Below are 72,089 nucleotides of genomic sequence, written 5' to 3' on the forward strand. Positions count from 1 at the left end.
CTAGGAATTTCCTTGTTTCAGGTCCTACATTTAAGCCTAATCCATTTCAAGTTAATTTTTGCAAGTGGTGTAAGACATGAGCTCAGTTCCATTCTTTTAAATGTGAATATGCAATCATCCCAGCACCATTGATTGAGGAGACTGTCTTTTCACCATGGAGCATTCTCAACTCCCTTGTCAGATATTAGTTGACCACACAAGCTTGGGTGTATTCTGGGCTCTCAAAGCTCTTCTACTCATCTGTTTTTATGCCAGTATTGTAATATTTTGGTGACGATAGCTTTATACTATATCTTGAAATCTGGAACTGAGATTCTTCCAGCTTTGTTCTTCTTTCTCAGAATTTCTTTGGCTATTTGGGGTCTTTGGTCATTCCATGTAAACTTTAGGAGTATTATTTCTATTTCTGTAAAAATCGCCATTAGAAACTTGATAGTGATTCCACTGAATCTATAGATAGCTTTTGATAATGTTGACATTTTAACAATATTAATTCTTCAGATTCATGAACACAGAATACTTTTCCACTTGCATTCTTTGATTTCCTTCATCAATGTTTTGTAGTTTTCAGCAGAGATCTTTCACCTCCTTAGTTAAATTTGTTCTTGAGTATTTTATTGTTTTTGATGCTATTGTGAATTGGATCAATGTCTTTGTTTCTTTTTCAGAAATTTTACTGTTTGTGTAAGAAATGCTACTGATTTTTGTATATTAACTTTGTATCCTATAACTTTACTCAATGTATTGATTAGATTTAACAGATTTTTGGTTGGATCTTTAAAATATTCTCCATATAAAATCATGTCATCTGCTACTAGGAACAATTTTATTTCATTCTTTCCAATTCTGATAATTTTTGTGTCTTCTTCTTGCCTGATTGCTCTAGCTAGGATTTCCAGTACTCTGTTGAATAGGAGTGGTGAGAGTGAGCACTCTGGTCCTGTTTCTAATCTTAGAGAAAAATCTTTCACCCTTTTGCTATTGAGTATGATGTTAGCTGTGGACTTGTCATATATGGCCTTTAATATGTTGAGATATGTTCCATGTTTAAATTGTTGAGTTTTTATTATGAATGGATGCTAAATTTTGTCAAATGCTTTTTCTGTGTCTATTGAGATGATTACAGGATTCTTTTCTTTCATTCTATTAATGTGATGCACCACATTGATTGATTTGCATATGTTGAAACGCTCTTGCATCCCAGGGGTAAACCCAACTTTAACATGGTGAATGATCTTTTTAATGCGCTGCTGGATTCAGTTTACTAGTATTGTATTGATAATTCGTGCATCGATATTCATCAAGGATATTGGCTTGTAATTTTCTTTTCTAGTAATATCTATTTCTGGTTTTGGTATCAGGTTAATGTTGACCTTGTAAAATGAGTTTGAGAGTGTTTACTTCTCTTCAGTTTTGGGGAAGAATTTGAAAAGGACTTTTTTAAAGTTTGGTACCATTCACCAGTGAAACTATCTGATCCTGGGCTTTTCTTTGCTGGGAGATTTTTGATTACTGGTTCAATGTCCTCACTAGTAATTGGTTTATTCATATTTTTTAATTCTTCCTGATTTGTTCTTGGTAAGTTGTATGTTTCTAAGAATTTTTTTTTATTTCTTCTAGGTTGTCCAGTTTGTTGACATATAGATATTCATAGTAGCCTGTTTTGATCCTTTGAATGTCTGTGGTATCAGTTGTAATGTCTTCTCTTTTAATTCTGATTTTCATTATCTGAGTCTTTTTTTTTCTTGGTGAATCTAGGCTAACTCCTTTCTAATGTATAATTTTCTTGATTTGGGTTCTTTCTCTTTTCTCCTTGGTTAATCTAGCTAAGAGCTTGTTTATCTTTTTAAAGAATCAACTCAGTTTGGTTAATCTTTTCTATTGTTTTTCTGTCCTCTTTAATTTATTTCTGCTCTAATCTTTATGATTTTCTTTTTTTCTGCTAACTTTGGGCTCAATTTGTTCTTTTTCTTGTTCCTAAAGATGTAGAATTAGGTCATTTATTTGGGATCTTTCTTGCTTCTTAATGTAGGGGCTCATTGCTTTGAAGTTCCCTCTTATAACTCTTTTTGCTGCTTCCCATAAATTCTGGTATGTTGTGTTTCCATTTTCATTTGTCTCAAGAAACTTTTCTTATTTCCTCTTTGATTTCTTTTTTGATCCATTGGTTCTTCAGGATAATGTTATCTAACTTCCATGGGATTTTGGATTTTCCAGTTTTCCTCTTGTTTTGATTGCTGGTTTCTTGCCATTGTGGTCAGAGAAGATAGTTGGATGATTGCAATCTTCCTAAATTTACTATGACTTATTTTGTGGCCTAACATATGATATGTTGAAAAATATTTCACGTGAGCTTGAGAAAATTTGTATTCTGCTGTTGCTGGACAGAATGTTCATTATATGTTTGTTAGGTCCATTTGATCTATACTGTTGCTCAAATTTACTGTTTTCTTATTGATTCTGTCTGAATGATCCATCTGCTGTTGAGAATGTGGTATTAGAGTCCCCAATAGTTATTGTATTGCTGTTTCTTTCTCTTTTTAGGTCTGTTAGTTTTTGTTTTATATATTTAGCTACTCAGATCTTGGGTGCATAAATATTTACAATTGTTCTATCTTCTTGATGTGTTGATCCCTTTATCATTATGTAATAATCTTATCTCTTTTGATCATGTTTAGTTTAAAGTCTATTTTGTCTGTGATAAGTATAGCTACCACTTCTTTTTTTGTTTAACTTTTGCTGAAATGTCTTTTCTCATCCCTTCACTCTCAGCCTATGTGTGTCCTTAAAATTATGATGAGTGTTTTGTAGGCAGCATATCACTGGGTCTTGTTTTTATCCATTCACCCTTTCTTTATCTTTTGATTGAAGAGTTTAATTTGATTAAATTTTAAGTAATTATATATAGGTAGGACTTACTATTGCTATTTTATTAATTGTTCTCTGGCTGTTTTATATATCCATTGTTCCTTGTTTCTCTTCCTTTTCCTGCTGTCCTTTTTTTGTGTTTTCAGGTTTTTGGTAACTGTATGCTTTGACTTTTTATCATGTTCTTTTGAAGAATTACTATGAGATTTTTCTTTGTGATTACCATGAGGCTTACATAAAATACCTTAAACTTATAACATCCTGTTTTGAACTGTTAACAATTTAACATCAATATATTTTACATTCTTTATATTTTGGTTTCTTCTCCTCCTCAAATTTTAGATTTTTGCTGCTACAATTGAAATTTTTTTAGTATTGTGTAACTAATGACAGATTATTGAATTTTTGGTTATTTTTGCCATGTTGACTTTTTTACCTTGTAAACTAGAGTTGTGAGTTATACACCACCATTACCATATTGCAGATTTAACTATGGCTATACATTTACCATTACCAGGGAGATTTGTGCTACTTTTTTGAGTTTTAATGATTTTTTTCTTTTGAGGAAGATTACCCCTGAGCTAACTACTGCCAATCTTCCTCTTTTTGCTGAGGAAGACTGGCCCTGAGCTAACATCCATACCCATCTTCCTCTACTTTATATGTGGGACGCCTGCCACAGCACGGCTTGACAAGCAATGTATAGGTCCGCAACTGGGATCCTATCTGGCAAACCGCAAGCCGCTGAAGCAGAACATGTGAACTTAACTGCAGCACCACTGGGCTGGCCCCTAGTAGTTGCATTTTTAATTTTTTAAGGAAACTTCATAGTGTTTCCCATAACGGCTGATCAATTACATCCCCAGCAACAGTGTTCAAGTGGTCACCTTTCTCTAGATCTTCACCCATATGATGTATTTGGACTTTTTGATAGTAGCCATCTTAGCAGATTTGAGGTGATGTCTAATTGTGGTTTGGACTTTCATTTTCCCTATGATTGGTGAAATTGAGCATCTTTTCACATGTCTGTTCGCCTTTTGTGTATCTTCCTTGGAAAAATGTCTATTTATGTCTTTTGAGTGTTTTTTAATCAGGTTATTTATTTATTTACTTAACTTTTGAGTTGTATGAGCTTCTTATATATTTTGGATAGTAATCTCTTATGGTATATATGGTTCACAAATATTTTCTCTCATTCAATAGATTACCTTTTTATTTGTTGATTGTTTCTTTTGCCATGCAGAAACTTTTCACTTTGATGTAGTTCCATTTGTTTATATTTTTCTGTTTTTGCTTATACTTTTGTGTCGAAACCACAAGGTCATGGCCAAGAACAATGTCAAGGAGTTTTTCTCTGTTTTCATCTAAGAGTTGTTAGCTTCAAGTCTTACTTGTAAGTCTTTAATCCATTTTGAGTTGATTTTTGTACATGGTATAATATGGAGTCTAATTTCATTCTTTTACATGCAGATATTGTGTTTTCTCAACATCATTTATTGTAGTGACAATCCCTTCCCCACTGTGTATTCTTAGTGCCTTTTTCTTTTTAAAGATTGGCACCTGAGCTGACATCTGTGGCCAATCTTCTTTTTCTTCTCCCCAAAGCCCCCAGTACATAGTTGTGTACTCTAGTTGTAGGTCCCCTGGTTGTGCTATGTGGGCCGCCACCTCAGCATGGCCTGAGGAGTGGTGCTAGGTCTGCAACCAGGATCCGAACTGGCAGAACTCTGAGCTGGCAAAGCTTAATGACTCGGCCATGGAGCCAGCCCCTTCTTAGTGCCTTTGTAAAAATGTTAGTCAGGTTTATTTCTGTTCTCTTTTTTTCTTTTTTTAGTGTCCTACGTCTTTTTTATGCCATTACCATATGGTTTTGATTACTATATCTTTGTAACCCAGCTTGGAATCGGCTTTGTTCTTCTTGATCAAGATTGCTGTAGCTATTTGGAGTCTTATGGGTTCCATGCAAATTTTAAGATTTTTTTTCTATTTTCTTGGAAAAATGCCATCGGATGTTGATAAGCATTGCTTTGAATCTGTAGACCATTTAGGGTATAATGGACATTATAACAGCATCGATTTTTTCCATGCTTGAGCACAAGATATCTTTCAGCTTATTTGAGTCTTCTTCAGTTTCTTTTATCAATATTTCATAGTTTTCAGTGTACAGATTTTCACCTCCTTTAGTAAATTTATTCCTAAATATTTTATTCTTTTTGATGCTATTGTAAATGAGATCTTAATTTCTTTTTCAGGTAGTATATTGTTAGTGTATAGAAATGTAACTTATTTTTGCATATTAATTTTATATCCTGCAAGTTTATTGAATTCATTTATTGGTTTTAACAGTTTTTTGTGGAGTCTTTAGGGTTTACTATATGTAAGATCATGTCAACTACAAACAGAAAAAATTTTACTTCATCCTTTCTTATTCAGATGCCTCTTATTTATTTTTCTTTCCTAATTGTTTGGCTAGGATTTTAGTCCTATGTTAAGTAGAAGTGGCAAGAGTGGTGCCCTTGTCTTGTTCTTAATCTCAGAGAGAAAGTGTTCAGCTTTTTCTGTTGAGTATGATGTTAGCTGTGGGTTTGTCATGCATAGTCTCTATTATGTTGAATTGCATTCTTTCTATATCTAGTTTGAGAGGTCTTTTTTCAGTTTTATTGAGATATAACTAACATACATCACTGTATGAGTTTAAGGTGTACAGCATAAATGTTTGACTCACATATATTGAGAAGTGATTACCACAATAAATTTAGCTAGCATTCATTATCTCACACAGATACAATAAAAATACATGGAAATAAAATAATATTTTTTTCTCGTAGTGATAACTCAGAATTTACTCTCTTAACAACATTCGTATATATCACACAGCAGTGGGAACTATAGTTATCATGTTTGATCCTGAAATGATGGTAAGTGTTTTTCACATACTTTCTCTGTATCTATGGGAATGATTGTATGATTTTTATTCTTCATTTTGTTAATGTCACATTTATTGATTTCCACATATTGAAACATCCTTTCATCGCAGGGATATGTCCTACTCGATTATGGTATATGATCCTTTTAATATGCTGTTGAATTCAGTTTGCTAATTTTTGTTTGAGACTTTTTGCATGTATGTTTATCAGCAATATTAGCCTGTAATTTTCTTTTCTTCTAGCGTGCTAATCTGGCTTGGTAACAGGATAATTCTGGTCTTATAAAATGAGTTCGGAAGTGCTCCTTTCTCTTCCGTTTTTTGAAACAGTTTGAGAGGGATTGGTGTTAATTCTTCTTTAATCGTTTAGTCAGATTCACAAGTGAAGCCATCTGATCCTGGACTTTCATTTGTTGGAGGATTTTTGATTACTAATTCAATCTTATTCCTTGATATTAGTCTGTTTGGATTTTCTACTTCTTTTTATTTCTACTTTTTTGTTCAATTCATTTAAACGAGACAAAAACAAACAGCAATTTAACTATTTCTCCCATCTCCTTCCTCCCACCCCTGGCAACCACCAGTCTGGTCTCTGTATCCATGAGCTTATATCTATCTATTTATCTATCTATCTATAGTATATAGCATACATATCTAGCAGACATATTATAGAGTATATACATGGTGTATAGTACATAGTGTGTATAAATAGTGTGTGTTTGTATAGATATATTCCACATATAAGAGAGATCCTACAGTATTTGTCTTTCTCTGTCTGACTTATTGTATTTAGCATAATGTTCTCAGGGTCCAACAACATGGTCACAAATGGCAAGATTTCACTCTTTTTTATGGCTGAATAATATTACATTGTATATGTAGATATCATTTCTGTTTCCTCATGACAGTCTTGGTAGATTTTACATTTCTGGAAATTCATCCATTTCTTCCAGATCATCTAAATTGTTAGCATATAGTTGTTCATAATAATATGTAATGGGCCTTTTTATTTCTGTGGTATCATTTGTAATGTGTAATCTTTCATTTTTGATTGTATTTTTGACCCCTCTTTCTTTTTTTTCTTGATTACTCCAGCCAAATTTTCGCCAATTTTGTTTCCCTTAAAAAAAAGAAGCATTTCTCAGTTTAATTGATCTCTTTTATTGTTTTTAGTCTCAGTTTTATTTCTACAACAAACTTAGGACTTAATTTATTCTTTTACTAGTTCTTTGGAAACTTCAAGGTTAGGTTGTTTATTTAAGGTTTTTTTTTTTTTAATGCAGACATTAGCTCCTATAAAATTTCTCCTTTTAACTATTTTCATTCCATCTCAAAAGTTTAGTATGTTGAAGTGTAGTTTGAGATTTTAAAATTTATTATATAAATTTATTATACTAAACAGAATAATTTCAACTAAAGCTTGCATGGTAATAACTTTATATTAGTCAACTTTCTCTTTCACCAGTCCCCTCTTTTCTAGTGTTAAAAAATATACAAGATGTTTCCATTTCCAACATAAAAACAAATTAATCAAAAATGGTCTAAGTTTTGGGAATTGTTACATTCAATGACTTGAATGAATCTCCAGACAATTATGCTCAGTGAAAAAAAGCCAATCCTGAAAAATTATATAGTGTATAAAACTCCTCTCATATAATATTTATGTAATATACATAAATTCATGTAATTCATGATGGAATTATAGAGTTGAGAATAAATTAATGATTTCCACGAATTAGGGGAGGGTGTGTTGGTATGGCAGTAAATGGCAAACTGATGGACTCTCATGGTAATGAACCTGATCTGTATCTTGACCACAGTGGAGGACACTCTAACCTACATTCATAATAAACTTACATAGAACTAAACGCACACACCCACACACATACTTTCGAGAAAAGTAAAACTAGGAAAATCTGAGAAATATTGAGAAATTTTATCAATGTCTCTGTGCTGGTTATAATTATTGTACTTTAGTTTTATAAGATGTCATCCTTGAGGAAAGATGGGTAAAAGTTACTTAGTATCTCTCTGCATTATATCTTACAATAGCATATGAATCTAAAATTAATTCTCAAAAGAAAAGAGTTTAAATTAAACAACAACAACAAATCAAGTATTTATACAAACAACATGGGTGAATCTCAAAAACATGTAGAATGACAGAATTCTTACTCAAAACTGGATGCCATAGAACTCCACTAGTATAAACTTCCAGAAAACAAACTAATCCAAGATGGTAAAAAGTCAGAACAATGTGGAAGCTTCTGGGGTTTGGGGCAAGGATTAACGGGAATGGGTGTAGGAGGAAGAAATTTTCTGCAGGATAAATTCAACACACTACGTGGGTGTATGCATTTGCCAGAATTCATTGAGTGGTACATTTAAATTTGTGTATCTGACTGTATTTAAGTAAAAATATAGCATATGTAGTTTTACATACCAATTTTTTAAATTGAAAATATAGAAATAAAATTTAAAAATAAGCAAACAACTCTAGTTAGTTAATATTATATATCTATCCTCAGATGTTCAGGGGCTAAAGTGTACCAGTGTCTGAAATTCACTTTGAAACAAATAAAATAAATAAAATGGACTAAATGGAGAAAGGCATTCATAAATATATAGATATGTGATAAATAAAAAACAGTTAAATGAAGATAGAAATATGAGCATTGACGGTATATAAGTCTTTCAACTTATTCATTTATAAAGTAATTTTCATACTCCAATGTTGGGAGAAAAACAAAAATATCAAAGAATATATAAAAACAAAAGATGTAGCAGCGTGGGCGGGTCGCGCGGGCTGCGGAGAGGCGGGCCGGGCGCGGAGCAGGGGAGAGGCCCGTGGCGGCGGCGGCGGCGGCGGCGGTGGAGACTGGCCCTGGCGGCTCGGGCCTCGCATCGGAGCAGGCCTCGCGGCGCTCCCCCAGCCGGCGAGCTGGTCAGCGAGGCCCAGGCCGCCCGCGTGGCGCGGGGAGCGATTGTTACTTTAGCTGATGGGTGCTTATCGGACGGCCCACATGGAGAAGAGCTTCATCGCTGCAGAAAGTGCTGTTGGACAGCGCTGATCTGGACTCCTGTCTTAGCCTTGGTTGTGGATGTCATGTTCTTGAAATCATGAATCCTGTTTATAGCCCTGGTTCTTCTGGGATTCCCTATGCAAACGCCAAAGGAATTGGTTATCCAGCTGGTTTCCCCATGGGCTACACAGCAGCGGCTCCCGCCTACTCCCCCAACATGTACCCTGGAGCGAACCCCACCTTCCAAACAGGTTACACTCCTGGCACACCTTACAAAGTGTCCTGTTCCCCCACCAGTGAGGCAGTGCCACCATACTCCTCCCCGAGCCCCTACCAGACCGCCGTGTACCCCGTGCGAAGTGCCTACCCCCAGCAGAGCCCATACGCACAGCAAGGCACATACTGCACACAACCCCTGTACGCAGCACCTCCTCACGTCGTCCACCACACCACGGTGGTGCAGCCCAATGGCATGCCGGCGACGGTGTACCCTGCACCTATCCCTCCACCTACAGGCAACGGGGTCACCATGGGCATGGTGGCTGGGACCACTATGGCGATGTCAGCAGGTACCCTGCTGACTGCCCACTCCCCAACTCCTGTCACCCCTCACCCAGTCACGGTGCCCACATATCAGGCCCCCGGAACACCCACCTACAGCTACGTGCCCCCTCAGTGGTGATCACCCTGCAAATGTTTGAGGATGGAGCTGTGCGGTCACATAATGGAGGTTCCACAGCTGGTGCTGCAGGCCTGGCGCCTCCAGCCCGGACTTTCTTCCTAATGCTCTGACACTTAGCTAGCACTCCTGCGGCCCGCCCGGCAGGTCCCAGCGCCATGAGTCTCCAGCTGACTCTGGGTTGTTCTTACAGCAAATCCTGTTTTGTGGGCTGCCTGGCAATTTTTTAGCTAACTATAGTGATAAAAAGGGAGTATTAATCTATTCAGAATCATATCTAGTTGAATGCATGTTTAAAAAAACAAACACAAAAACAAAGCTTGCTCAATCTACCTGCAGTGACTGATGCAAACCCATCATATGCAAAATCCAAAGGAATGGAAAGTGTTTTACAGCTTGTATCCCTAATGCACTGTTGTAACGTATGCAAAGTCTTAAAGTTGTGCGTGTTAAAGTGAATTTCTTCATAGAGCAAAAAAAAAACAACAACAACAACAAAAGATGTAAAGATTTTGAATAACTCAGTTACACAAATACACAATTTATTAAATGACTATTGATTACAACCCATAAATAAGTTAAAATAAATTGAATATTTATAAGGAAAAAATAAGAAAGAATTATGCATTTAGAAATTGAGAACAAGTCTTCTAAGTTGCTATAGGTTTAGGAAAACGTAAAAAGAAATATATCAAGAGTTACGAAAAAGAAGGAGATGCTTTTCAAACTTGTAGGATACGACTGAAGACATATCATAGAAGGGACATAAATTGTGGCCTGGATTTAATATTTAGTCACAGAAATACATTTACAGGAATATTAGGCAATATATCTGGGGAAATAGGAGATATCTGAGAAAAACAAACTAAAAATAAAGTAAAACAAAACAAAAGTCTTGTGCCATATAAAAAATGATTAATTTACCATAAAGTAAAATTTAAAACAAATAGTAAACAGGTTCTGGAAGTTAAGGATAAAGATTTTATAAGAAACACAAAGGGAAAAAAAGTATAAGGAAAACTGGATGAAAATGCCAGATACAAAAATTAATTGTTAAAGAATATATAACTAAAACAAAGTGCTAATTAACAGAACAGACATAACCAGTTACTGATTATTCTGCTGAATTGTCACATAGTGTAACCCTCTCAGACAACATCCAGGTAAACAAATTGCTTTAACATAATAAGCATCACCAAAATAAAGTAAATACACAGGAAGAAATATTTGAAGAAATAATGAAATTTTTTTCCCAGTTGAAGCAAGATTATATTTCCCCCTCAAAATTGATATGCAATGCCAAACATAATATAGTAAAAAAAATCTACACATGGGCATATTTGTAAAGTTTAAGACCATAAAAGGTAAAGAGAAAATTCTAAACTTTCTCAAAAGAATGCCTTAGAAAACAAAATAATTATGGTCTCATCTGACTTTTCCGTGGCAACACTGATACAATTTTAGCCTCATTTTTGCAATAAGGAAACTAAAAGCTTCAGTTATTTTCCCAAAAATACAGCAAATGGGAGAGCCTGTCAATGTTGTCCGAATTTATTCCTAAGTAGTTGGATCCCGAGTTTCCTATACTCATCACCATATACACTTGTGTGCGCTGCTCTATATGCGTGACTTTTATTTGTCCTTCAACTAGTATCTACCCAGTTGAATGCAAGTACAATATGGCAAGCAATGTCCTCAGCACTTTGGATGCATCAGTGAAGAACAAAGACAAAAATGCTTATGGGTGCATTAGATACTAAACGTAAACATAATAAATAGGTAAATTCTATTGTATGCTAGAAGATCATCAATGCTACAGTGAAAGGAAAAGTGGGACAAAAGTGAGGCCAATCAAGAGTGACAGGGGTGATAGTGGGGAGCTCATGCTAGGCCCCACTGAGTAGCTACCTTTGGAGCACAGACTGGAAAGAAATGAGGGAATTCACCCCATAGATTTTTGGAGAAAGAGCAGTCTAGTAAGAGGAACCTCCAAGTGCACCAGCCCTCAGGCATGACTGTGGACAGTGTGTTCTAGAATCACATGGATGCCTGTTTGGTTGGAAGGAAGAGGAGAAGGTGAGAGCAGTGAGAGATGAGGTCAGAGGGTAAGTAGGACCTACACTGGTAGGGTCCTGGAGGCCTTCATGGGGACCATGGCTTTGGCTCCAAGGTTGCTGGGAAGCTGTTGCAGGGCTTTGAGCTGGGGAGTGCCATGATCTGACTCTCACATAGGACTCGGGCTACTCTGTTGAGGGTAGGTTGCTGAGGGACATGGACTGAAGAAGGGAGATTAGGCAAACATTTCAGAAATTCGAGTGAAAGTTATGAGCAGCTCAGAGCAGAGTGGTAGCTGTGGAGGTGCTGAGACGTCACCAGATTCTGGGTGTGTTTGGAGGTAGAACCAACAGAAAAGCTGGTGGACGGGACACAGAGTGTGTGCAGTGAGAACCCTCATGGGTGACCTCAAAGCTTTGGGCTTGAGGCGCTGAAAAAAGTCACTGCCATTCAAAGTACTGAGGAAGGAGGTGCTGGGGCAGTATGGGATGGGGGATCAGGATACAGGTTTGGACTTATGATGTCGGAGATGTTTAAGAGCCATTCAAAGGGAAAGGTCACCTAGACAGGTGGATGAGTGACTGAATCAGCAAGCAAATATATATGAAATCTTTAGGAACCATCAAAACAAAGGCAAACAACCCACTAGAAAAAAAGTGTGCAAAAGGAATGAACAATAGTGTAACAGAAATTGTGGATGACCAATAAACATATCAAATACCACTGAGTATAATTAATAATTATGGAAATGAAAATGAAAGCATTAGGTAGTATTCCACACCTGCTATTTTTTTGTCAAATACTCAAGTGAGCGAACGGACCAGGTTTGGATGCTGATGTGACACACAGTGAACTCGGATGCATTAGGGGGAGAAGCATAAATCTGTGCAATCACTGAAGAATAATCAGGAATTACCTGGTAAAAGTTCTACAATCATTTATTTTTGTCTTAAGTGTTCACTGTAAAACAATTTCTACTTTCATAAGGAGACTTGTCTAGATACACTCATTGAACTCTTATTTGTAATTGCAGCAAATTAGAGGAAAACACCTGAGTAGATTGTGTTTAAACAACGTAAAACTATACAGAAGTTATCATTTTAAGTGATTTATAAACATCAGCACATCAGCGTATCCCAGGACAAAAGGCAGGAAAAGAAAAGACGAACACTTTCAGTGTGATTCTTTGAATATAAAGCTCAAAAGAGGCACACACGTATTTGAGGATACAAACACTTATGATAAGGTTATAAAGAAACCAAAGGATTGACTGAAACAAATTTAAAAATGTAGCTCTCTGGGAAATGTAGGAAGAGGCCACCAGGGGTTTGAATGGATTGCTGATGTATATTTCCTATATATGTGATGATCACAGGTTATTACATTTTATTTTAAATGTGTAAATATTAATAAGATGTATTCTCTGTGTGTACAATATATTTTATAATAAGAATTAAAATAATTTTAATTTTAAAAGTTTCAAAAATCAGCACAAAACCACTAAGGAGACTTCACCTTGTGGTTCTACTTCACCATATTAACGAGTACACTATTGTCATCCCACTCTCGATATACTTGCAAACACAGACCTGCTTCTGTTAAGCAAATGATCCACTCACTGCGTTCCAGAAATAACCTAAATATGGCAAGCACTCAATAACATTTGCACCAAAGTAGACCGGAAATCAGCAGTTGATTTGAACATTCACAGCAATGGGAAGTCCAATGGCTAACAAATACGGGAGGAGATGATCACTTCCATACCTAATCCATAGACAGCAATAAAATATTACTTTATTCTCACCAGAATGATGATCAACGGTTGTGGGATCCCAAACAAGCAAAAAGATGATGGAGGACGTATTACTGTAGATGCGACAAAAAAAGTGCATAAATTTGGACCAACTTGTGGAAGAATCTTAAACAATTTCTGCTCCAGACACACCCCAAAGACTAATAGTATGCATATCAAATACATGTGTATTTACACGTTTGGAGAAAAGTTTTCTGTGACGAGAAACTCTAGTTAAATATATCTGCAGATCTGAAACAGGTGAAATGTTGCAGAATGGGTGGATCTGAACTACAGGCTCTGTCACTGGGGCAGAGGGCAGCAGCTTCCCAGAGATAGAGATGAACTGGAGCAAGACCCTTTATGTGATGTCGGAGGACGTGGTGGGCTTTTGCCTTTTGCAAAGGGCTAATACATATTAATCAAACTGATATCTGTGGTTAAGCTTTTAATGGGAAGTTTTGAGGTCAGGAATTTGAGGAGAAAGGCTCAGTATTACTGCAAAGGAAATAAGACAAACTGTCTTCTGGCTGTGGACCTGCTATGTCCACAATATCTGAATGGGGAACACAACTCAAGTCATGAATCATGGGAACCAGGTTTGAGTTTGAACCCCAGACGTCTGCTGAGAGGAAGTTATAAGCTGCTAGACAGAAAGGGTAAGCACAGATGGTGGGAGACAGAATATAATGTGTAAATGAGTTTGTCTGTGTATTTGTGTGACACAGAGAGAGAGATCCAAATAGTTGAGTCTAATGTTAAAAAAAAAATAACCCCAAACTACCATAGAAATAGGAACTTGTTACAGGTTGAATTTATATTGTGGATAAGAAAAGTCTTGCAACATACACATGCACACTTGAAATTTAATGAAATAGAAGTATAACTTCTATTTTAAAAGAACAGGAAATTTTGAAACAAATCAGGAAGGATGAAAGGAGAAAAATGAATGCAAAATAAACAAAACCAGAATCTTGGAAACGTAAAATATATGCACTGAAATAAAAAATAAAATAAATGGAATGCATTCTAGAATCAACATAGCCCAATAAAAATTTAGTTTACTAGAAGACAATAATGAGATATCTGCCCAGTATGTGACAAAGAAAAGAAGGTAAGAAATATAAAAAGCTGTTATAATATGGAGAAAATGAAGAGCGCATGGAGGTAAGGGGTAATAAAAATTAGCTATGAATTTTGCACCCTTTAATAAGATACACAAAGACTAAGCGCCATACAGTATGTTAGAAAATTGTATGACTTTCCAAATCATAATTAATTATCTGAAGTATTATTAACATCTGTTATATAATGTTATAATAATGATAATTATGTTATTATTATCTTAAACATTTATTGGATCCAAATACTTTCTTTCAAATTAGCACAAGAAAAAATGGGGGTGCAGAGATTGTGGGAGGCCTCAAACATGTTTCAATCCAAACGCTGTCTTTAAGTAGCTGGGAAGGTAGAAGCCCCCGTAGAAGACGAGGAATTTAATCTTGCGCTGGTGCATTACCAGAGCAGTAGGAAGGAGAGACAGCTAACAGCACTTTTCTTATCCTAGAAGTTCTCCAAGATAATCAATAATTTTCCTTCCATGAGTGCTGAAATTGAAGTACTGACTGAAATAAGTCAATTCATCCTATCCTATGATTTTTGTATTTTTTACTGACTTGACTGAATGTTTTACCAAATTGATACCATTTGTTGGGTTTTGTTTTTGAATAGTCTAGCCTCCATTCTTGGGCTTTATGAATAAGTGAAATGTGTGTAAACTTTAAACAATCAAATACCTTCTTATGAAGTAAAAGAGTTGAATAATATGTATTTCTACATCCAATAATATACCCAAGTATATTTTTATTTCAGTGATAGTTTTGGCATAAATGCTGACATGGTCAAAATATTGAAATAAAGCTATTATGAATCTGGAGTGATGACTTCAAGATACTGAAATAAGTGGTAATGTTGGAGAAAACAGTGCATCCTTGGAATGATGAACTTATTCCAACCGCCAATCATCAAGTACGGAAGAGCCTCAAGAAACATGAGCATAGTTGTTAAACGAGCCCACAACCACCCAGTGAGCTCATTTTGATGTTCTACTACTTTAAATTGAGCACACTGTTGTCCTTCCACTCCCAATATGCTTGTCAACACAGAAACACACCGAGTTTAATCAGACGCGAAAGGTCCATCCATTGTGTATGAGAATTGCATGAGGCAAACCTAAAACTTGTTCTCAAAGTTTCTTTTTTATCTCATGTTGCCAAATTCTCCTTATGTCCATGTGGGACCTCATTACTTTCCAAAATGCCTGGGAGAGCTGAGTTGGAAACCCTAGGGATGTTTTAACAAGCTTTTGTTTTTGGATCCAAACTACAGGTGCAAGTGCTTGTCATTTCTTCTACTTTGTTATACATTGTTATTTTTATAGTGCAGACTCTAACAAGTGCCCTGGCCTGTCCAGAAAGGAGTTGAACTGGCAGGGCTCCCAGCTCTCGGAAGTTGGTTAGCAAAGGAAACAAAGCTGCTTTCAAGCCTTTTTTTCATGTTATGTGACAGACAATGTATATCTTTACTCAGTCCCTGAGCCTTTAACCTGCCCTGTTTTTCGTAAATAGTCTCTGTGGGAGGCCAGGTGATGTTCAAGTTGGAGAAAACAAACCTCCAACTGGAAACTCCCTGTGAACAGTGTCCTGAGAACAAAGCAATCACACTGTGAATTCCAATTACTGGGTAATCCTGATGCCTTTTCTTTGCTCCCAAATGAAAGTTTTTTGGTTTTATTGTCGTTGTTCCATAAACCCCCTAACTCACCTTTGAAAAGCAGACAGAATATATTATTGAGTCCTCCGTTAACGCACAAGCCTCAGGAGAAACGACACTAACATTTATCAGCCCAATCATCATTGGAAAATCAATTTTGATTTTATAATCTACTTATACCCCACTCCTCTTCCATATTTTCTTACCGCCAACTCCCTTTAAACAAAGACTGGTCGCAGCACACAGACTAAATTACTTAGATAACTGATTACTGGTCAGACCACACACACAACTGTGGTTTAGCAACCGGCCAACCAGTGCCCCTGAGTTATCGATGTTACTTTGTAACATTCACAGAACAGAGGGTTCCTTGTGGATATTGAAAGCCTCGTCTAAGGGTTTCCTAGTTTCCACTCTTTTTGAATAGCCACCACTTTCATTTTGTCCTTACATATTTGTTTTGACAGGCATCTATAACAATCTTCTTTTTCCAAGATATATGTAATAGTATACAGATAATATAGATAACATACACATTACATATAAATATATGTAAAATATTTTATATATAAAATAAATGTATATAAGAAGTGAAACTATTAAATATTTGGATAGCTTTGGTGTATAGTGTGTCAATATTTTAATTACAACTTGATATCTAACATTTACTCTATCTTCTAGATGCATACCAACAAATGCAGTTCTGAGATCTGCCCTCCAAAGCACATTTCTTTTATTTGCTATTTTAAAAATGTAATATTGTCATCCCAACCATATCCCTTGCTTGTCTCCACTTGATCTAATACATTCCATAAAGTAGATCTTATATGAAATCTTACTTCATCAGAGTTGAAAAGTGCATATTTAAAAACAGCCATTATAAAGAGGGACAAAAAGACCAAACGGGCCTTTCTTGTCTCACATCATTTGAAATTATTCAGGATAAAATATATAGAAATATAAGTTTTGTCAACTTTAAAGCTAATTTTATTATTTTTACCGTCAAAATGAGTTTATTTTGGAATAGCCAAAAGAGTTCCCATTTGGGACGCGCATGCTGTAGCGAACCACAGGCAAATCCAGACAAGAAAGGAGAGGAGCTTGCTTTCATAATGAAAGAAGAGAGTAAGGATGGTCTATTCTAAACAAAGTTCATTGGGGGAAAGTAGAAGTTCGGGGTGACAACAACTTCTCGTTGGCTGAGCTGCGGCGTTTCTTATTGGCTGGGCTACTGGCAGGTAGAGAGAGAACTCTCCCTTCAGAAGTGAAGTAGCTGTACTTTCTGTCAGACGTTGAAGCTTCTGTGTCTTCTTGTTTGGAGTAATTGATGACATGTGACAAGGTGTGAGAGCTCCCCCTACAGGTCTCCCCGACTCCAGTTAGTGATGATCAACAGGACCCCGTGACCCCGCTGTTTAATCAGACAAGCTGAGTAGACAACTGTCAGAGTCTGCTTTTTTCTCTCTCGCTTCTTTAACATTAAGCTCATAGATGATCTCTCTTAAGCTCTCTTCCTTGTCAAAGAAAGTCATATGGAAGTCAAATCAACAATGTAGGTTCATTTATTTATAAAGAATAAATGTGAAATAATTGTCAGAATGTGTCCTTATAATTGAAGTAAGGTAGCAATAAGCATGATTTGAAATAGTGAGACCATCATTTGAAACCTTTAAATTTATTTTCATTCAGATTTTTTATTTTAAGTTGACAATTTTGAAAAGAAACCAATTCTGAATTCCTTCCTCTCAGAACTTGTTCCACCATGGCTTCTACATTTTTCTCACTCATTGTAGCACTGAACACTGCACTTTGTTATGTATATATATGAATAGTACATCTTTATATGTGGACTATCTTGCACAATTCTCTACCTAACCCGTTATATTGATACATACTCCTCATGCAGCATAGAAGAGACTTAACTTTCTGTATACCTAGTTGCCTAGAAAATCTAAGAAAAAAATTTAAATGGAGGCTATAAGATTTGTGTTTACATCTGTCTGTGTCTATATACGTATGTTGTAAATATTTTACATATTTTCTACCTCTAGATGGTATTACCAAATTTAAGAGCTCTATTTAATTGCGTTAAAGGTGAAGCACTTATAAGAATTGAGCACTTTACTCTTCTCAGAAATATAACGGAAACTAACCCATATGTGTTTTGCAAGTAAATGCGATACAGAATAATTTTTGGTAAATGAAAGTTTATTTAGATTCCTTGGTTTGGTTGAAATAGGCATGTTCTCTGAGTTATCAGCATTGGGTATGATACAGACTCCATGTCTATTCTACTTGGGTTTATTGATGAAATAAGCTCATGTTATCCTTGTTACAAAATTTGCTAGCTATAAAAATCACTTATAATAGCGGATTTTGTCTAATGTTTCACAAGTTTTTGTAGGCAATCTAAATATAATTATTAGGAACAAGTGAACTAAATAGATATAAGAAATATAAAAAGTTTTTAGGTGAAGTTTTTATGTGTTATGGTAAATGTACTTAAAAATAACTTCAAAATCTCTTGGTAACTTGAAACATTAGAGTTTTTCTAAATTATGTACACCCATGAAAATTTATTGAGTAAGTAGATCATTTCCAAATAAGATAAAATATTAGACATTAATTACTAAACATAGGTTTACCTACTTTTTGCTTCTTTTTACAGAAAAACTAAAAGGTGTTTGCGTCTATTAATGAACATGTCTTGTGACTCATTAAAAATTTATCCTGTGATAAAATGTATGTTTTCAATAAAGAAGGTAAAAGGGATGGAGGGATTTTTTTGTTAAGAAAGAAATTTTGTCCTAAAGTAAAACTGGTTATGGGAAAGAGGAAAAGGCATGTTCTGAAAGTAAAAAAAAAAAAAGAAAAGTTATAGGTTTGTGGAAGAGGCACCTTGGGTAAAGAGTTTTGTGCATGGGCAAGTTGGCTAAGCTTGGAATTAATTTCATTAAGTAAATGGTTTAATATCAACAGTAAACTGGTACAAAATTAGAAATTGCCTTTCTCTCTCTTAAAATGACAGTTGTTTTCCTGCTCTTGAGAAAGAGGTTATAAAAGATTTTTCTTTAATTTTATGTAAGTCTACCAAAAATACAGGGATTCTATGTTTTCTCAAAATAATTTCCCATGTTCAAAAAGCTGAAATCTTTCTTTTAAGAGAGCCTTTTTTTTTTTTTTTACAGTTTAAGTTTCTGTGTTTGCCTTTGACATCTTCTGTTGTCACTTTAGTTAAATGGATAAGTAAGCATTGTTTTATCATGACCTATTATCTTATTTGACCAGGTGTGTTAAAGCCTTTTGATATTTCCAACAAACTTCCCAAAAATTTAAATCATAAGCAAAATCTTTTTTTGCCCTACAAGTACCTTTGAGAACTACCAGAGAGTCCATGGGACTTCTCAGAGAATTTGTTCTCTCTTCTCATAATAACAGACATGGCAATCTAATTATGTTTATTTGATATGTCAAATTACATGTGAAGCATTATCAAACAAGTAAAGACAAACTTTCTTTATGGATATCCTCATATGTGTATGTTGTTAATATAAACGTTCCAAATACAGTGCCAAATTTTTAAAAATCTATGTCCTCATATGTTATCTCCCGTAATTCTAGTTACCTAAAAATATTATATGTCACAGGAATAATCAAATTTTATTGTCAATTTTATTGTAATCAAATCTTTAGCCATGCCATTTTAAGTCTTTTGTCATTTACAGAGTTATTGTTTATTTGATGCTTTTGCAATATGTTTCACCTTCAGAGAGATTCATGGAAAAGATTTTGACACAGTCTACAATACAGGTTTCTGAAAAACTTTCACATCATAACACTGAACTGGGTAGGTAATTACAGACACTTAATGGAGAGAATGACGGCTTCAAAATATCCTAACAAATGATCAAGATATACGTATTAATTACATGAGATTATGTGAACTGAAGATACTCTAAATGATTTGTTTTTCCAGAATTTAAGAATTCTTTTTCCTAAGCTATCAAAAATTTGGTAAGACATACCTTTGTGAAAAAATATAAAACATTTACTTTTTCTTTCTACCTTATCCTTCAGGAATTCAGAAAGCCTCTGTCAGTATTTTTACTTATATAAAAAATTAGGCCAATTTTTTTTAATATAAACAAATTAGTTTTAGTGGGATTTTCTTTGGTACAAAAATGAGGGTAATTGTAAAGAGAAAAACTATGTTTGCACTTTTGTAGATGTCATATTTCAGTCCTGTTCATTGTCCTTGAGGCTTTGTTACATACATGTGGACTGGACTTCCCTGGGCTAAGGTAATGCCTTTGGTCACACTAATTGTTCAAAGTAACCTCTTTCAAAAGCATCATCTCACTCCACACAAATTAGTCACCATTAGATCAATGTCTACCGATATGCAATCTTCAGCAGACCCTTTGTTGTCCTATGCTGGTACGACACAAGCTACTGTGACTCTCTAATGTCTTATACTCAAGCGTATGATCAAGAAGTTAAAGAAGCTTCTCTGGATTCCAATTTAAAGGATCTTATGGTCACAGTCTAGAGCCTGTAGACTGGATATTCTGGAAGCATCATCAGAGAAAGAAAGCTCTCAAGCCCCGCTGGAAAGGACCTTACCAAGTGCTCCTAACCACTGACACTGATACAGAACTAGAAAGCATTCAAATTTGATGATACATCTCACAGCTAAAGAAGGCTCCACCAAAAATATAGTCATCAGACGCTGGTGCAGATGCTAAACAAATTCCGGAGGACTCCAAATCTAATTGTACAGGAGGAGAAGCAACTGACATCTGAGACAGACAGCTCTTCCCAAACGGTTGGACCAGGACTGTACGCCTTTTACTCAATGTGTCTCTTACCTGATTTATCTCTCTCTCTTTGTTAGAAAAATAATATTCTTCTCTGCATCTCCCAATCTATTCAAAAAGGGGGAAATGTTTCTGACTGTTGGGTTTGTCCTCAGGAGCACCGTTCTGTACATAAGTCTAGAGATTCTTTAGTACATTTAATTACCAATCTCTCTGCCATTCCTCTCCTAATTCTTTGTCCTAAGTGTCTAGAATTCTTTGCCTGACCAATCAAATCCTTGGTTTTGTCAATTTCATTATAATGACTCCATGGTATGTACTCCCTTAGGGTCTAGCTTCTCTTACATTTTGCAGAAAAGCCTGTGTAAATCACATTGTTTAAATTTCTACCAAACTAGAGGTCATTATGCAACTGGATTGTTGGTTAAACTTTTTTCATTATGTGACCAATCAAAAACTCTGTATTGGGCATCACCATTGAGTTTACTTCACAGACTAAAATGTAAAATTAGTTACACACATAGTCAAGGGTGTTCAGTGCCTGTTGGTAGAAACCCCAGCACAGCTGCCAGATTGAAAAAAAACCTATTTCCTAGGATAGGCACCGTCATGGATAAATATATGATCATAAATTTCTCTAAATCCCTGACAGATATTGCTATATCTGTCACTAAAGAAATAGCTGCCAAAGAAAAGTCTGTGGATCCTCTTGCACAACTTGTATTAGGTAATAGAATTTTTTGTGCTTATCTCCCAGCTGAACAGGATGGCTTTTTCCTGCAGTAAACGCCTCTATTCCTTGGTATCTCTTCCTTGGCAAACACCTGTATTGAAATAAAAACTGAACTAGACAAAATCTGAACACAAACCGAATTGTTAAATGTTGTGCCCACTGACACTCCATGGTTTTTGATCACTTTAACTGGCTACCCTCAGGAATGGCCTGGTTTGGGTCTATTCTCCAGTTTCAACTTAGTGTTTTATTTATTATAATAGAAATTCTCACTGTTGTAAAACTGTCTCCTGTGCATAACTCAATGTTATAAGAATACCACTTGGATAATAATCACTCAATGCATTTATATGACTGCTAACACTTATGAGCCTTCACCTGAGAAAATTCAAGGAACTATAGACAGTATTTGCCCTTAAAGAAATATGATGGTGTCTGCTCTGGTGCTGTTTTTGCTCAAGTAGGACTTAAAGCTCTTAAGGAAATTGTGTTTCTCCTTGTGTGGGACATGACATACTGGGAATGAGCTTTCCTTAAAATGAAGGATGGAGGATGCTATGATGACTGATCAGCAATGTTTTTTAACAGTTGATCAGCAATGCTTTCCAATAGTTGATCAGCAATGCTTTCAAAGAAAGATCTCAATCAAAAGGGAAAAATGTCAAAATCGACTATAATGGAGCCATTTTAATATGGAGTTGGAGCTGCCTTTCAAGAGAAACAGCCTTGCTGTCTTAAACATTAGACTGGGCCAAACTCTCAGACTGTGTCAAAATGGCAGTTGTTTCACAAGCAATTGTTTGAGAAGTCAGCAGGAGAACAGACATCCAGACCACAAAAACTGAAGATTGTGGGCTGACCCTGATCCAGTGCTCCAGGCTCTTTGCTCCAAAAATTCAAACTTTTTTCATCTTGCAAAACTAAAACTCTGGGACATCAGCATCATGGCAGAGTGAGCTTGTCTGGTAATCTCGCCTCTCCACCGCACAACAAAAAGACATTCATACTACAACAGAGGGCATCCAAACACAACACAAAAGAACTCTGGGGGACACAAACAGCCGTACAATGGAGGGCAGAGAAGCTGGAACTCCCTTCAAAGGAGGTGGAAGAGAGTAAGAGAAAACTTTTCTCCCTCTCCAAAAGACTAGGATCTGGAACCATGGGCAGCCTCCAAGAGGGAAGGAACTGGGGAGGGGACACTCATTTGCAGGAACACCAAAGATCCCCAAAGGTCCTCATGGCCAAGGGGAAAGCCCCTACTGAGGTGAATACTAAAGCAGGGATGACCTCATCAAGCCAACACCACAGGAGAGGAGACAGCAAGGGTAGAGGGAGAAACTCCTGAGAGCATGTGGAAGAAACTGCCTCTCCCTCCATCCGCCCAGGCCTGACTCCAGTGCTTGGGATCTCAGCAAAATGCAGAGGACTCAGAATATGTGGCTCTTGACCCCCACCCAGTGGTGATAGGAGGTAACTGTGACCAAATAATACCATGATGCAGTAAAACAGAGCCACACTCTCTAGCAGTATCAAAAGTTATAGTAAATCTCCAGAATAGAGAGAAAATGACAAGTATGCAGAAATCAGTCCTGAAGACAAAGAAATATGTAATCTAAATGACAGAGAACTCAAAGTAGCTGTCACCAAAAAACTCTACAAGTTAAAAGAGAATGTAGAGAAATAATTCAGTGTGTTCAGGAGCTACTTCACAAAAGAGATTGAAACTATCAAGAAGAATCAATAAGAAATAATGGAGATGAAAGACACAATGGAAGAGAAATATGGATTCCCTGAATCCTCAGGTGGACATCATAGAGGAATGAATCAGCATAATCATTGTGGATAGACATGTTGAAATGCTCCAAACAGAGGAGGAGAGAAAACTAAGACTTAAAAGAAATGAAGAAAGTCTCTGAGAAATGTCCAACTCAATTAGGAAACGCAACATAAGAATTACAGGTATTCAAGAGGGAGAAAAGAAAGAGAATGGAGCAGAAAACTTGTTCAAAGAAGTAATAGCAGAGAACATCCCAAACCTAGGGAAGGAGATGGAAATCCATGTGAAAGAGGCTACCAGATCTCCTAAATATGTCAATGTAAAAAGACCTACTGCAAGGCATATTGTAGTGAAACTGGCAAAAGAGAATGACAAAGAAAAAATGCTAAAGGCAGCAAGGTAGAAAAAATAACCTACAAAGGAACTCCTATCAGGCTTTCAGTGGATTTCTCTGCAGAAACCTTACAGGCTAGGACAGCCTGGAATGACAATTTCAAATCTTTGGAGGACAAAAACTTTCAGCCAAGAATACTCTATCCAGCAAAAATATCCTTCAGATAGCATGGAGAAATAAAAAACATTCCCAGATAAACAGAAAGCTAACAGAGATCATAGCCATGAGACTCCTTCTACAAGTAATCCTCAAGAAGGTCCTCATACCTGAAAAAAAGGGAGAAAAGGCTTACAAAACACAGGGTAAGGAGATAAATAGGTAGATGAAATCAGAAAATTGTAGTTGTACATCAGAACAGGATGGCAAATACTCAAGTATAAGATTAAAGATAAAGAGAAGGAAAACACCAAAAACAAAGATAATCTTGTCACTTTAATCACAAACTCACAACACAAGATGGAATAAGATGTGAGAAAAACAACCTAGGAGGGGAAAAGGAAAGGGACTGAATCAGTTTAGTCTAATGAAATAAGAGGCCATCAGAAAATGGAGCATCTTATCTATGAGGTTTTGAATACAAAATTCATGGTAACAACGAAACAAAAAAGCAGAATGTAGACACAAATAATAAATCAGAAGGAAACAAACAAACAAAAAACACAACATAAAAAACTACATAACTCAATTGGTAGACCAAAATACACAGGACAAGAAACAAAGGAAATGCAGGAGACCTGATAAATGAGTGATAAAATGGCAGCATTAAGCCCTCATATATCGATAATCACCCTAAATGTAAACGGATTGAATTCTCCAATCAAAAGAGTGGCAAGATGGATTAAAGAACAAGACCCAACAATATGCTGCCTCCAGGAAACACATCTCAGCTCCAATGACAAACACAGGTTCAGACTGGAGGGATGGAACATGATATTCCAAGCTAATGGCAAGCAAAAGAAAGCAGGTGTTGCCATACTTAAATCAGACAAAGTAGACTTCAAGATAAGGCAGGTAAAGAGAGACAAAAGAGGGCAGTATATAATGACTAAAGTGACACTTCACCAAGGCGACATGACACATAAATACCTATGGCCCATAAATAGGTGCACCAAAGTACATAAAGCAACTATTAACAAGCATAAAAGAAGATATTAACAATAACACAATAATAGTAGAGGACCTCAACACTCCACTCATATCAACGGATAGATCACCCAGACAGAAAATCAACAAGGAAACAGTGGAATTAAAGGAAAACCTAGACCAGTTGGATTTAATAGACGTATATAGAACACTCCATCCAAAAACAGCAGAATACATATTCTTCTCAACTGCGCATGGAACATGCTCAAGGATAGACCATATGTTGGGAAACAAAGGCAAGCCTCAATAAACTTAAGAAGATTGAAATAATAACAAGCATCTTTTCTGATCGCAATGCTATAAAGCTAGAAATTAATTACAAGAAAAAGTCTGAGAAAGGGACAAAGATGTGGAGACTAAACAACAGGCTATTGAACAACCAATGTATCATTCAAGAAATTAAAGGAAAAATCAAAAAATATCTGGAGACAAATGGAAATGCAAACATACCATACCAACTCATATGGCATGCAGCAAAAGCCATATTAAGAGGGAAATTCATCACACTACAGGCTTGCTTTAACAAACAAGAAAAAATCTCAACTAAGTAATCTCAAAGTAATCCTAACTGAATCAGAAAAAAGAAGAAGTAGCAAAGCCCAAAGTCAGCAGAAGGAGAGAAATAATAAAAATCAGAGCAGAAATAAATGCTATTGAAACAAAAAAGGCAGTAGAAAGGATCAATGAAACAAAGAACTGGTTCTTTGAGAAGATAAACAAAATTGACAAACCCCTAGCCAGACTTACAAAGAAAAAAAAGAGAGAAAGCTCAGATAAATAAAATTAGAAATGAAAGAGGAGAAATAACAACGGATATCACAGAAACACAACAGATTATAAGATAATCATATGAAAAGCTATATGCCAACAAAATGGACAACATAGAGGAAATGGATAAATTCTTCGACTCTTACAACCTCCCAAAGCAGAACCAGGAAGAAATAGATAATCTGAATAGACGAATCACAAGGAAAGAGATTGAACCTGTAATCAAAAGCATCCCAAAGAATAAAAGCCTGGGATTAAAAGTTTCCCTGGGCAATTCTACCAAACATTCAGAGAGGATTTAATACCTATCATTCTCAAGCTATTCCAAATAATTAGGGAGGATGGAACACTTCCTAATATATTCCACGAGGCCAACATCACTGTGATACCAAAGCCTGACAAGGACAACACAAAAAAGGAAAACTACAGGCCAATATCACTGATGAACATAGATGCAAAAATCCTCAACAAAATATTGGCAACCCGAATTCAGCAACACATCAAAAGGATCATACATCACGATCAAGTGGGATTCATACCAGGGACACAGGGATGGTCCAACATCCGCAAATCAATCAATGTGCTACACCATGTCAACACTGAGGAATAAAAACCACATGATCATTTCAATAGATGCAGAGAAAGCATTTGACAAGATCCAACAGCCACTTATGATAAAAACTCTTAAGAAAATGGGGATAGAAGGAAATTACCTCAACAGAATAAAGGTCATTTATGACAAACACATAGCCAACATCATAGTCAATGGGCCAAAACTGAACACCGTCCCCCTGAGAACAGGAAGAAGGCAAGGATGCCCACTATCACCACTCTTATTCACCATAGTACTGGAGGTTTTGGCCAGAGCAATTAGGCAAGAGAAAGGAATAAAAGGAATCCAAACAGGGAGTGAAGAATCGAAACTCTTGCTGTTTACAGGTGACATGATCTTATATATAGAAAACCCTAAAGGATCCATCAGGAAACTAATAGAAATAATTAACAACTACAGTAAAGTTGCGGGGTACAAAACTTACAAAACTTGTTTGCATTTCTATACTCTAATAATGAACTTACGGAAAGAGAAATCAAGAATATAATTCCATTTATAATTGCAACAAAAGGAATAAAGTATCTAGGAATAAATTAAACCAAGGAGGTGAAGGGCTTATGCAATGAAAACTATAAGACATTATTGAAAGATATAGATGATGACATAAAGAGATGGAAAGAGATTCCATGCACATGAATTGGTGGAATAAACATAATGAAAATTCCATATTACCCAAAGCATTCTACAGATTCAATGAAACCCAATCAGAATCTCAATGACATTTTTCATAGAAACAGAACAAAGAATCCTAAAATTCATATGGGGCAAGCAAAGACCCTGAATTGCTAAAGTAAACCTGAGAATGAAATCAAAGCTGGAGGCATCATAATCCCTGATTCAAAATGTACTACAAAGCCATAGTGATCAAAACAACTTGGTATCGGTACAAAAACTGGCACACAGATCAAGGGAACAGAACTGAAAGCCCAGAAATAAAACTGCACATACATGGACAGCTAATCTTTGACAGAGTTGCCAAGAACATTCAATGGAGAAAAGATAGTCTCTTCAATAAATGGTGTTGGGAAAACTGGACAGCCACTTGCAAAAGAATGAAAGTAGACCATTACCTCATGCTATACACAAAAATAAACTCAAAATGAATCAAAGAGTTGAAGGTAAGTCCTGAAACCGTAAAACTCCTGTAAGATAATACAGGCAGTACACTCTTTGACATCAAACTTAAAAGGATCTTTCAAATACTATGTCTTCTCAGACAAGGGAAACAAAAGAAAAAGTAAACAAGTGGGACTTCATCAGACTAAAGAGCTTCCTCAAGGCAAAGGAAACTAGGATCAAAACTAAAAGACAATCCACCAAGTAGGAGAAAACACTTGCAAATCATATATCCAACAAGGGGTTAATCTCTGTAATATATAAGGAACTCAGACAACTGAACAACAACAACAAAAAACAGTCTGATCAAAAAAGGGGCAGAGGATACGAACAGACATTTTTCCAAAGAAAATATACAGATGGCCAATAAACACATGAAAAGACGTTCGATGGGAAAAGAACAGTCTCTTCAATAAATGGTGTTGGGAAAACTGGACAGTTACATGCAAAAGAATAAAAGAAGACCATTACCTTACACTATGCACAAAAATCAACTCAAAATGGATTAAAGACTTGAGTGCAAGACCGGAAACCATGAAACCATGATAATTCTAGAAGAAAACATAAGCAGTACCCTCTTTGACATCGGTCTTAGCAGTATATTTTCAAGAACCAGGGAAACAAAAGAAAAAATGGACAAATGGACATCAAATTAAAAAGCTTCTGCACAGCAAAGGAAAGCATCAACAAAATGAAAATACAACCTAACAATTGGGAGAAGATATTTGCAAACCATATATTAAATAAGGGATTAATATCCAAAATATACAAATAACTCATACAGCTCAACAACAACAAAAAACCAATAACCCAATTAAAAAATGGGCAAAGGATCTGAACAGAGATTTCTCCAAAGAAGATCTACGGATGGCCAACAGGCATATGAAGAGATGCTCAACATCATTAGCTACCAGGGAAATGCAAATCAAAACTACAATGAGGTATCACCTCACTCCAGTCAGAATGGCTATAGTTAACAAGACAGGAAACAACAAGTGTTGGAGAGGATGTGGAGAGAAGGGAACCCTCACACACTGCTGGTGGGAGTGCAAACTGGTGCAGCCACTATGGAAAGCAATATATATCCTCAGAAAATTAAGAACAGATCTACCATATGATCCAGCTATCCCACTGCTGGGTATTTATCCAAAGAAGTTGAAAATGCAAAGGTATAAAGATATTTGCACCCCTATGTTCATTGCAACATTATACACAATAGCCAAGACTTGGAAGCAACCTAGGTGCCCATCAAGGGACAAATGGATAAAGAAGATGTGGTATTTATACACAATGGAATACTACTCAGCCGTAAGACAGGATGAAATCCAGCCATTTGTGACAACATGGATGGTCCTTGAGGGTATTCTGCTGATTGAAATTAGTCAGAGGGAGACAGTCAAATCAAAGTATGATCTCACTCATAAGTAGAAGATAAAAACAATGACAAACAAACACATAGCAATGGCAATTGGATTGGTGGTTACCATAGGGGAAGGGAGGGGAGGGCAAAAGAGGTGATTAGGCTCACATGTCGGGGGGTGAACTATAATTAGTTTTTCGATGGTGAACATGATGTAATCTACACAGAATTTGAAAGGTATTACGATGTACATCTGAAAGCTATATAATGTTATAATCCAATGTTACTGCAAGTAAAAAAATGAAAAATTTTTTTACAAAGATGTTTGACAACACTAATCATCAGGGAAATACAAATCAAGACTACACTAAGATACCATCTTACGCCTGTTAAAATAGCTATAATCACTAAGACTAAAAATAGCAAATGTTAGAGAAGGTGTGGAGAAATGGGACCCCTCACACACTGCTGGTGGGAATGCAGCTGGTGCAGCCACTATGGAAAAGAGTATGGAGAGTCCTCAAAATGCTAATAATAGAAATACCTTATGACCCAGCTGTCTCACCTCTGGTATCTACCCAAACAACTTGAAACCAACAATCCAAGGTAACATATGTATCCCTATGTTCATTGCAGCACTATTCACCATAGCCAAGACATGAAAACAATACAAGTGCCTATCGACTGATGATTGGATAAAGAAGATGTGGTATATATATACAATGGGATACTACTCAGCCATAAAAAAGACAAAATCATCGCAATGGCAACAGCATGGATGGACCTGGAGGGAATTATTCTAAGCCAAATAAGCCAGACTGAGAAAGACAAACAGCATATGATTTCACACGTATGTGGAATATAAACAAACGCATGGACAAAGCAAATGATTCAGTGTTTACCAAGGGAAGGGGGTGGGGAGTGAGCACAGGGGTTGAAGGGGAGCACTTATGCTGTGGTAGACAAGAAATAATGTACAACTGAAATTTCACAATGATGCAAATTATTATGAACTCAATTAAAAATAAATTTTAGAAAAACTGAGAATTGTGGACTCTTGGAAGATAGAATTAATAGTTAATGTTAAGCGCAGGCTAGCTCTCTGTCTCCAACTCCAATTAAAATTCTTTGTAATACAACTTCACTTCTTCGCCTTTAAATACCCCAGGCTTTTACTCCCTAGAGGGTGTCAATCTACAAAAACAGAAACCAGTTTATGAGGCAAAGTGTTTATTTGGGATCAAAGAATTGCAATTTGGGGAGCACTGATTCAGTGAGAAACCCGAGTAACGTTCTGATTACAGCAGAAGGACTCAGGGTTTTTATGGGAAAAAGGGAGGAAGATGAGGTGAGTTGTATCAAAGACGAGTTTATTGGTGCTAGATGAGGTAAGGCTCGGTTTGTTCTTTATAGACTGCTTTGAGATTTGATCATGAGGCAAAAGGCTAGATCGGAACTTCATTCATTGGTTATCAATGCAGTCATCAGGAAAGCCCAATTTTATCAGTCCTTACAAACAGGATCTTCTTGCTCTTACTGCCTTCTTGGAATGTTGGCAGTTTGATTTAGTTTGGAAGATAAAACAAGACATGCACAACAATTTCTTTAAAATGGCCATGCTGTCTCTATTCTAATGTGGCTCCACTCATGTCATCTTTCATATAGGATATTATTTGGGTTTCTACCTGAATCTGTGCTTCCAAAATTGTAATTATTTGATTCCAAGTAAACACTCTACCTCTTAAACTAGTTTCTGTTTTTGCAGATTGACATTACTTTTTGATTACCTCAATATTTCAAAGTGTTTGAAACTCATTGTCAGTCTTTTTCTGTTTCTTTTCTCCTTTCTCTCTGATCCTATCCTGAGCTAATTACATTCAACTTTCTGTTTGGAGTTTTGCATTTTCTCCACCACACCCTTCCTCATAATGAACTCTATGCTGAAAATATTTTGCTATTGAGTAATTATTTATGTGTGTACGGCTATTCTGGGAGAAGGTGACATGTGACCTCTCGGGCACTTAGGGCTAGCTCAAGAAAGATCTTTTGTTAGATCTCTCTGAAATTTTAGACTTTCAAAGACTGCTTTTTTTTTTTTTGAGGAAGATTAGTCCTGAGCTAACATCTGCTGCCATTCCTCCTCCTTTTTGCTGAGGAAGACTGGCCCTGAGCTAACATCCGTGCCCATCTTCCTCTATTTTATGTGTGGGATGCTTATCATGGCTTGATGAGATCCGAACCTGTGAACCACAGGCAGCTGAAGCGGAAAGTGGGAAATTAACCACTGCGCCACCTGGCTGGCCTCAAAAGACTGCTGTTTTAATTATTTAGGTAAGAACGAGGTATGCCTCCCTTCTGGAGCACCTAATTTACATGGACGTAGACATGCAATCTCACTTTTCAACACAGATTCAGAAATTCAGATAAGAAGACTTTGACACAAAATGTCTCACGTAATCTCACTCTGTAGTTCCAGGGAAAAGCACCCTCGTATCTAATGTACAGCCCAGATATAACGTTGACCATTTACACGGAGTCTTGCTTTTCATTGAGCCTCTACAAACCCACCATTCTTTAATTTTTACCTAAACTCCACCCTTTCCTCAAATATAGAACACTCTTATTTTGTTTAATGAGACACTGTCATTTCTGGCGCTTGTCGCCCTTGTCATTGCAGTAATTTGGTAAAGCTGCCTTTACTGGAATGGATGTGTCCCTAGTGGTCTTGAGCTGAGCTAGGACAGAACTAAAGGAAGAGTTCAAACACATGCAGTTTTTTTTCTCTTGCACAGTGCGTACCCGGTGGCAGCAGCTGGGAGTTTTCTGCCAAAATCCCAATGGTAATCTCTGGAAGATGCTCATGGGCTTTCGCAATAAGCTCCAGGCTGCACAAGTATGGGTGGCAGTCACTTCCAAAATTATATTTGAGTGGGTGCCATAAGGGCCCAAAGGCATTGGGAGAGCCGCCTTCTTTTATAATTCAGACATGGCCTACTTTTGTTCAATTCCTCACACAAATATAGCTTTCTTTCTGGTAGTGTTACAGGTGGGAGCTAGCAATATTCCCAGATGTGGAATATGTGTTCTCCAAAATCTTAGCAGAAGGAAGAAAATGACACATATCATAGCATAAATAAATGAAATAGAGACCAAGAAATAAAGAAAAAAAGTCGATAGCACTAAAGGTGGTTTCTTGAGGAGATAAAATTGACAAACTTTTAGCTACACTAAGAAAAAGTCTCACATTAGTAAAATAAGAAATTTAAGAGTAGTCATCACAACTGAAGATACAAAAATACTTAGGATCATAAAACACTTCTATGAATAACTATTATGCCAAAAAATCAGACCACCTTAAAGAAATGGATGAATTCCTAGACACACAAAGCCTGCTAAGAATGAATTAGGAAGAAATAGGAAATCTGAACATATCAATAAGTAGCAAGGTGATTGAATCAGTAAACAAAAACCTCCCAGAACAGAAAAGTCCGGGATAGCTGTCTTCATTGGTGAATTCTACCAAACATTTAAAGAGTTAACATCAACCCTTCTCAAGCTCTTCCAAAAACTTGAAGGAGAGTGGAGATTCCCAAACTCATTTAAAAAGTCCAGGTTTACCTTGATACCAAAGCCAGATAACGACACAATAGACCAGTTTCTTTGATGAATATAGATGTAAAAAGTCTCAAGAAAGCAAACTGAACTCAAGAACATATCGAAAGGATCAGTTACTGTGATCAACTTGGGTTTATCCCTGGGATGCCAAGTGTCCAGAAACCTATCTTGAAATCATAGAACTTTACAATCTAAATGACAAAGAAATCCAAAACAGTCAGAAAACAACTAAAAAGATGGTGATAGTGAGCCCTTACCTATCAACATTACTTTAATGATAAATAGATTAAATTCTCCACTAAAAAAAAAATATAATGTGCAGTCAGCCTGGTGGCATTAAGCTCCTGTGCTCCGCTTGGGTGGCCCGCAGTTTGCCGGTTCGGATCCCAGGTGCGGACCTACACACCACTTATCAAGCCATGCTGTGGCAGGAGTGCCACATATGAAGTAGAGGAAGACGGGGACAGATATTAGCTCAGGGCTAACCTTCCTCACAAAAACCAAAAACATAAAATGGCTGAATATATAAATAAAACAAAATTTAACGATATGCTGTGTACAAGAGACACAGTTTAGCTTTAAGGATACACAGAGACTGAAAGGGTAGGGACGCAAAAAGATATTTCAAGTAAATGGTAAGCAAAATAGAAGAAGTGTAGATATACTCATATCAGACCAATTAGATATTAAGCTAAACATTGCCAAAGAGATCAATAAGGTTATTATATAATGATAAAGAAGTGAATTCATCAAGAAGATATGAGCATCTAAATATATAAATATATAAAGCAAACACTAACAAAACTAAATGGAGAAATAATCAGCAATATAATAATAGTAGAGGATTTCAATATCTGACTCTCATCAATGGAGAGACATGCTGATATAAAATCAATAAGCAAAGACTTGAACAACAGTCTAGAAAAATGTTCTAAAAGACTTACACAGAACATTTCATCCAACTACAGAAGAATATACATTTTTCACATATGTACTCAGAACATTCTCCAGAGTAAATCAAATAGACCAAAAAACAGATCTCCTCAAAGTCAAGAAGTTAGAAATTATATTAAGTATCTTTTCCAACCACAATAGTACGAAGCTAGAAATCAAAAAAAGCAGGAAAATGAGAAAATTTTAAAAAGTATGGAAATTAAACAACACATTCTTGAATAACTAAAAAAATCAAAGAAGAAATGAAAATGAAAATCACAAAAAAATATCTTGGGGGCAAATGCAAACACAGCTCACCAAAATTTATGGATTGCAGCAAAAGCAATACCAAGAGGCAAGTTTAAAAATATAAACACAAACATAAGAAAATATATCAAATAAACAAGATAACACTACTACTCAAGGAACTAGAAAAAGAAGCAAAAACTAAGATCAAAGTTCACAGAAGGAAGGACAGACATATTAAAAAGTAGAGCAGAAGTTAGTGAAATAGAAAATAGGAAAACAATTTAAAATATGAACAAAAGTAAGAGCTTTTTTAAATGATTAGCAGAAGTGACAAAACTTTAGCAAAACTAACATCCAAAAAATGGAGGACCCAAATAAATATAATTAGAAGACAAGACATTACAAATGATACCATTAAAATACAAAGATCAGGGCCTGGCCCCGTGGCCGAGTGGTTAAGTTCGTGCGCTCCGCTGCAGGCGGCCCAGTGTTTGGTTGGTCCGAATCCTGGGCGCGGACATGGCACTGCTCATCAAACCACGCTGAGGCAGCGTCCCATATGCCACAACTAGAAGGACCCACAATGAAGAATATACACCTATGTACTGTGGGGCTTTGGGGAGAAAAAGGAAAAAATAAAATCTTTAAAAAAATACAAAGATCAAAAGAAACTATTATAAACAATTACACGCCAAGAAATTGGACAACACAGAAGAAATGGATAAATTCCTAGAAATGCATACCTACCAAAACAAAATCATAAAGAAACAGAAGATGTGAGCAGACTGATAATGACTAAGGAGCTAGAAGCTGTGATCAAACAGCGCAACAATGAAAAGACCAAGATCAGATTGTGTCACTGGTGAATTCTTCCTCACAAGTAAAGATGAATTAACATCAGTCCCTCTCGAAATTTTCCAAAAATTTGTAAAAGAAAGAAAACTGTCGAATTTATTTTACTCAGCTAGCACCACTATGACACTAAAGCCAGATAAGTACACTAAAAAATAAGTTCAGGCCAATGACTTTGACAAATATAGTTGCAAAAATTCTCAGCAAAATACTACCAAGCTGAACTCGGTAGCACACTTAAAGGATCACACATCACTATGAGGTGGCACTTGTCTCTGGGATACAAAAATGGCTCAACATACGCAAATCAACAAGTGTGATACACCGCATTTGTAAAATAAAGGGTAAAAATCTTATTCTTCTTTCAATGATGCAGAAAAATTACTTGAAAAATTTATCCTTCTTTTATAATAAAAGCTCTCAACTAATTGTGTAAAGAAATAATGTACTTGAACATAATAAAGTTCATATATGTAAGGTTCGTGATTAACATCAGACCCAATAGTGAAAGTTTGAGAGCTTTTCATCTAAATCATGAACAAGTGAAAGATGCACATCTTCATCACTCGATTTCAAGATAGTATTGGAAGTCCTAGCCAGAGCAATTCATTGAGAAAAAGAAATAAAGACACCAAAATCTGAAAGTTAAAGTAAATTTTTTTCTGTTTGGAGGTAACATAATTTTATGGATGAAAATCTTAAAGACTCAACCAAGAAATCCTTAGCATAATTCAATTCAGTAAAGCTGTTGGGTGCAAAATCAATCAAATTAAATTAGTCAATTTTATTTCTTTGCACTAACACCAAAATATATGATAAAGGTATTTAAAAAACCAATTTTATTTATAATACCATCAAGAAAATACTTAGGAATAAATTCAAGCAAAGCGGGGAGTCTATACACTATAAAGTATAAGAAAAAATTTGAAGAAGACACAAACAAATGGAAAAACATCCCATAATGATGGATCAGTGAGTTAATATTAAAATGTCAATACTTATCTAAAGCCATCTATATATTCAATGCAATCACTATCAAAATTCCAAGAGCATTTTTCAGAGAAATAGAAAAAATATCTCACAGTTTGTATGGGGATCACAAAAGATGCTGAATATTCAAAGCAATCTTGAGAAAAAATAGCATAGCTGGGAGCAACGGAAATCATTTCTTGATTTTACACAATATTACAAAGCTATGCTAATCAAAACTAGATGGTACTGATATAAAAATAAACATATACAACAATGGAACAGAATTGAGAGCCAAGATACAGACTCATGCATATATGGTCCAGTAATATTTGACAAAGGAGCTAAGCATGCTTAATGAGAAAAGGATTTTCTCTTCAATAAACAGTATTTGAACTACTGGATATTCACACACAATTAAATAAAATTGGACACCTATCTTACACCACTCACAAAAATTAACTGGAAATGGATGAAATAATTTAATGGAACACCTGAAACCATAAAACTCTCAGACGACAAGGTCTTAGAAGACCTCAATGTAGGTTTTGACATTGATATTTTTGGACATGACATGAAAAGTACAAGCAGAAAAAGCAAAAATCAACAAATAGGATGGCATTAAACTAAAAGCCTTCTTTACAATAAAATACTCAACAAAATGAAAAGCCAACATACTAAACATATAAAATATTTTCAAATTATGTGATGAGAGGTTAATATCCAAAATGCATATGGAACTCCTACAACTTAATAGCAAAAATACAAACAACCTGGTTGAAAAAATGGACAAAGGACCTGGATAGACATTATTCCAATAAAGACTTACAGATGACCAAAAAATACATGAGAAGATGCTTAATGTCACTAATCACCAGGGAAAAGCATATCAAAACCACAATGGGTTCACCTCACATCCGTAAGAATGACAATCATGAAAAAGACCAGAGATAACAATGTTGCTGAGGGTGTGAAGAAAAGGGAGTCTTGTGCACTGTTGTTGGTAATGTAAATTGGTATAGCTTCTATGGAAAACTGTATGGAGATTCTTCAAATAATTAAAAATAGAACTACCATATGATCCAACAACCCAACTTATGGGTATATAGCCAAATAAAATGAAATCAGAATCTCAAAGAGATATCTGTACATCCATGTTCATTGTAGCATTATTCACAATAGAAAACACCTGCAAACAACTTGTTTCATATGTATATATGTATTAAGTATATGTGTGTGTATACACACACACACACACACACACACAATGGAATATTACTAAGCCACAATAAAGAAGGAAACCCAGGCATTTGTGACACACAGATTGACTTTGTAGGTACTATGCTAAATGGAAAATCAGAGTAAGAAAAATACTATATGATCTCACTTACATGTGGAATCTCAAAAAGCAATATGGATGAATCTCCAAAATATAGTATTGAGTGAAAGAAGCATGGCAAAATTAATTATATGTTCAAATAATGATTAGCTTCTTGGAGTTTTTGATTAGGAAAAAGCAAAAGGAAGACTCCAAGAGTACTAGAAATATGAAATATTCTAAATCTTGATCTTTGTTGTAGTTACATAAGCATATATATAGGTAAAATTTGTAACCTGTATGCTTGAGATTTGTATTAACTGCATTAACTAAAAACTGTATCAGCTGTAAGTAAATAATGCCTTGAAGATGATATGTTCAAGGTAACTCCCCACTTCAAGTTTTCTTACTGTTCCTGATTTTGCACATACAGCTTCTGCATGATGTTCCTCTGTTTTTAGACATCGATGGAAAACACATCAGTAGTGCCTTTTGAAAATTTTCTACAGAAACATTTATTTAGAAGCTAAGGGTAAAATCTCTGAAAAACAATCAAAAAAATAAAGAGACAGACATAGAATTTCCAAAACTATTTTGAAATTTTCTTTTTAATTTTGATTTCATATTTAATTTAACTGTCATCAGATAACAGGTCTATATTATTTCCCTGAAATGTATTGTTATTTTTGGTGCCCATATTTTGCATGATAAATAATTCTAGTTATCTGGACATTTGCAGATGTGAGGTGATCCACATAACAGACGGCTGACTTACTCAGGTTTGCTCACTCACTATCATCATGTGTTCTATTAAGACTAAGCATGTTTATGTGTCTGAATTCATATCCATGGACCCCATGAGCATCATGAATCAACATAACATTTAAGCATCATGGACACAATTAATTTCAAGAGAGAATTTAGTCATGGTGTACTTTAAAACAGATTGGCCATTGCAATTACAACTAGAGCCTGGGGAAAGATATACATTACTTAAACAAAAAGTTACATGAATTAAAATGGCTTGCCTTCAAGATCCAGATAAAACAGATTGTGAAAGACTGCTTACAAAAACAGTGAAAATATAACATGCACAGATCAAAGACATAGAACATAGTGTTTAAAATAAATTCCTGGACAGAAATCAATATACCAACTTAAAGGACAAGTTTGGGAGTCACATTTTAACACTTATTTGCTGCGTGATACTGAGAACAATATTAGTTTCCCATGCCTCCATTTTCTCACTTAGAAGATGGGTGTCAAAGTACTTATATCATATAGTTGTTAATAGGATGCAAAGTAATGTATAAAAATTGCTTGGTGTGGAGCATAGCAAATAGTAAGTGCTCAAAAAATAGCCTCTCTTAGTATGGTAGTCTCAAGTAATTCTTAACAACTTCCTATTATACTGATCAAAGAATTTAACTTTCTCTTCAAGCCTTATTAAAGGAGAGAGAATTACCATATGTTTAAATGTTAACGACTTCAGGAAATTAGACTCGTTTAGCATTGAATAATTTGAAGAATGAGACTAAGTTTGCTGTCATTTTAAATTTACACATTTCCCCAGCCATCTTTCTCAGGGCCCCCTTGACCTCGCTGTTCCTCAGACTGTAGATGAGGGGGTTCAGCACAGGGGTGAAGACAGTGTAGCATGCTGACACGACCTTATCAAGGTCAGCTGACCTGTAGGATTTGGGTCTCATGTAGGTGGAAATGGCAGCTCCATTAAAGAGTCCCACCACAGCCAAATGTGAGGAGCAGGTGACAAAAGCCTTCTTGCAGGCTTCTCTAGAATGCATCTGGAGAACAGCTGCGACCATAAAACTGTAGGAGGTCAGGATGAGGGAAAAGGGGACCAGAAGCATTAACACACAGCAGATGTACATTACATTTTCGAAGACTGATGTGTCAGCAGAAGCCAAACGCACCAGCATGGGGGCCTCACAGAACAAATGGTCGATCTCACGTGCACCGCAAAATGGGAAGCTCAGGGTAGCAGCAGCCTGCATGAGCCCATCAGCTGCCCCCAGGAACCAAGACCCCAAAGTCATTCTCAGGCATAATTGCTGGCTCATGAGGACAGGATATCTCAGTGGATGGCAAACAGCCACGTAGCGGTCATAGGACATGGCTCTAAAAGGAAACTCTCGCCGCCACCCAGTGTGAGTGAAAAAAGAGCCGCAGCACACAACCAGCAGGGGAGATGGACTTCTTGCCAGTCAAGTAGTCAGCAGCCATTTTGGAAATGATCGTGGCAACCAGCATCACATCCATGAGGGAGAGTTGGCTCAGTAGGAAATGCATGGGTGTGTGGAGCCGGGGGTCCCAGTAAATCAGGAGAAGCATGACGACATTGCCCATAAGAGAAGCAATGGCCGTTGTCAGCACCACCATGAAGAGAAAGAGGTGGGGTCTTGTATGTTTAAAGAGTCCTAGAAGAATGAAGTCTGATGTTGTGTTTCTCTTCTCCACGATTTCTTCTGGTGTGATTCTGCAAATGGAAAAATAGAGAAGGAAGGGACTTTCATCATCTACAAACCTTAGTTTGGCTTCATAACTTCTGCACATGTGCTGGATATGGAATCCAAGGTCCTGACTCAAAGCCCTACATCCCAGTTAAGATGGTTCTGCTTGACCTGTTATTCCACTTCTCTGTAACTCAGCCTTTCACTGTTTTAAATAACGTTAGTCTATGTATTTCACACAATGATATATTGGTTGGTTGGTATAATAGATCAAAATGAATCAAAAGTAGAAAAAAGCTTTCAAAGATTATAGAATTGTAAGTAGTTAATTTGGCTGTGTTTTATATTATTTAATAATTATTATTATTGTGCTTTTCTTATGTGTACTGAAACCAAAATTTAACCAAGTTAGAAAATAAACACTTATTTAAACATTTGCTATTTATATTTCTTTGAGTCTTAGATGAATTCTTTTCAAATTTTGGAAATTTTAACATACTCAAATTAGTTATTTTTTTAAGAAACAAAAAATTACAGCTATTTCACTGTGGGTTACAAGGGCCACAGAAGGGAACAGATGAGTATAACAAAGTTTCCCCACTGAAGGAACATAATATCCCCAATAATTGATGAAAATGTTACTTCCTCTCGTTAAATAACTATTTTTATTACCTGATTTTAAAGTGCGGCTATGCTAGTTCATCACTCTCTGCTCTGAAACCTTCAGTCTGTTTCCATCACACTTGGAATAAAATGCACATTTCTTTCCCCAGCTTACTAGGACTTGGAGCCATGCCCTACGCATCGTTTCACGACACAATGTACCGTCATGGAGGCTTGCAACGATCAGGTGAGTATGAAAGGCAAGCATGAGAGGACCTTTGATGAGAGTAAATGCTTGGAGAGCATAGCAATAACTATAACAACGAGTAAGGTGATTAAAAAGAAAAGGAAGCAGTTTTAAAACAACCATATTACATGAAGCATAATTATTAGTCACAGGTGAAGTATAAATATATCTGAGAGGAAAAATATTTTAAAAATGCTTAAATTACATATTTGGCCTATCTTCTGAGGATGGTTGTTTAATATTTAACAAAACAGATCTATTTTCTTTGGAGACACAAACAAAATGACTGAGCCCACAGAAATGAGCATGGCTTTATGAGGAAGGGTTCACAGATTGAGAGCTGCTATACACTGAACATAAGTAAGATTTTTTAGTGTTTGACATCGTTTAAACTCCATACTAAGAACAAAACTTGTAAATTCATGAAGAGCAGAAGAGCATATAGGTGCATGGAGCCAACTCTCCTCTTTTATTAGCAGAAAAATGCACAAATTTGCCAATTTTGTTTATGGACAGGTTTGCAGACCTCTTTATTTCTGACATGGACAGTCCAAAAATATTTCATCCGAAGCCTTAGAGACACAATAACCTCTGAGCCTGTTTTCTGGAATTGTCTGGTAATTGATTGGTAATTGTTTACTACAGAGACAGAGATAGTGATGATGCTTTATAACCCGAAGGGTTTGATTTTGTGAATACTCTAATACTATAAAAATTAGGCGGCAGACAGAGCCCATGTCTTGCAGAGCCATTTAACACATAGGCAGTCTCTTTAAGAGACCTATGGAAAGTCAGTGCTAATGGCTCATTAAAGTGCTACCTCCACCACGTCAGCATTCACGTTTGAACGGATACAACAACACACAGGAACACCAGCACCTTTGCGATGGCTTGTTTAACCACTGATACCAGACACATAAGCAGTCTACCTAATCGAGGCCTTGCCAAGCCTTAGTGATTTGCACTACCTCCTATCTAGTGCATTCAGCTCCTTGTTTTGTACACTATTTAAGATATCTTTCTCCTCTTATAGCCACAGACCGTGATTCCTTGCCTGCAGGCTCTCTCAGCCTCCATTATAACTTTAAACCACCCTCAGACTGATCATATTGATGTGGGGATGTATGGATAAAGAACTCTGGGCTCAAGATACAGAACTCCTGGTTTGAGAATCATTTTCTATATATGTGATGAGGAGTCAGTTACTTAACCTTGCTGCATTTATATGTTTTAAATTACAAAGCTTCTTAACAGATTACTAAAATAATTAAGATATTTTGTGCATGAATGAATTTTGAAGTAATTTCCAAAGTCATTTTGCACATTGAAACAAAATTATTAATTTCAATTTTATTTGTTGGTCTATATCATTAGTTGCTATTTTTCCCACATAAACAATAGCTAGAAAGCCATAGCACAAAATGTCAATTTGATCATTTAACTGAATGCTCTGGAAATGTGAAGATGAAATAGATAGATGATAGAGAGATACACACATGGACACACACACACACGCACGTGTGTGTCTAAATAAATAATAAATTTGGAACCATGACTCTTTAAAACAAAAGTGTAGTAAATAAATAAGTAACTCTGTAATATCTTCCTCTATTGTGAAAAATTGTGATGTATGGTATTTTAGTAAATTAGGCTTTGCAACATACTATAATAGATAATTTAATAGGAAGGTCAATATAAAGGTATTACTTAATTTCTTGTACATAACTAATGCAGCTTGATCTTTTTCACTAAATATCATACAAAGAATTTTTAATAAAGAATTTATTGGCTTTATGGATATATAAATGCATTCACTTGCTAAGTGAAACATTTAGCCTTTAACTAAAAGTCCATATTAACTCAGCAAATTATGAGAATATTATAAGCATTTCTTCTTTACATGAATTGTGGACCAAATTAATGTTAGGCTATTAAATAAGGTGACTGAAATTGAGTGCAGTCTTTTTTTTAAATGTGCGTATATATTTTCGTGAAGTGAGAGAAATACTTCCCCTCCAGGAATAGGTTATGGATAGTTTTCCAGGTATACATGTACACATCCTTCAGAGAAAGAAAAGGAAACTGTTCTTCATTATTCTTAAAGTAACAAAATAGTTTGCCCCCAGAATTTCTCTTATTTATTCTAGGCCCTTTATTTAGAGAATGTTTGAGGAATTCTGTGTCTATTAATCCCAAAATCACGCCCTTTCTGAAGCTCGTAGGGAAATTGATTACAGTCTCCTTCTCCACATTGCACTGACTTGTAAGCTCTAGTAGAGATCATCGTCATAAACTGTTGGAGTTTCCTTCCACAATCTCCTTTTCTCTTCCTTCTGCCATTCTGCCCTCAACAAAGAAAGTGCCTCTATGTCCAGAAGATATTGATATAACATGGTTAATTTCTTGAAACAGCCACACAGTTCATTGAAACAATCCACTATCATGAGCTCAGTAATTTGAATGAATTGATTGCTTATTCAAGAAGATCTATTAGCCTACTGGTTTTGGGTGGACCAGCCCACAACTTACGTCTTCAGAATATATGTGGACAATGGGGAGACTTTTATTTTGTATCATTTGTGAATAAAGTCTTACAAAGTTTACTCTGCAACTCAAAATTCAGATGTGGCATACTAAACACTTCATAAATATGAATCACCTGAAATTACTTACTAATATAAAGGGAAAATAATTCTCAAATTAGACTCACCTCTATGGTAGACAGTCAGAATCCCTGAGACATGGACGTGGTAGTGGATCTTTCTAATAGGTTGACTACAAATCTTTGCTTACATCAGTGTTGAGGGTACCTCTTCCTCCTCCTGGCCTCAGGCCATACTTATTTGGAAGTCCTACGTGACCGCTTAAAGTTTCGTACACAACACAAGACCTTCCCCGGGGCAATGACACCTTCGAAGGCAAGTCACCTTTTTCAGGGGAACACAGATTTAACGGTTTCTCAAGAGTAAGTGGTGCAATGAACTAATTAAACACCCAGGTTTTACTAAAGGCAAAATAACCCTGAATGGGAAGGTGAAGAGAGGTGGAACTGTGAGGACGACAGCGAGTGCAAGGACTTTTCAAAGGCGAAAACAGGAGCTCCACTCCTTGAACTGAACAAATGTGCCTTAATTGCCTGAAATATAGATTGTTCCTTTTTCTGTTTGATGAGAATAATAATAGATTTCATTTATCAAGCATTTCTACATGCTGGCAAATATGCTCAGCATTTTACATATATTTCATCTTTAAAACAGCCATTTGATCTATGAACGTCTGCATTCGACCAGAATGCAGTGTTAACATTTTTAAACAACATACCTATATTTAACTGTCCTGAGGTAGCAGAGTAGAGGAATTTATGTTTAAATCACCTCATATTTGTGGTTCTAAAACTTTAGGGAACATTTGAATCACTCAAAGGGAGCCTTAGTTACACGTTGAGAACTATGTCCTTAAATTAGTCATGTAAAGTTGAATTTTGACTCCTCTATCCTTAACTGGTCTCCATTGCTTTGATAGCCTCTAAACCCATTGATTTCCAATTTTGTGTGTTTTTTTAAATCCTTTTTCTATTTCTTATGCATTTCCTGGTCTTGGATTAGCATTATGAGTGAGCTTCATGCTCCTCTTCTGTAAAATATGCATAATAACATTGCTTAGTCTGTAGGATTATTAGAAAGATTAAACAAAATATTTGTAAATTACTTGGAAGAATATCTGGCCCTTTGTAAATCATGTATCAATATTCATTGTTATCCTCATCGATTGTTTCCAATGGGGAAAAAATGCATGTTGAAAGCAGGGCTTATGTTGATTCTGGCCCAAGTGTTATGAAACATTATCTAAAAAAGAAAATAAGCAAAGAGAGAGAAGTCTGCCCTTTTAATGTTATACATGGACGTTGTATAACAGGACGGCTCAAAGATTATTTAGTTCTCGGGGTGAAAACAACTGTGTTTGACTTACTATTTACTAATAATCAGGGCCCAGAATCTGTGACACTGCAGATTAATGTGTATGCAATGTATGCAATGTATCTGTAATGTGTCCAGTACAGACGCAAATAATTTATGTCCAGTAATGAAATAAGAAATCAACCAATTTTACATAGGTAAAAACAAAAACTCAAGCAATGAGAAGATTTTCATCTCCTGACGCCAAATGTGTGGTGCCTTTTCCAATACCACTTTTCCAACATTCTGACATCAACTGGATAGCCTACAATTTAGTAAATTCTGATACTACCTGGAGTCTGTACAGACTCCACAGACTTAAGGGCTCACTCGCAGAAGACTGCCTCCGTTAGTTGCTAGTCATAAGTATCAGGTTTTCTGGTAACCCACCCTTCTGTCCAACTTGGCTACAAAGTGTTCCCATGACCCCTTCCTCGGGTTCTATAATTTTCTAGAGTGACTTACAAAAAGCAGAGCAACGCTATTATAATGATTACAGCTTATTATAAAGGATAAAAATGTACAGTCAAATAAAGTGGTCCATGGGTGAGTTTCAGGAGGGTCTTGAGTGCAGGAGCTTCTATCCCTGTGCAATTGAGTTGCACTGTCCTCCTGGTATGTGTTTGTGAGCTCAGAAGCTCTCTGAATCCTGTCTTTGAGGAGTTTTGTGGAGGTTTAGTTACATAGGCATGCTGATAGCTATTGGTGATTAAGTAAATTTCCAGTCTTTCTCTCTTCCCTAGAGATTGGGGAATGGAACTAAAGGTTCCAAACTTCCAATCACGGCTTGGTGTTCTGGCTACCGGCTCCCATCCTCAAGCTATCTAGGGGCCCACCAAGAGTCTCCTCATCAGAACCAAAAGCAGCCCTATCCCACTTCCACTCTGGAAATTCCAAGGTTTTTAGGAGTTCTGTGCCAGGAACCTAAGACAAAGACCAATTATTTCTATGTTGTAAAACAAAAAACAGAAGTAAAAATAAAAAATAGTGTTTATTTCAGTGTGGTCTTCTCACAGGTCTATAAAAAGCCCTGTTAAACTCAAATGCTCTTTGCACCACTTCTGACACCTTCTTTTTCCCCTCTTGGATAAGTTAAACAAACTTTGAATAGACATTCATTTATTTCCTATTTTTGTGAGCATTACGTATTTGACTTTGTGAAAATCAAACTTTTGCACAAGATTCATCTGATTATGTCTCAAATTTGATCACATCAAAGGGAATCTGGTAAGAGAGTAAGGAACTATTACATAGGCCTTGTAAGCATACAACTCACTTTCCCATATTCCTCATATGGAACCCTGGTACCATCTGACCCTCTTTCACCTCAGGTGTCAGAAAAAACATTTGGAACATGAGACACCACTGTGTAGAATACAACCAACATCTGAAAAGCACTGGAAATTGAGTTAGCAACGTCAAAGAATGCGGTTTGCTGGTTAAGGTTGCCGGACCCCAGAGCGGGCAATACATGAAGACATTTTGACCTGTTCATTGTCTGAACCCAACTGGGAAAGCATGGTGAGAACTTGGTCTTAAAAGCTGAAATTGGCCTGAACGAGACGAAAGGAAAGATGAGGCACAGGAAAAATACTCTTCTAAGATCTGTTGACAGCCTGTAGGCAACCTACATGAGCTCTCCAAAACAAGATGACCCACTGACCGAATAAGCAGATGTCAAAACACAGACAGGGAAAAAATTAAGTAATTAAGGGACCAGTGACCCATGAAATAACTTACATTTAGGTGTGAGCACACTCCTTTGAGGGTGCTCAAAGATGGTTGAGTGGCCCTTGGCTGTGTCAATGGATAAAAGTGAGAGGGAAACATTAATGGTCAGTGGTCTTTGCTGCCAAACACAACACACATATAAGATGCTCCAAACTGTCAACAGAAAGCACTGTGAGTACCGGTGCTCACAGATACATCTGGAGGATTGAGAATCTCTAATTTTAGCGTTTATCCATCTAAAAGTAAACAAGTTATGTGAGGTGTATGAAATTATGTATTGTTTTATATCCGTTCCAAAGCTTGAAATTGACAAACTTCCAGTTTTACGAATCTCTTGACCATGGAGGAAATCATATTTTACATATAACTTGCATTTGCTGGATTTCTAATGAGGTTAAATATCATTTCATTCACTCAATTGAAAATCATGGTTTCTTTTATTTTAAACTATTCTTGCCATTTACCCATTTTTTCTTCTGAGATTTGAGACTATTTATTCGTAAGTATTCCTTATATGCTGATCATTTATTAATTACAAATGCTACCTATTTTTTCCTAGGTTATGATGGTTATTTATTGTTTTAAGTTTGTTTTTAATTGTTTAATAAAAATTATATACTTTTCAGATGTAAAAGATGCTTTTATATACATATACATAGTGAAATGACTATGATTATCTAATTAAGATATCATCTCCTCACATAGTTAAAATTTTTTTATAGTTACCACTTTTTGTGAGCTGAGAGCATCTGAAATCTACTCTTTTAGCAAGTTTCCAGTATTGAATACAGTATTATTGACTATAATCATCATACCTTGCATTAGCTATCTAGATTTATTTATCCTACATAACAGCAATTTTATACCCTTTGACCAACATTTCCCCGTTTCCCCCAACTTCCCACCACTAGTAACCACCATTCTATGTATTTAACTTTTTAAAATTCCACATCTGCATGAATTATTTAAGCTTTGTTTTTCTGCGTCTGGTTAATTTCACTTAGCATAATGTCCTCCAAGTTTATCCCTGTTGTTGCAAATGGAAGGATCTCCTTCTATTTAAATGATGGAGATATATATCTCAAAATTTCTTTATCCCTTCATTTGTCAACAGGCTTTAGTTTGTTGCCAACCTTGGCTATTGGGAATAACGCTGCAATAAACATGGGAATATGGATATCTCTTTGAGGTGTTGATTTTTTACTTTGGTTATGTACCCAGAAATAAAGAGTGCAGGACCATCTGGTAATCCTATTTTTCAATTTTTGAGAAAGTTTCATACTGTTTTCTGTAGTGGCTATACCAATTCTCAACTTCATATGGAAACACAAAAGATCCTGAATAGCTAAAATAAGCTTGAGAAATAAGAAGCGAGTTGGAGGCATCACATTTTCTGATTTAAATTGTATTACAATGTTATATTAATAAAAACAGGATGGTACTGGAATAAAAACAGATACATAGACTATTAAAACAAAGTAGAGACGCCAAGAATAAACCAAAGCATAAATGGTCAACTTAAATTTCCACAGGGCACCAAGAACACACAATGGGGAAAGGATAGTTTCTCCAATATATGGTGTTGGGAAAACTGGATATCCAGATGCAAAAGAATTAAATTTAAATCTTATCTTACACCATACAAAAAATCAACTAAAAGTGGAGTAAATATTTAAATATTAGACCTTAACTATAAATTTGTAGAAGAAAACATGAGGAGAATGACTCCTTGATATTTGTCTGAGCTTGACTTTTTGGATATCACACCAAAAGATTAGGCTACAAAAGCAAAAATAGACAAGTATGACTTCATCAAACTAAAGAATTTCTGCACAGCAAAGTAAGAAATCAAGAAAATGGATAAGCAACCTATAGGTTGGGTGAAACTGTTTGCATATATCTGATAGGAATTGATATACAAATATATAAGGAACTCAGACAATTCAATGGCAGAAAAACATACAAACCAATTAAAACATTGATCAAGGACTTGGATAGACAATTTTCCAAAGAAGACATAAAAGTAGCCAATGGGTATATGAAAAGGTGCTCAACGTTTACTAATCATCAGGGAAATAAACATCAAAATCACAGTGAGATATCACCTCACAGCGGTTAGAATGGCTAGCATCAAAAAATAAAAGATAACAAATGCTGGCAAAGATGTGGAGAAAAGGGAACCAAGTCTTGTGCATCGGTGGTGGGAATGTAACTACGGCTTTCATGTCATAATCTTTGCACTGCTTTTTGACAAGGTAAAATTATTAATAAAAATGCATTTCTCAATTGTTTCTTTTGTGGTTTGAGCTTCTATCTTCTAAAAATTCAATCTTTTCTCTGTGACTATGAGATTATCTCCTCTAATGTCTCCTAAAATTTACTATGAATTCAATTAGAGTATAGTGCTTTGTTCTTATTTTTTATCATTTTCAAGTAAATTTTCTGAAACTTTTGTTCAGTTAGGGAATTTGAAAATTTATCTAAAAGATTTATGTTTTCTTATTTTACATAAATTTATTTTTATTCCCTTTAGGATTTCAATTTATACTATTATGTTCTTCAATAATAATGCATACTGACTTCTAGTCTTTGTACAATTTTTCTCCTCTTTTTGCTTTTGGGTTAGATTTAAACTGAAATGCAAATGTGAATAGAAGTGAAGATAGCAGATATTATTTTCTTGTTTCTCTTATTAAGGAGAGTTTATGGAAACTTTCAATATTTAATGACTCATTTTATCTAAAAGTTTTTGAAGTTTATTCTCTTTTTTTAATGTAAATTATGTCTGTCTTTAGTCTCTGGTCATTTGAAGAGTGTTTCCTTTGTGCTCATGTAGCACAGCTTCAATCAAATATACCTTGGCTTCGATTATTTTTACCTTACATTCTTGGGATAAAATATATTGTAATTTCTTAATGTGAGGACTCATATCGTTTATTATTTGTAGCCATTGGCTTTTTGAACATTTTCTTTTATATGTTAAAGAAAGGGCAGAATTATTTTGCATTTTTGAAATATGTGAACATATGTATGCCATTTTAATACATATTTAAACCACTCTAGTTTCCATTATTTTATTATTTTCATTATCAACAATGTCAGCATGCATTATGCACTTCCCATCTATAAAGGTACATTCTGATTTGAATGATACTGATGTCATGCTGTGGTTCTGTGGGCATCTGTGTGAAACTGGGTAAAGAGTGGGGAATTGTTTCAGGTTGTTGTCATTGAAATTGCAGAAAAAACCTGTAAGATTAGTCTGCAAAACATTTGAATATGTAGAATCCAGGATGTTCATACTTATATTTGGAGTGAACAATTAGTTCTTCGTCAAGATAAGAAAATCTGAACTGAGATGTTGAAGGTTAAATGACTTAATCAAACTCACAAAATAACTGATGGCAAGCCTTTGTCCATGAGGACTGTAGGTTTCTGTAGACTTTTGATCACAAGCTTTATTATAGGAATATTTGTATAGCCTTCCTGAAGTGTCTTATTGTAACGTAGTAAAGAAAGGAAGCTTTAGTATGTAAGAAGATGCTTCCAAAACTAAATGGAAAGAATAAATAAATACACCTCTGAGCACCTCTCCAAGTTGAATTTACACAAAGGCCAAGGGAAATCAAGTAAAAAACTGAGTAAAATTCCACAAATAATGAGGATCCCTTGGAATTATGCTAACATTTCACATTTACTATATAACTTCTAAGGGCTTTAGAAGCTTTAAGACATTTAAAACATTATACCAACCATATGAGTAAGTACTGTTATGGGTATGGTTCTCATTCTGCAGCTGTAGGAACTGAGGCACAACGAGGTTTGTAAGTACTTATTCTGAAATCTTCCCCTTGCTAACAGATGGACCCTTGATTCATACCTGTGCTGTCTGAGGCCAAGTGTCTGCTCTGCTGGGGCTCACTGTCCTGCAGGTGTTTAGTGGAAGTTTCTATCCAAACATTGTTTTTAAGGAGTAAGAACATAAATAGTGCTTTTCAACAGATTTCCGCTAATTGATGGTTGAGAGAATTCACTTCTGGTATCTTTGGGTGGTATGCCTGTATTTTGCATTGGAAGTTGTAACTTCTAATTGAAGATGGTAAATTTTATGGCTTCTTTTTTTAAAACTATTAAAATAATTCATTTGGAAAAGATAAAGTGGAAATAGACTGTAATTTTACTAGGCATTTCATTTGAAATTAAAATTTAATCAGAAATATTTGTTAAAAATTGATTTATATGAAACAGAAAATAAAGATAAATTAGATTAGATACCTTATGGCATGTGTTTATCTAAGGTATAGAAATTGCACAGTGATGTCTTTCTTTGATGATGTTCAAAAAAAAAAAAAAACCGCTATAAAACAGGAGTCAGATTCCTGGCTGTGTAACATGATAGATACAGTAATTCTTACTACAAGCCCAGAAATGAGCACAGTGATATTGCCACCGTCTCATGGCAAACTTGAAGTTGTGAAACATTTATATGTATTTTATAAATTATATAACACTTTTAATATAAATTAAGACAAACATTGAAATTTTATGTCCGTACCTGAAAATTGGGAGTCAAAAATAGAGAAATAAAACACTATATGAATACTATTTTTGATTCAAGATTTCAGTACTCGTTAAAATACAAGGAAACGAGATGTCCCTGGCTGAGCAAAAGAAAACATATCGGCCTGAGTTAGTCAGAGTTTCCATCCATAGGCTGTGGGTATATGTGTGCATATATCTACTTAGTAGAGTATATATATACATATACACGATTTATTATTTATTTCAAGGAATTGGCTCACACAGTGATGGAGGCTGAAAAGGCCCAGGATCTGCAGGAGGCAAGCTGAGACCCAGGAGAGACGCTGCTGTGGTTCCAGTCAGAAAGCTGGCAGGTGGAAGACCCAGGCAGAGCTGATTTTTCAGTTTGAGTCTGGAAGGCAGGAAAAAATGATGTCCCAGCTTCAAAGCAGTCAGGCAGAAGAAATTCTCTCTTATGCAGCCTTTTGTTTTCATTCGGGCCTTCAGCTGATTGGATGAGACTTACCCAGATTAGGGAAGGCACTAGGTTTTACTCAGACTACAGACTGAAATATTAATTTCTTCCAGAAACACACTCAGAATAATATTGACCAAATATCTTGGCCCTGATGAATAAATGACAAGATAAATTAATATTGAGGTATATGAGGAAGCCATTTGGTTTAAAACTAAGTCAGCCTGACCGTGTTTTCCCAGAAAGGCCTCACGTGGGCTGCCAAACATGCATTGTACATACGCTTTAAACTTTTACAATATTGCAAAGCAAAGAATGGTGCCTTTAAAAATACGGGTGTATGCTCTCTCCCATATCAGCATTTCTTTAAATATAAGCATTTCTTCCTAGAAACTAAGGGTCAAACTGACCTACTGTGTTTATCTTGTGGCCACTGACCTGCTGTGCTAGTAAAGCATCTTGCAACTGTAGTAAAAGGAGATATCCCTGCCCTGTGTTCCTTGTTCGAATATGCTATATAACCATGCTGTCCTCCTTGCTTCTTTGGAGTGCTTCCTTCCTTGGTGAATGCCATTCTTTTGGGCTATACAGTCCTCAGATTGGCTCATATAATAAACTCACCCCAATTTTGATTTATAGATTGAATTTTTATCATTTATGTGGACAACCCAATCAAGTTGACACATAACATTAACCATTACAGGTCCAAGAACAAATCTGATTTATACCTTTGTATAAGACTCGCTGTTAGGATTTTAGTAATCTCTTGGGAGAATTCTGACATCTGTTCCATGATTAAGGCATTTAATTAAAAATAAGGAAAGCTAACCTTTGACACAATGTTTTCTTCATTATTGTTCATTGAAGATTTTAGATTAAACATGACTAAATTGAGATCCAAAGCTTAAGAAACAATATGGCTTTAAAAAATCATGCAGAAGCACCTGTTAAAGTCTGTCAAGGAATCACTCATTTTTGTTTAATTAAGCATTAGCTCAGGGCCAGCCTCGTGGCCTAGTGGTGAAGTTCGGGCGTTCCGCTTTGGTGGCCCAGGGTTTCACCGGTTCATATCCTGGGGGCAGACATGGCACCGCTCATCAGGCCATGCTGAGGTGGCATCCCACATGCCACAACTAGAAGGGCCCACAACTAAAATATGCAACTATGTAAGGGGAGGATTTGAGGAGAAAAGGAAGAAAGAAAAAAAGATTAGCACCAGTTGTTAGCTCTGGTGCCAATCTTTAATAAAGAAAAACAGAGAAAGAATTAGCTCAGAGCATCAAGTCTTTAGAATGCACTTTAAGGCTATCAATCCACTTTCAATGTGGCCAGAAAAGGTCGCTAATAGAAGTCTCAGCTCAACTTATGACATATAACGTAAATGTGCTCCCGTTACTACCCTCTGATTGAATACGCCTCCTTCCGATTTAGTAGAGCTCAGATCATCTTCAAACTACTGCTTTTATGAAGGGGCTGCTACTGCATACACTCACACACACTAGCAAGAGAATTTAGAGAGGAGCAGACAGTGGTGATGAGGACAGAGTGGTGCATCTATTCATTCATTTAGTCATTCAGGTGGTGTCTTTTTTCAGACCCTACTACATTCCAGTCTCTAGGTATAAATTCAGAGTAGGAAAACATACTGACTATAAGGATGTGTTGACAAGGAACATTCCAGACAAGAGGATGCAGGTCGGATCCCTGAATCCTAAGTGTCTTGTCATTGTGAGAAAGTGAGATGAGACTCATAGGTCATAGTGGAATCAACCAAGCCACAACACAATGTAAAGCCAGGCAAACCTTTTAAAAAGTGAGATTGGAACCTTTTAAGGAGACAACTGTGAGCAGAGCAATGAAAATATATGATTCTAAAGGACAAAAAAGCATTTGCCAGGCCATGATTCCCTCTACATTCTTAAAGCATCCATCAGTGCAAACCACACCTGCTCTGCTTTGCATGCCATAGGTTCACTGTTTGTAAATATTTTCCTCTAAAATGGCCATATATCTAGGTACTTGGGCATAGGCAGTAGTAAGCAATCTGGTACACCCCTGATGTCAGGCAAAATTCCAATAGATTCAAGTCAAGAAACTTCAATTCAATATTCTTAATCTATTTTTTCAGAAATTTGAACCAATTTTCCCCTATTTAAAACTAAGAGAAATACAATAAATATTAGTTTACCCTGTAAACATGCCTGCATTATGGGAAAGGCCATATGTATAAAATTATACATTGCACAATTGTTTATAATAAAAAGGAATCCAAGTTTTTATCAGTAAGTTTCTGGCTATAATATTTATGAATTAGTATACTCCACATTCATATAATAGAACGCTATGTAGATTTCTTTAAAAATTAGAAATACTGTATGTAATTATATGTAAAAACCTTGATATATTACTTGTTGAATAAAAGCAAGTTGTACAACAGTAAAGCTATTGAGGTTTTCTTTTCTTTCCTGACTTTATTTTCACTTTCAAAAGATTTGTAGGATTCCTGAATTCTCTTTAGCATCAGCTCCTTTGACTATTTAAGTCCTCTTTTGTTAATTGCATAGCCACAGCTTACATGGAGGAATTAAACTGGAATCAATCAAATAATTTACATAAATTTTCCCAGAAGTATGTTATAAATTTTGAAGGAAGCTCAAATCATTGAAATGTTTTTTTTTTAGGTACTGCATTTGGCAGCAAGTAACAAAAATGCAGGCAGTGTCTGAAACACTTAGAGAATCCGTTATACTTAAGTAGCAAGAAATCCTGAGACTACAATTTCTCCTTCTTCCAGCAGCTTAAGGATGTGTGGTTGCAAGTCTATGAAATATTCATGATCTTATTCTGTTGTCCTGATAAAGAAGCTGCTTCCATGGGCATCAGATCTGCATTTCCTCAAGGTAAGTATTAAAAGAATTAGGCCCTTTTAAAGAGAAATCATCTCAATGAGAACTTACATTTTTGAGGAGACTGGGAAAGTAGTGTTTTTCCTGGTTCCATTGTCATCCACAAAGCATAGTGTTACTGTTAATATCAAAAGGATAGCACAGAAACAGGGTAGGAAACTAACGGTCTCTGACATACTCTGCTTCATAAACACAAGAAAACCTTCAAAACAGTTTTTCATGATAAAATGAGTGTTTAAATAGAATCTTTGAAAAAAGTGGTGAGATCAAACTCTCTTAGGATGAAGCACACCTTTGCCTGTCCAACACCTATATCTATCCTTTTTCCCATTCATAGAAAACACCTACCCCCTCCCCAAAATAACAAGAAACACCAAGTCCAATCAGTTATTGTATTCTTCTCAATATCTAGATGTCTGGATGATGTGTAGTCCTCTTGAAGACCTCTACTTTTAGTTCCTTAGGTTGTAAAATTCCTAAATTAAGTAAGAAGTGCTTTAAAATCCTAATATTCAAATACAAAATAATGCATATATAACAAGAGAACTTCAGTATAAATTCACTCTCAGAAGTGGGTAGAACGAGAGATAGAAAGTGGCCACTTGTTCATATTATCAATTCATACTAGGTGGGATAGTTTAAATCTTTATTTTTACCCTGGTGGTAGTGTGTTGGCTTTCTTCCTTAGCCCATGAAATATCCCCTGAATCTCTTCTCTTGTGGGTCTTCCTGTCCATTATCCATTGTGGACCTGAACTCCACCCTCTGTGATTTTTGCACAGTTTGTTATTCTCCAATGTTCAATTTGAGATGAATATTTCTGAGGGAGTCCTTCCTGGCATCATGTGGGCATAGGTTCAAGGTCCTAACAATTACTTTGAGATGGAATTGTGAGAGAATGTGGACTACAAAACTTGGAGTTTCTGAGGTTTCTTTAGTTATAAAGTCTATCTACTGAGGTGGAAAAAATTTAAAAAAATAAATGAAAAAGTCTAGTCAATTCTATATATCATATGTGTAATACAAATATGACTGAGCTTTCACCATGCATTTCCACTCTTGTGTCAGGACAGGTATTCCTAGGTCACGGTGCATGTGATAAAAACCAGGAGGTTCCATGGGAATGAGTCAGTTGACAACTTTCTTTTCCATAAAAACCTGCCTACTGGCCAGAAATCATATACTATAAGATTCCACGGGTAAGGTACTATATATGTCCATGAGTGATGGAATTGTATAGGTTCTTGGAGGGATCTATTATCCAGAAAGGCAAATACATTGGCTACCAAATACAGAGGCTAAAATATGTGCGTATATTATGAAGAAAAAATTGCTGCCCCTCATAGTATGGAAGAGTTCAATATAATCAGCTTGACTCCAGGTAGCTGGCACATCCCCTCAGTGAATGTTGCAATAACAGTAGCTTAGCTTTGGCTTACTTTGTTGGGAGATTGGGCCTTAACCAAATCAGCCTTGGTGAGGCCAAGTTCATTTCACTGAGACCATGTATTGACTCCACTCAAGCCACCACAATAGTCACTGTGTAAAGGTGCCCATGAAGTAAGCACCAAGTTGCCTGGAGAAAGGGGCTGGCATATCCTGGGTGGAGGAAACATTTCCACCACATTATTGGGCCCTTCTATAAAGTGATGCTCTCCTGAGTGGAGCACTTACAGCACATGGATATATGCACCATCTGTGCCTATCCCAAACAGTCACCATTTTTAATATTTTTTCCTCAAATCCCTGAGTAGGCATCCATAAATTATTTATAAGAACGATCTCATACTAATCTGTACCCTGCTTCATGTAGTCTCTTTACCCTGTTCTCCCAGACTTCCACAACCATCCACTATATTCCCCCAAATAAAGTCTGTTGTTACTAAGTTTCCCTGTACTCACAAAATCTTCTCAGAAAGTCTTCTTCACTCCAGGCAAGCAAAAAACTGGTTATTCCTTAAATAACTATGAGGAATCTCTCAGCTCATTTGAAATCCCTGGGCTCCATAGAGATATCATCTCAGAGTAATTCATCTCACTCTGGATTCTCTCATTGATCACAACTCTGCAACCCCTTATCCATAATACTGCCACCCCTCCACCTTAAAAAGGAGCAAGTTACATTTCCACAAACAGAAAGAGATGCTCAGTCTCAGGTCAGAGTGTCCAATTTTTATTTTAAATGTACATTTAGCTGAATTACAAATCTGTAGATTGAATAGGATGATAAAAGATGCTGAAATCTATGGAGCCCTTCCTCTGTGGTAGGCACTATGTAAGCATTTGACACATATCATCCCATTTGATTCTTAGAATATCCCTTAGAACAACTTCAAAGACTTGTCAACAAGCTAGACTCTTAAGTAATTTTCCCCAATTGACTTCTTAATCAGTGGGGAGCTAGACTCTTCTGTCTGAGACTAAATGCTCATTTTATTTCATTATCACTAAGAGTCAACTTGCTACTTCAGTAGAGCAGCTGACTGCATTAAATTTTACAAGGATCAATTGTTTCACCCCTATACAAATAGAAGGAAATATTTGACAGCGAAAAATTTAATTTAGTACAGTCACCACTAATTCCCTCTGAAAACGCACTGGACATAGGCAGAAAACTGTCCCTGATACTAGTTCTGCTATTATTTAGTACTTCTTTAATCTCTATTAAAGAGGATTAACATTAGTTCTCAAACTGAAAAAATTCCAGTAATGATGACCTGACATCTCTTATAGCTCTAAAATCATATTCTGGAATAATCAAGTTCATCCCTTTTGTTTTAATTCTCGGGATCAACAGAATTCAATGGTACTAATTGGATTGATTGCTTTGCTATATGTAAGTGCAGAACTGAGTGGGTCTGCAAATAAGCAAAGTCCAATGAGTTGCCCAAGATTTTGACCCCCATAGACATTGAGGGTCAATTAAGGGTAAAGAGGAATATCTAAGACTTGATGATGCAATGTTCTGCATACGGAATATAGCAAGTCAGCTTACTGTCTTCCAACACTAGAACCTGAGGGAATTAGGTATGAAATGTCTTAGTTGGCCTTTATTGAAACAAAGTTATAGGAAAGGAAATATATTAAATAAGCAATGCACATGCAAATGGAGAAATATTTCACTAGGGTGTGAAGTTGTTTTCTGATTCCAAGAAGTCCTGGACAACAGGACCCTAAATGTGGCCATAGGTTTTATGTTAAAAGAGAATGATGAGCAGTAGGAACAGAAAGGAAAGGATATTACAAAGTGTCCTCAGGCATTTTCTTTTCGTGAATTTTAGCAAGTAAAGAAAATGTTCTCATGTCAGAAAGAGAGTTGTGGTTTGATGCAGAGCCTATCGATGAGTGACATGATCTTGTAGCATAGCCTAAGAGACTATGTCAGCAAAGTTTGGTGCTTAAACATTTTAAATAATTCAAGGGACTGTTAGCAGAAAATGATGTCATTAAAAATCTACTTCCTCACCCACAATACAAAATTAGGAAGAACTTCAGACAAGTTGAGTGATAGTAATATTGTTAACTTAAGTTGATTTGAGCTAGCTTTAACCTAGAGAGATATTTGGGAGATATGGTTTTCCTATCTTAGAGAAATATTTTCTGTTGCACAGAGAATAGACAGTTCCATAACAAATTGGAAAAGCCAAGGGTAAAGTTAAAATGTAAAAAGAGGTAACACGAGTGAGTTAGAATTTAGTGATGCGCAGCCATGGAGTGATATGTGTGATCTTAATTAAGACACTTTATTTCTCTGGACAAGCGGCCACTCAATGGTTCAGTTACAGAATAGACAAAGAATATTGACACTTCTTGAGGACCTACTGCGTGCTTATCATACAGAACTCAATTCCATTTTCACAGCTGTTCTACAAAGTTGTTGGGATTGAGTTAGCTGAGGCTCAAACAACTTGCTTATTGATCTTACACTTATTGTCTATAAAACTTTTTGAAAGTATACTTAAACTGTAACTTTTGCAAAATAAATTTAAGACCCTGAGATTGGCATATTTACACATAGTAGATTCTGTCAGTGTAGTAATTTTCCTTTTAACTCTATAATTGTCAGCCATAAGCTTCTTAAGATGATCAAGGGAGACATTAATGATAGACTCAACTTGTAGCCACAGGAACAATATTCTCCAAGTCATAAAGTAACCAGAGGGTGGTGCTTCATGTAATTTTAATGCAGTAAATAAGTCTCATACACAAAAAAGAAATCTTTGGGCATCAATGAAATAGATCAATAGAAAATAGAGATCTAGCTCCTATGTTTCACGTACTAGAAGCTTTAAACCCCAGATTTACAGGATCTGAAAGTAACTATCGGTTTCCATTGCCTGAGAAGATGACAGTTTTCAATATAGGAAACAAAATAGTTATAACTATCATCAAAGAATTTTATGATACTCTTTGTTCCAATTTGTGCAGCTGAGCATCAAAATGCAAATTTGCATCTCTTATAAACATGGAATACATAAACTTAGATCCAGCTATATTTGTTCAGCACTTGCTATTGTAAACATACTTCCTGGGAGGACTGGTTGTAAGCTTTCTCCCCTGAATTTAAACCTAGATTAAATAAAAGGATGTGGAAAGTACCCCAAGTGTCACTTCTCTCCTATTTCCAGGACACACATGCTAAAGACTGATTTTTAAATTAAACTAGTCATCTTTTATCAGTATGAAATCATATTAATTTAGTTCTAATGCAAAACTTGGGTCCATTTCAGCAGGCAGATAAAATCCTGAGAACCACTATGCAATAGTCACCGTGCAATGCCATAGATAAAGATCAGTTCATCAGGTGCTACCCTAGCTCTGAATAGTGACCAACTATCCTGATTCACTCAGGTCTTAGAACTTTCCTTTTTAAAATCAGAACAATACTCATATAAAAGGGACAAGATCAAACGTCAGGAGAGGGAACCAGACATATACAAATGATAAGATAGGCAACCATTTCATGATGGTCTGTATCAACACTGTGGTAAGGACATAATAGGTTAGGATGAGGATCACTAGGCATCTTGCAGTCACAGCCATGGTCTATGCCAAGGGATGTGCATTTATTAAGGAACTTAATTCTCAGGAAGAAACAAGAACATTAAATAAGTACAGAGTCAACCCCTACCACCATGAATAACTCTGGTGCTATCATCTAGAAAATCTTCCATAGTTTATTTCCAGGGCTGTTTTGATTCCTCCCTGCCTAGACTCCTACAGACACTCCTCCTTGCAGCTCTCTACTCACCCAGAACATGTCATGTGAGTTCTAGAAATATACCTAAGATCATAGCACTCTCACAGGCTTCTCATCTCAACCAAAACAAATCCAAGTCCTTACCATGGTCTGGTATTTCCTACACCAATGCCCTAATGCCCTGTCCTTCAAAATCCCTGGGCTCACAGCTATTGTCCTGAGAAAACAGATTTTAATTTTGCTTGCTGTTTACTCAAGTTGAAAGTTCTTTGACCAGATCTGCTTGAATATTGCCTCCACGTAGTTGCTGTTTTGAGTTCTCTTATCTGTCTGTCTATCCCTTTACTCTACTTTATTTTTATCTACAGTACTAATCACTATATGACAACAGATTGGGAGTTAGAGTTTGCTGGCCTATTCTTGGTACACTTGAACTATGTACTTGTAGATTCTTGCGTGTTTTAATCACCAAAGCATTTCAATACCTGGCTGCACTGACATAAAATAGAAACTTAGTGAATATCATTTGAGGGAATGATTGTATTATAAGGATGGTGACTGTATGTTTTGTCTTTATCTGTTATGTCATCAGTTTTTTAATGGAAAGTTATAAAAAGTAGAGACTGTCTACAATCCCATCTAGCATCCATGCCTAACAAAATTGTGCATGTGTTATGTTCCTGACTTTGTACTTTTCATTGTTAGCATTTGTCAAATAAACAGCTATAAAAGTGAAATTTCTTTTTCATAATTTTACTTGTGTTTAAGTGTTATATGAAGTAATATATGATTTTAACTTACTAAATATGAATAACTTAAGCAAACATTACTTGTTATTCTTTACAGTTGAAAGATCAGTAACACAAGATTGAAACCCAAACCAGTGTCTTCGACATAATGTGTCATTGAATGTCTCCTTGAGACAGATGAGCACACATAAAACAGGAAATCCCACATGGAGACACAGAGAAGGAAGACAGCAAACATATATTGAAATTATAAGAAGTGCAACAATCACAGTTTATGCATGTTTGGGAGACTGAGTGAAGGAAAGAACAAATTGCCAGAATTGAGTTAACATAAGTAGAAAAGGGCTATAAAAAGTTGAGTTACATGTAAAAATTCCCAAAGGAAAGGTATAGGCATAAAAAGGTAGGAAGATTCTCCAGAAAGGAAAAATTATTCATCTTTAACTCTTCTTTATTCTTTACTTCTAAATAGTGGCTCTGTTTAATCAATTAAATCTGAAGAGAGTAAGTACAAACATACATGATGTATAAATCAAGAGGCTCCTCCTGCTCATACCTGCTTTTCTAGTGGAATAACTTTGCAATTGCTTGATTCTGCTTCCACTAACAGCAAAGAAACTAAAATGCAGAGAAAAGATACATATCCCATCTAATTTCAGTATGCTTTGACCTACTCTGAAATATGGAATTAAGCCTGATCTTTTGAAAAAGAGTAATAACTACACTACTTGATTTCAATAAGGCATGGTACACAGAACAAAGCGTTTACCAAAAATTAGGAAACTTGGAATATTGAAATAACTAGAAATTTGAAACAGTCACACAGGCTCAAAATCTGATTGCATCACTAACTATATTTGAGATTACTCGTCACATCTATGAATATTACTTTTCTTATTTGAAAAATAGAGTTATTAATACCGAAGTTAACAGAATTTTGGTTGGCAAAGAATTGCAATAAATGAGATAAGGTGAAAAGCATTTCATATAATTTATGGCAACTCAAAGATATATGAGAAAAAGATAAATATAGATATGAAGAGAGAGTATATATGGAGAGTGAGACCAATGGCCATACTGTTGTACATTTTCATTGTCATACTAGTTATTGCTTGAAGCAGTGGAAAATGGAGTGCAAAAATATATATCATGTAATCTGTGAATTTTGTCATGTGTAACTTGCCTGATGAAGAAAACTATGTATAAAAATATGCGCATTTGACTTTGAATTCTGTAGGGCTTCAGAAAATGGAAACATCATTACAGAAGAAAGAATATTCAAGTAATATTTTATAATTAAGGTAGATGTAGGGCAGACAATACATACTTTCATAGTTCAAAGACACTGATTTTGGGTGGTGGGCACATTTTCAGTAAAGACATAGAAGTTATAAAGTACATGAGAGGTAAAGAATCATGGTTTGCCTGGCTGGAGTAGTGGCAGTGGGGAGGAAAGAGCAGAAACTGACGACGTAGAAGAAACCTCAGTAATAAAGGACTTAGAATTCAAGCATGCAAAGTGTTTCTGAGTCACTTGTTCCAGTTACTGTTGTCAATATGATGTGTCAGATTGACAGACGTTCAGGGATGCAGGGATTTCTGTGATTTGCGGATAAATTGTGAGCCATGTGCTTTGCCAGGAGTTATCTACAGAGGAATGCTTTAGTTGTCTTGTTTATCTTTGCTGGTTATGACATGACTTTATACTTTAAGATCTTTTGCTGAAATGCTTACTAGGAAACTTGGAGAGGGAGCATTCATTTCTGAATTTGATTGAAGAAAAGCTGCAAGATTGAAGGAAAAACAATTCATTCTAACAAACATTAGTAAAGTCAGAGTTCTTTTTACGCTCCTGTTTTGTTTCATGTCCTGTGCTTTGTTTTTGTTTTTTCTTTCAAGGAAGTTAAAGCAGTGAGTTCTCATGTAGAAATGGAATCCAACTTCAAATCACTTCATTTTGCTGGGATTATTTCCCCCAAATCAAGCTGGAGCGCTCCTCTTGTTCTTTATCATCCTCATTTTCTTTCAAACCTTGTTGGATAACTCAGCAATGGTTCACCTCATGCGCCTGGATCCCCAGTTCCACACACTGATGTGCTTTCTCCTCCGCCAGCTCTCCCTTATGGACCTGATGGACATCTGTACCACCATCCTCAAGATGGTGTTCAACTTCCTCCCTGGCCAGAGAGGCATGTCCTACCTGGGGTTTGGGGTGCAAAACTCCTTCTTCCTGACCATGGCACGTTCTGAAGTCTTACTACTGGCCTTCATGGTCTGTGATTGTTATGTGGCTATTTGCGCCCCCTCCATTAGCCCATATGAATGAGTAAAATAATGCATGTAAAGATGATCATAAGATCTTGGTTTGGGGATTTATAAACTCCTTGCCACACCCAGTCTACACCCTCCACATTCCTTACTGCCTTAGTCAATTCTTTTGCAATGTCTCAACTATGTTGCCTCTGGCCTGTAGGGACACCTGTGTCTATGAGTACATGTTTTTTGTGAGCACAAGCCTCTCTTTCTTTTTTTCTTTCCTTTGAATCACTGCTTTCTATGGCTATGTCCCTTTTGCTGTTTACTGTATGCACTCAAAAGAGAGAAGAAAAATGGTCTTCACCACCTGTGCAACACATCTAACCATAATGACATTTTACTATGCACCTTTTGTCTACATCTGTCTTTAGCACAGGAATCTCTGCTCACCAGAAGAATATAAGCTGTTAGCAGTGTTCCACACCAGTTTAACCCACACGCTGAATCCCATTATCGGCAGCCTGAAAATGAGGAAGACCTGGGGCCATAACAGAATGTTTGGGGTAATCTCTTCTATAAAAGAATAGCCATGGCTGCCCTTGCTCTTGTTTATTTCCCTTTACATGTTGACCAGAATACCCTGGAGCTGCACTGTCTGGTAGAAATATAAGGTGACTCACAATTAAATAGTGAAATTTAATAGCCACATTTAAAAAGTGAAGTTGATTTAAAGAGTTTATTGATTTAATGCCAAACATTATAATCAAAATTAATATTAACATTTATATTAATAACATATTAAAATATATTTTATTACATATGTTTGTACATATATTACTATTTATATAGTGATATACTCTTATCGACATATTATAATTTATATATGTAATCAATATAAAATTATTAATGTGATCATTTATGTTTTTTAATTTTTATTTTCTAAAGGTTGGCACTGGAGCTAACATCTGTTTCCATATTTTTCTTCTTCTTCTTCTTTTTTCCAAAGCCCCCCAAGTACATAGTTGTATATTCTAGTTGTAGGTCCCTCTGGTTCTGCTACGTGCGGCACCACCTCAGCATGGCCTGATGGGCAGTGCTAGGTCCACAGTGAGGATCAGAACCAGTGAAACCCTGGGCCACTGAAGCAGAGTGCACAAACTTAGCCACTAAGCCATGGGGCCTGCCCCTTTTATGTTGTTTTTAATGTAGGTCTTCATAATTTTATGTGTATTTTAAATTTAGAGGACATTGAACTTTTGACTATACATGTTTCAAGTGCCCAGTTGCCACATGGTGCCAATGGCTACTGCATTGGACAGCACAGCCTTAGAGCATCACATAAAATAATTTTTAAATTACATATATGCAGTATATAAAATTTATTTGTGATACATAAAATATAGCTAATGGAATATGAAGTAAGAAAAGAAGCATTCAAATGTGATGTTTCTAATTTTGCTTACCTGTTTTGCTTTATCTTAACTGTAATTGATATCTGGAGTCTGTCTTCTCCTAACATACTTTTATAAAACAATTTTGAATGGGATTATTTAATTTGGTGTATTTATCATTTCAATTAAAGTATTGAGATTAAATGACCTGCATGTGGGAATAATCACAATTTATTCTAAATTAAATTAAGAAAATTATATATTTAAATGATGTGAAAGAAGTTATTTGTATTTAAAGGAAATATTTACCTAAACGCACAGAGGCAAATGACTAGGTAGCTACAGCATGCAATATGTGAAGTAATAAGAGAAACTTAGGTTTCAGCTATAATATGTAAAATATAAATACAACTTTCCACAAGTTGAAATTTGAACGTAGAGCAGGCAGAAATATTCATCTACACTTCTAGGTTCCTCTGGCTGGTCGAAGAATTAAATTGACACGAGACAAAATAACAGGAGAAAGTCAAACAAGTTCTATAACATGTAAACATGGAAGAAAGCCAGGAAAACTGAGTAACTCACCAGAATAGCCAAAGCCCCCACTTAAATACAATCTTCAGCTAAAGACAGAAGGTGATGTTTGTGGTATTGGTTTGGGACTTCAAAGAAAAGGAAGGCAATACACATGTAGCTGGAAAGGCAAAAGTTAAATAGACAAATGTTTGCCATACCTTGCAAAGACGATGGAAAATGGGAAGACTGATGAAATGGGCCTTGTTAGTTTCCTCCCTGTCCACCACATCTAGTTCATATAATACTATTGTTATCTGTGTTGGTCGCTCCTCTTTGGAACAGGCAGTTAGGGGGAAGGTCAAAGTTTCTTCCTTAGTCTTTTATTCTCAAAAATACTCAAGCCAAAGAGGAACACATTTTGGGATAGCAAACAGGTAAAAGTAGACATAATGTACCTTTAGAAGCAGTGGAATATGAATCTAAGTTTGGAAAGTCTTGTGCATTCAATAGAAAATTATAGCTTGTGGAATGAAACTATCACATTTGTATTTTAGAAAAAAAAAACTTGGATGACACTGTATAGGATATAATATAAGTTTGAAGCAGACTCTAGTCACAAAAACACTTTAAAAGGTATTAAAGAAGCCAGGGAAAGATACTGGCAGTGTGAACTTGGGCAGTGAATGGAGAGTTTGAAGGATGGACTCTTTCAAGCCTTCATTCTTTTCTATGACCATTAAAACTCCTACGTAACCCCCTTCATAGTTTGAAGTACCTTTAAGTGTATCAGTAAAATAGCAGTAGTAAAACCTTTTTTATACACAACAGGACTGGGGTTAGAGATCTTCTAGGTTGATGAAGTGGAATGTTTCCAGACGCAGAGCCCCAAGCTCTTCTGTTCAGGACCCTTCAAGACTTCACCCTATCTATCTTTTCATCTGGCTGTTCATCCATATCCTTTAATATTCTTTGTAATCAACCTATAACCTAGTAAGTAAAGCAGTTTCCTGAGTTTTTTGAGCTACTCTAGCAGATTAATCACAAATGAGGAGGGGCTCATGGGCACCTCCATTTTATAGGTCACAGGTCAGAAGCACTGGCACTTGGACTTGTGATTGGCATCTAAGGTGGGGACAGCCTTTTTGGACTGAACCCTAAACCTGTGGAATCTGATGGTATCCTTAGGTTAATAGTGTCAGAATTTAGTTAAATTTGTAGGACACCTAATCAGTGTCTGGAGAAAATTGAGTTAATTGCTTGATGGTGTAGAAAAAGACACATTATGTAGTGCCTCCCAGAGAAGAATGGGGTGATATGGCATGCAAATGCTAGGGACATATCTGTATTGTGTTATTTGTGGACTCAACTGAGCATATTGAAATGTGATACAATTTAAGAAAATTGTGAACATGCTGCATGAAACATCTGAAGGAAGAAATAGCGAGATAATTTCTCTACACAAAAGTCGGGATTCATCCCCTTCTGTCTCCCTTTCCCTTTCAGATGAGCAATGAAATGTGAGTCAGACTCCTCAGTCTTTGATACAATTCATTTATTTGCTTTCCTGGAGCCTGTTTTTCTTCTTGGATTAAAAAAAAATGTATGTACGTTTTCCTGCTCTTCATATGACCTCTGGGATTAATTTTTGGGTTTTGGCTTTGGTGTTCAGGTCTTTCTACCATTGATTTACCCTCTAAAAATCACCAATGATACAATTTCTCATTTAGTAAAAAATACACTATTTCCAACTATATCCTGGAGACATTCAACAATCAACTCACTTTTATACAACAGTAACAACAATAGGTGCTGATGAGATAATGACAAACTGAAAAAAATAGCCTCCAAGGTTCGCACCAGGCACAAGCAATTGGGAGGATTTCATGGAAATTCATTCGCCTCCATTTACTCTTTATTAATTCAAAGTACGTACTGAGCACTTTTGTGTGATGCTCATCATTCTTGTTACTGTGGGTAAAACAATGGACAAGGAGATACAGCCTCTGACCATGTGGAGCCCAAATGTCAGTGTGAGCGATAAACACCTAAAGCCCACATTATATAGTCACACTGGGCATTGATGAAGTCAGGGAGATTTATCACATAGAATCATCAGGGAGGCCACCCTGACATGAAGAAGAGACTGGTCATGTCAACCTCAGGGAAAGAACTCTCAAAGACCTCAAATGACTGAGGAAAGAGAGCAGCAGGAAGCTGTGAGTGGGAGAAAGTTAGGACATGCAGATCAAAGAAGCTTCACAGACGGGTCAAGGTAAGGGATATGGACTTTTTCCAAATATAGTTGAAGCTTTGCATAGAAATATCTTCTAAAGTACAAATGTCCAAATCCACTTGGACATTCAACTGTAGTGATGCTGGGTAAATATTTGAAAGTGCAGGAAAATGGAAACCACTAACACAGCCACTGCTTCCAGAGAATTGTACTCTGCACCCTTGAAAGCATCGTTTATTTTCTCTTAAATTTTAGATTCTGCTCTTACAGAAATATTAAACTATAAGTGCCTCCAAGGAACCACCATTATTTACATCCCCAATCATTATCCTGAAAAATAGGACCTAAAGATGCTATTTCTGTCACAAGGGCAGACACTATGCTCTTCCATCTCAAACTCCCTTCCAATTCCAAGAGCAGGTCATCAACATAATCACAGAGTGAAACAGGAATGGGGTCTTGGGAGCGTGTCATTTCTTTGGCGGTTAGCTGCTGCAAATATGCATTTAAAACCTTTGAGATAAGACAGAACACCAAGGAGACCACTATAATCATTACAAGCAGGATAATTCCTAATGTTTGGAGTGCACTTTGGAGCAAGTGATTTCAGTGATAGGTGAGGAAAAAATATATTTAAAAATATTTAGGAGAGAAAATGAAGAGGATTTCATGATTGACTTCATGGAAATAAGACAAAAGGATGGAGGTTAAGACCGAAATGTGAAATTGGCTCCCAGTTTGTATGACACATACATCTTCGTGTCCCGTAAAATGCAGCAATTAGTAATTATTTAGTGAGTGATAAGACATTTGGTCCAAATAACAACTGTCTTTTTTATTCCAGATTTTGAATGCAACTAAATGAGTAGTTGGGGTTGAACTAAACATTACAAGAAGGCAATTATTACTTTAATCCATATTATCACACAATTCACCCACACTTCATTGTCTGAGAAAGATACTCATCACTAAAAATAGGAAGAGAAATAGAATTTCCCTTTCTGTAAATCAAACCTTGATAACTTAATATATAAGAAAACTCAATGCACACAATGTGCATTATAAAAGCATCCAAATAGAGACCATGTGCTTTAAAATTTGCATTTTCCTGTCATGAAACAATTGAAGAATGAATAAGAAATGAAAGATACGGGGCCAGCCCCATAGCTTAGTGGTTACATTCAGTGTGATCTATTTCAGCAGCCCAGGGTCAGTTCCCAGGCATGGACCTTCACCACTTGTCAGTGGCCATGCCGTGGTGCTGACCCACATACAAAATAGAGGAAGATTAGCACAGATGTTAGCTCAGGGTCTATCTTCCTCAGTAAAAAACAAGGAGAAGAAGTACAAGGTAATATTTATTGGTTAACAACTGGATGATAATAAAAATGGCTAAAAGGAGACATAATGAACAGTGAGCCAGGAACCCTGTGAGTTGAAGACAACTTGGGTATTTCTATCCTGAGAGACTTTATTGTCCAGTTTTTAAAATGATCTGGGGTAGATTCTCACAAACAATGGAGATACTGGTAGAATATTTGAATAATTTGTCTTCTTTCTATATTGCTCTTCCTAATGGTAAGAGTTTATAGGAGAAGGAATGGCCTTCTTCATTTGTGCAGACACAATATCTGTGGGAATTAGTTTACTACTTTCCTGAGCCATGGGACTACTGGAATAAAGAATTTCAAGGTCATTTCTAATAGCCTGGAGTGCTCAGTATTTGCTTTGACCTATTAATCCTCATTTCCAGATTTGTTGCCACGAAAATTTGAATTATCCTTGCTTTTGTAGTAAAGTTAGTAAGAGAGACTTTAATGATGCCATTAAAGGAAAGCAAAATTTGCCACCCCCAAATGTGCCTCTTTGGCATAAAGATCATTATAGGCTGGTTACTTTTAAGAATCAGCAGACATAGAACAACTTGTGAAAACTGGAGTAGAAGTCACCCTTTTGCAAGAGATATTTACATTTATGAGGGAAATTTCCATTTGCAAGGGTTTCTCCCTCTCTTAACCAGGTGGTGGAGGATGACCAGATCTCTAGAAACTCTTATCAATGGAGTAAAGTGGCAGCTCAAATCTGCAGAAAGAACATGCTCTTGTTTACTGTGCCTTTCCTGGTAACCTCCCCTAACTGCTCCTCCCCTTTCCCCCAACATCTTCGTCTTTAGCTAAAGATGATATTTAAGGTGAAGACTTGGCCATTTCAGGGAGCTGATTTTCCTGGGTCTTTCCTATCTATATAGCATGCATATGTTACGAAACTTGCGCTTGTTTCCTGTTAATCTTTCTTTTATTACAGGGGATTTTTTAGCCAGGAACATAGAAACATAGAGGAAACTTATTTTTCCTCTCCTACACCATTTACTGATACCAAAGGGCAAAATGATTCCATCTTGCTCTTGAACAAACTACATCCAGAGATATGGCATGGTTTCGCCTAGGCCATGGTGTTCCAGGGCAAAAAATTGATCCATATCTCCTGATTACCTCCCTTAGTCACTACTTGAAATAGGTAAGGAGTCTGAATTGGGAATCTCTGCTCAACATGACACTCCATCAGATTATTTCCACTGATGATAAATGACAAAAACAGCAGACATTCTCATCATTTTCCTGATTTGCATGATATTATTCCTCTCCTGCTCATTCATTCTACTCTTCTCAGGCCTGCCCTCCCGGGCATGTGCCCTGTTTGCTTGCATAGTGTCTCATGCTCAGAAAGGTTTCTTTCTTGGTTTAATGCTCTGTTGTTAAAACCTTGAAATTGTTAATAACTTTATCTCGGAGTATACACCTGAGCAGCGGAGCTAGGTTATATGGAAGCATTAGGATGCTAGTTTTTGTCCAGCAACAGCACCTGCACATGTGGGCTAAGGCAGCATGCACAAAGGGCAATTGGCCTGGCCTCCTCATGTGCACACACACATCTGTGTTCAAAGCACCACAGGACCCCAAGGGAGTAGCTGGGTTGAGACCTGGAACTTAATTGGTGGTAGCGATGAAAGCAGCAGCTACAGGTGTAACAACAATGATGGAAGTGGCCACTGCCCATTAGAAAGGAGAATCTCTGCCTGGCAGCAGCAATGACCTATGATGGGGGCAGGGGCTGACTTATCCTTCAGTCCCAGAGCCCATCCCTCTGTCACCTAAGAAATTATTAACTATCTCACCTGAGTGCCAGAACAGGAAATGCTAGGTAGCTTAGGAAGCAAACTTGCCAGTAAATTATTTTAAATAAAAGTGTACACATGAGGACCCACAACTAAAATATACAACTATGTACTGGGTGGGGATTTGGGGATAGAAAGCAATTTTTAAAAAAACGTGTACGCATGGTCATTGCACTGAAGCATACAAGGGACTCACAGAATTCATCGAAGAGTCCAGAATCAATGGTTTGAAACTACTGCAACATTGCAAAAGAAACATCCACAGGATTAGAATTGTAAACAAAATTTAAAGGTAATTTGAGGATTTAAAATGTGATATGAAAGATTAATGAAGGAAAAGAAAACTCTTTCCCTTGAAGTTTCAAAAGCCAGTTATTAGCAACAACAAAAAATAGCATGCATTTCACTTGTAATTGAATATACAATGATAAAAGGAATAAACAGGCATTAGAAACATGAGGACACTTCGAATTTTTATACAAAGTCCACAAGTTACCAGAAATTTGAGAGGAATTATTAGAAAGCCATTGATTAAATTCAGATTTAAAATTAAATTTGATTTATATGAAATTGATTTATATGGATTGCTAAGTTGAATTTGATTCATAAGAGAAATCTTTTTAGAAAAAAATTCTCATGAGAATCATCAGCTCCACATGTAGTAAAATTTATATTTTGATACAACATCAGAAATTCAGTCCAAATTTTCACAACGTATAAGCATGCATAATAGCTTCGGTAACTTAAGCAGATGCTTCTCAAAATCAAAAATCATCAAAAGTTAATTGCATCTTAGCATTTGCCATCATTGACTGACAATATTTTCAATTATATTGATAACAAATGAAGTTCTTAAAAGTATAAATTTTGATGAAAATAAATTTGGAGAAAAGTGAGCCAGAAAAATATTATGACCAATACAGGCATTACATAATAAAGTATTACTATTTATTATATATAAAATCATGATACAAGAAATATTGTTTGTAATTTGTATTTCATTTATAGCTAATAAATTAATTTTGAAGGAAAAAACTTTGCATTTTAGGACCACTAAATCACTTTTTCCTGCTTCTAGAACAAGAGACCTCATATTTTCATTTTGTGCTGTGCCCTTCAAATTCTGTAGAGTATGACCTTTCCCCTCCCTGCCATACCTGAGATGATAAAGAACATTTGTGCAGTTATCACTGATGAGCAGTGGCAGCACTTCAACCGGGGGGAAGTTTACATGAGCTGAGGGATTTTTATTGGCCATAAAAGTGGGACTTGTTTAGGATAGTAACTGACCCATATTATCAGTGACTCAAATTTGTACATAGATATTGACTTTTCTCAACCTATTTCAGAGAAACCTATAAGAAGTAGTAAATGAAGAAGAAAATCTCATCTGAGATATTATCTAATACAAGAGTAGCAGTGGCTACTGTTACAAAAGAGACAACAGGTCCAGAATGGAGTCACTTGTGCTAAGTCCCCATCAACAAGCCAAGACATATACCTAACTTAATTACAGTTTCAACCTCTCCAAGGACTAGATTCTCAAACCACTCAGTCTGGAATTAACTGGTCAGCACTAGCGAGGTAAGCCACCTGATGGACCCCGCCATCCCCCAAGGGAAGTTGACCTTGCCTGAACCAATCAGCTCTTTTCAAGAATAACTTCCTTGTCCCACCTCCTTCTGACTATAAAGGTCTTTCTTTTTGTATAGGTCTTCAGAGCTTCTTCCTGTCTAGGTGGGATGCTAGAAGGGATGCTTTCAGATTCATGAATCATTGAATAAAGCCAATAAAATCTGTAAAATTTACTCAATTGAATTTTTTTTTTGAGGAAGATTAGCCCTGCACTAAGATCTACTGTCAATCCTCTTCTTTTTGCTAAGGAAGACTGGCCCTGAGGTAGCATCCGTTCACAGCTTTCTCTACTTTATAGGTAGGATGCCTGCCACAGCATAACTTGACAAGCAGTGTGTAGGTCCATACCCAGGGCCCAAACCGGTGCACCCTGGACCGCCAAAGCAGAATGTGCTAACTTAACCACTGAGACACCAAGCCGGCCCCCAACTGAGTTTGTTTTTTAACATTACTTAGGATGTAAACTTTGTGTGTGCAGAATGTCATGGGCGATTGTGGGAATGTCCTTGATATTCCTAATTCCCATTAATTGACAAAACCTTTGAAACACTCCTCTTAAAATTAACTTCACAATTTCCTTGACTTTTGTTAGCACCTCCAAGTTTTCATTGTTGATCCTGATGTACTCCTGATGTTAAATCACTTCCCTAGGATTCATCACCCTAAAAGAGACAAGAAAGAGAAGTCCGAATCCCTGCTGAAGTTTCAGCTAAGTCCCTGTAATAAGTCTCTCTAAATTGAAAGAAAGATTAACTGGTAAGTTATGGGTCTACCGTGAGAAGACTAAGAAGTCTTCTGAATTTCAGTTAGATCTTGACATTCAGGAAACACTTATTTTTCTGTTTTAGACTTATTTGAAAGTGGTAAAACTTCTATGCTGAATGACAATTTCAGTTAGACAGTTTCCATTTTCCTTTCCATGACCAAGAACCATTTTCACTGACAGCATATCAGCAAAAAATAAATGCATTTGGAAATGAATTTGAAGTTAATGTGAAAATGCACCATGAAGAACAAAGGATAAGGGTTGAAATGATTAGTTTATTGCAAAATAATTTTGTCCAGACATGAGTGATTTTCTTCTGCTCTAATTTTAGTTCTTGCACTCTAGGCATAAAATAATAATTCTAATTACTGTACACTGATACATGAACTTGTATCCAAGTCCTGGCTACACATGCAAAAAGCTCTGCCTACGTTTTTACAGCACAGATTCTCTGAATTACCCTTCTTAGGGCCCCCATCACCT

General features: G+C 36.2%; 1 protein-coding gene and 2 pseudogenes across 1 annotated transcript; 1 reads left to right on the forward strand and 2 right to left on the reverse strand.

Moving 5' to 3' along the window:
• The first annotated feature begins 8,914 nt into the window (after window positions 1-8,914).
• LOC139043171 (myelin-associated neurite-outgrowth inhibitor-like) lies at window positions 8,915-9,951 on the forward strand. The gene has a single exon (XM_070503452.1). It carries the CDS (start codon window positions 8,915-8,917, stop codon window positions 9,497-9,499), a length of 585 nt encoding a protein of 194 aa, XP_070359553.1. The 3' UTR covers window positions 9,500-9,951.
• Window positions 9,952-38,271: 28,320 nt separating this feature from the next.
• Window positions 38,272-39,175, reverse strand: LOC139043165 (olfactory receptor 2T33-like; annotated as a pseudogene).
• Window positions 39,176-72,033: 32,858 nt separating this feature from the next.
• Window positions 72,034-72,089, reverse strand: part of LOC139043166 (olfactory receptor 2L5-like) — a 939-nt pseudogene continuing 883 nt past the window's right edge.

This window comes from Equus asinus, unplaced genomic scaffold (assembly GCF_041296235.1).
Source record: "Equus asinus isolate D_3611 breed Donkey unplaced genomic scaffold, EquAss-T2T_v2 contig_193, whole genome shotgun sequence".
Lineage (NCBI taxonomy): Eukaryota > Metazoa > Chordata > Mammalia > Perissodactyla > Equidae > Equus > Equus asinus.

Bases quoted from the DNA above. Each gene is read 5' to 3' on its own strand.
- LOC139043171 (XM_070503452.1), top strand. From the start codon at position 8,915: ATGAATCCTGTTTATAGCCCTGGTTCTTCTGGGATTCCCTATGCAAAC.